The 70,763-nt window shown below is 44.4% G+C and overlaps 1 pseudogene; it reads right to left on the minus strand.

Annotated features, from left to right (window-relative positions):
• Positions 1 to 6,774: 6,774 nt before the first annotated feature.
• Positions 6,775 to 12,750, minus strand: LOC100971228 (carcinoembryonic antigen-related cell adhesion molecule 5-like; annotated as a pseudogene).
• Between the last annotated feature and the right edge of the window lie 58,013 nt (positions 12,751 to 70,763).

Below are 70,763 nucleotides of genomic sequence, written 5' to 3' on the forward strand. Positions count from 1 at the left end.
AAGTTCAGCAGGATATGCAATGCACTGAGGGTGGAGGGATGGATGAGAGGATATCACTGAGCCATGGAATAAACCTAGGGCATCTTGCAAAATGACAATTATGATTTTTGCCACTGTGATCCAGGTTGTCTTTGGTTTGCAGCTGAATGCATTCTACCTGGCTCCTTTCCAGATCACCATTGGAAGTGTTTATTGGAAGACCTTGCATCAAAACCCTGATCTTTCAGAAACGTAGAGTTTGTAGTAGTGTTCTTTTTCTTAAAGGGTGCTAAAACTTGTAAAATCGACTTTGAGAAAGAGCCTACTCAAAATTACTCCTCTGTTTAAACAGAGATTCCAGTCTAAGCTCCCTTTTATCCCATATGGGGAAACTAGGGCCCAGAGGGTACAGTGAAGTTTTTCTCCAGGGTTATAGAACTGAGTCTTCTTGGAGCATCTGGGAAACTCAGTTTTGTACTGTTGACTTTTTGTGCTTTTCCTGTGTACAAGAAGCAAGATCAGTATAAATGGGAAAATAAATAATGCAGATCCAGGTAATAGAATCCCAACATCTCAATGACATGACTAAGAATTTATACGCAAGAACCCCTACACACACACACACACACACACACGCAACACATCATCATCGTCGTCATCGTCATCCTCATCATCACCATCATCATTATCCTGCCCCCTGCAGCCTCTACACCATACTTGTTTCCATGACTCCTTAAATTCCTAGAGTGGCACAGAAAACAGACAAAAGATTAGCTCACAGATGCTATTTTATTAAACTCATGATGCCCACTGACATAGAAAGGGACATATCTTTTCTCAGTCATGGTTCAAAGGAGTAAACTTTCCCAGAAGCTTCTCCAGCTAAGATATTCTCCCCTCACCAATATAACAATTTCACTAACACTCTCCCACTTCTACCCACTCCGTCATCATAAGCATCCACATCCCACTCTACCCAGTCAGAGCTATGACTTCTTCTAGAACTTGGGACACCACCAATCAGAGAGTAAAATACTTTGGATCTTCCAAGTAACCTGCGGGATACTTTTTTTTTTTTTTTGAGACGGAGTTTCACTCTCTCACCCAGGCTGGAGTGCAGTGGCACGATCTCAAGTCACTGCAACCTCCACCTCCCAGGTTCGAGTAATTCTCCTGCCTCAGCCTCCTCAGTAGCTGGAATTACAGGCACCCACGACCACACCTGACTAATGTTTTGTATTTTTAGTAGAGATGGGGTTTCACCATGTTGGCCAGGCTGGTCTCGAACTCCTGACCTCAGGTGATCCACCCACCTTGGCCTCCCAAAGTGCTGGGATTATAGGCATGAGCCAAGCGCCCAGCCACCTGCAGGATGCTTTTAAGTTCACCTCAAGATCGTGCACTAACAATTTTGTAAGGTGCTTAGCTCTTGTCTCACTACTAGGAAGAAAAGAGTGTCCAATCTTGCATTATCAAGCCAGCCATGAAAATTCCATTTAAGGGAGATGGTGGGGACAAAGAAGCATGGATGAGGGTCAGACAGAGTTCTGTGGTAGGAAAATGAGAGGCTCCCAGGAGCTGAAGGATGTTAGAGATCAACTGATGACATGAGGATATTAGCTAATGCTGCCAAGGACTCTGTACAGACTCCTCAGCCTCCCAAGTAGCTGGGATTACAGACACATGCCATGGCACCCAGCTAATTTTTTTTGTAGCATTTCAGAGGGGAGTCTCTCTACGTTGCCCATGCTGGTCTCGAACTCATGGCCTCAAGCAATCCTCCCACCTCAGCCTCCCAAAGCACTGGGATTACAGGCGTGAGCAACCGTGCCTAGTCTGAACTGTGAATTTTTGAATGCAAAAGCTGACTGAGCTACTTGAGCCACAGCCCTTAGAGAGTTACACATAATATGCAAAGAAGGAATGCAACATAAGAAAGGGTATTCTACATCATAACACTTGTTTTTTTTGTTTGTTTTTTTTTTTGAGACAGAGTTTCACTCTTGCTGCCCAGGCCAGAGTGCAGTGGTGCCATCTTGGCTCACCGCAACCTCCACCTCCGGGGTTCAAGCAATTCCCCTGCCTCAGCCTCCCGAGTAGCTGGGATTACAGGCATGTGCCACCACACCCAGCTAATTTTGTATTTTTAGTAGAGACGGGATTTCTCCATGTTGATCAGGCTGGTCTCAAACTCCCAACCTCAGGTGATCTGCCCGCCTCAGCCTCCCAAAGTGCTGGGATTACAGGCGTGAGCCACCGCGCACAGCCAACACTTCTTAACTGGTGGAGTAAACATGTGGAGGTGGTCTGTGAAGCTACAAGGTAAGTCCTAATCATCATGCAATCCCCTGTCTAAAGCATTTTTGTTTTAAAACAGGAAAGAGATTGGGGAGTGCTTACAACCTTCTACCTTTCAATGAAGATCACCTCAAATCTGTTAAAATAGCTGGCTCAGTGTCTCTTTTTGGCCTTGGGAGGAGTTGAAATCTCTGGTCAGGGTGTTGAAGACTGGTCACAATGCAGTTGACATCTCCATGCCTCTGGAAAATATGAAACCTTGGCTCAACCCTACCCAAGAAAGGGACTTTCTGTTCTGGCCTCCATAGCCAGAAACGCCTCTGCCTCCTCCAGCTGTGGAAGGAATACTTGATTCCCAACTCAGGGTCAGCTGCCCTTACTCTCTGCTCAATTCCTCTTTTTTCTCTGAAACAAAATATTTGGGCATCTTTCTCGATACCCTCCTTTCCCTAAATCACCTCCAACATCCAATCAATCACCAACTCCTAAGGGTTCCAATCTTTGAAACTCATTAACCTTCTTTTCTGCCCCCTTTTCTCCATCCGCATGACCTTACCCTAGGCAATACCTCCATCTTCTCTCGCCTGTAAAACTGCTCTGAGTTCCCCAACCCTGACCCCCAGCCTCCCTGTCAGTATACTTAACCCCTCCAACATGCCCACCACAATTCTGGCCACCTTTCCAAATCCCAGCTCTGAATTAGAGTCTCTCTCTCTCCCCTCTAAACAGAGAGGCTCAAAGACCCCCAGCTGACCCTACAAGAAGTCTGGGATACTGCCATTCTTTCCTGGTAAATCCCCTCCCATGATCCCTTACTGTCCACAGGGTGAACATGTAATTCTTCAGTCTGGCATCTGAAGCTTCTGAAGCATCTGGAGGTAAGTATTTCATCCTTACCTTGCTGAGCTGAACTCCACAGGATTCCTGGGCTGGAGAGAAGGAAAGAAGAGTTAAGTCCCAAGAGGCGAGTGGAAAAGGTGTCTTCCTCTGCAGCTAAGCCAAAAGCAGGCTGTCTTCATCCCACCTTCTGAAGGAGTGAAAGGGGGCAAAAAGTTGAGATCTCTGCTTCCTAGGCGAGTCCGAGGTCCCAGAGAACCTGAAGGTAGAGCAAACCTCGTGTTATCATGGTGATTAATATTGGCGTCCATCCCAGGAAACTGAGCTAATGCTCTCCGCCCAGATGTGCACAGGGACGACACACCACGAGCGATCTTGGTCCCATCCCACCCCTATTCTGCTCCAGGCTTCAGGTAGCACAGTGGTTAAGGACCCAGACTCTACAGTGAGAGAGAAATGGGTTCAAAGCTCCCCCAGCTCCTCTGCTCACCGTCTATGTGACCTCGAGCATGAGACAGAGCCTCTTTAAGCCCCAGTTTCTTCTTCTGCGTAATAGGTGTAACCCTAGCTCCTCCCTCCTCGATGAAATGAGGAGACGCTGAATGCAGTGGCTCAGCAGAGGGTGAAATACAGCAAGCCCACAGGAAATGGGGCTGCAGTCATTTGTCTTTGCACAACTGGTAGTAGGATGGAGAGTGGACGCTCAAAGATACCAGGTCCTAACCCTTGCAACCTGTAAATGTTACGTCATAAGGAAACAAGGTTTTTGCAGATACGATTAAGGATCATGAGATGAGGAGGTCATCTAGATGATGCGAGTGGACAGTAAATGCCATCACGAGTTTCCTCATGAAAGAGTAGAGGGAGATTGGACACCCACAGAGGAGAAGGCAATGTGAAGAGGAGCAGAAGGTGACCCGGACACAAGTCACAGAATGCCACCAGCCAGCAGAAACATGACTGCAGCAGACCCAGGGTCCCACGCCCAGAAACCTCCAGAACACCTCAAGGGAATTGTAAACCAGCAAGAGATAGCTTTACTTTTTTTTTTTTTTTTTTTTTTTTTGAGACAGGGTCTCACTCTGTTGCCCAGGCTGGAATACTGTGGCATGATCATGGCTCACAGCAGCCTCAAACTCCTGGGCCCAAGCGATTCTCCCATCTCAGCCTCTTGAGTAGCTGGGACCACAGGCATGTGCCACCACATCCAACTAATTTTTTGTATTTTTGGTAGAGACAGTTTCACCGTGTTGCCCAGGCTGGTCTCGAACTCGTGAGCTCAAGTGATCCACTTGCCTCAGCTTCCCAAAATGCTGGGATTACAGTAGTGAGCCTCTGTGCCCAACCTAGGTAGTGATATTTATGATTAGCCACGCCATAATTATAATATGATATTATACCTAGGGTTTAGCGGACACTATATAAATGTTAGTTGTAACTAATAATGGTTATTTTAACATTATTATTAATAGACAAATTTAGTTACCATTTACCATGTACAGACATTAGCTAAGTCCTGATGATGCCGGTGAATTGTCTCCACAACTATAAGGTAATGGCTACCTTTATCCCCATTTCACAGGTGAGGAAACTAAGGCAATAGTGGTTAGGACACCCTTCCAAGGTTGCCACTGCGAGGAGCTGGTGACAGAGGGGTCTGAATTCACTTCCATCTGACTCAAGAGCCCAGGATCGAACTCAGGACAAATGGGTGGTGCCCCAGCGCCAGTGCTGACTGCCAGTTCCTGAGCAGGTTCTTCCCCTGCAGGCCCACTCACTGGCCCTCAGTGCCCCTGGTCCCTGCCAGTGAAGTTTGCAGCTCCCAGATAAGTAGCCCCCTCTGGGATCCCCACTCAGTCCTGGCTCCGTGACCTCTGAGGGGCCCAGAGCTGGTACCTGGGACCTTATGACCCCAACACAGTAGCCAGCAGTCCCTGTGAGCACCACGCTGATCAGGACACTCGAGGCAATCCCTGCGATGCCTCCAGCAGGAATAGTGGTCCTGAGTAAGGCCGGCTGCAGTTCATCCCCAGGAACCTGTGCAGGAAAGAGAGAGAGAAGGAGAAAGAGAGAGAGAGAGGGAGGGAGAGGAAGAGAGAGGTGTCAGTGCTGGGGCTCTGGGTTTCAGGTCCTCAGAGCTGTTCCCTCCATGTGCTCAATTCGAACCCTCCTCTCCCACCATTTTACAGATTGGGAAACTGAGGCCCAGGGAAAGGAAGCGTCTGTATCAGATAATAAATATAACACTCACAGATGACAGGAATAATGTCTGGTAAACTATATTATCTCATTTATTCCTCGAGACAACCCTATGAGGAAGGCATTGTTAATATCCCCATTAAAGAAACAGGCGCTGAGAAGTTAAACTACCCATCCACCATCACACATGGGGTAGAGTTAGAATTTGAAACATGTTGATACCAGAGCTTACACTCTGAACCTCTGCACTATGTGGCCTCTGAGGATCACATTCATCCATTCCTCATTCAATGAACATTTATTTAGCACATACTGTGTGTGCCAGACACCTTTTTAGGCACTCGAGGGATATTGCAGAAAACAGAACAGACAAAATTCCTGATGTCCTAGAGCTTACACTTTAGGAGGGAACTGAGACATAAAACACACAATGAGGGCCAGGTGTGGTGGTTCACGCCTGTAATCCCAACACTTTGGGAGTCCGAGGCAGGCGGATCACGAGGTCAGGAGATCGAGACCATGCTGGCTAACACAGTGAAACCCTGTCTTTACTAAAAATATAAAAAATTAGCCGGGCATGGTGGCACGTGCCTGTAGTCCCAGCTACTCAAGAGACTGAGGCAAGAGAATCATTTGAACCCAGGAGGCGGAGGTTGCAGTGGGCCAAGATTGTGCCGCCGCACTCCAGCCTGGGCGACAGAGTGAGACTCTGTCAAAACACACACACACACACACACACACACACACACACACACACACACACACAATGGAGCAAATATATAAAGTGATGACAAGCATTATAAAGGAGTAGAATAAGATGCTATTCGAGGATCTCACAGGAGGACCAGACTTAGTCTGGGGAAATCAGGGAACGCATCCTGGAGGAAGTGACATTTAAGCTGAGATCCAAAAGACAAGTCCAAGATCAGCTGGTAGAGGGGTTAGTCTCCTGAGCAAAGTGGCCAGCATTCATTCATTCATTCATTTATTCATTCAGCAAGCTGTTCTAGGCACTGATGATACAGCAGTCAACACAACAGACAAGGTCTCAACCGTCATAGATCTGGCCACCTGGATGGAGAGATTGATGATAAATAATTAGGCCCTAATAATAATTAGGGCCTGGCATGGTGGCTCACACCTGTAATCCCAGCACTTTGGGTGGCCAAGGCCAGTGGATCACCTGAGGTCAGGAGTTCAAGACCAGCCTGGCCAATATGACAAAACCCCGTCTCTATTAAAAAACATACAGCCAAGTTCAGAAGGACCACCCAACTGACCTGCAGACTTACAAGCTGTAACAAATTCTTATTGTCTTGAGCCACTGGGTCTTGGGGGGGGGGGCATTTTATGCAGCTTTGTTGAGGTACTATATGATTGACCCAAGCCCCAGAACCCACTTATATCAGGCAAGAGACTCTGAGCCATTATCACCATGGCATCTCAACACCCACCTGAGATCTGGATCTTCCCATTGACTGAGCTGCAGAGGTAAGTGATGCTGTTGGAGGCCTCACAGGTGTACCTGCCCTACTGGTCCAGAGTGACCTCAGAAATGACCAGGTGCTGGGTGGCAGGGCCTGGCCTTCTGTCCATCTCCCAGTGGTACTGGGCAGGGGGGTTTGAGTCAGCAAAGCAGGACAGGGTGAGGGCTGCCCCAGCTGTGACCTCTGGGTCTGGAGGGTTGACCATAGGAGGGTCTGGGCCATCTGCAGAGAATTGAGAAGATCAGGCCAGAGGGAAGAGGAAAGGCCTTTGTCCATATCACAATGCATTGGCCATTGTCTCAGATGACACTCTTCCATCCCCCTCCAGTGCACAACTGCATTTGACACTGTTGGCCATCTCCCTTCTAGTTGCTTTCTTGTCCCCTACCACCACCACCACCTCCCCATACCATATTCTCTACTTCTACTGTGCAGCTAGAGGTATCCTTTTCAAAGCTTGTTCAAACCTGCGTCACATCATGTCCCTTCTCTGCACAAACCCTTCTTTGGCTGCTGTCTCATGCAGGGTAAAAGCCAAAGCCCTCATCATGGCCCACAGGCCCTGCACAGTCTGTCTCATTACCTCTCTTGGGGCAAGACAGTCCTCTTCTTCCTCACTCTCCTTCTTCCCTTTACTTCAGCTACTATGACCTCCTCTCTCAAAACCACACTCCCACCCCAGGCTTGGCATTTGCAGTCTCCCTTCCACAAAATCTCCCCTTGGTGCCCTCTCTCACTTTGTCCAGGACAGACACTTCCAGCTTTGCCAACAGAACCAGCTAAACTTCAGCCGCTCCTTCACCCCTCAACCACACTCCTATGCACATTTCCACCCATCCTTTATCAGGCCCTGGACTCACATGTAACTTTGAAGAGAGTGGGGTTGCTGATGCTGCTGGTGGCTGAGTTCCAGCTCTCACACTGGTAGACCCCCGTGTCATTCCTGGTGATGTTCCACAGAGTCAGTGTTCTGCAGTCCAGGGACAGCTCCCTGTGGCCACCAATGAAGAGCTTCTGGCCATTGACATACCGGCGGATAGCCACAGTGCTCCTTGGAGGAAGGCAATGCAGACTGATGGAATCCACATGCTCCACTGGGGCTAAGTTACTGGCTGTGACATTGGGCTGAGGAACTGTCTCTGCAGGAAAATTAGAAAGAGGTAGAAATGCTGAGTCCTGCCCAGATCATGGGCTTAGAGAAGAACACCCATAGGGAACACCCTTAGGGCTGAAGGAATTCAGCACACTTGCCAATCATCCATCCATGCACCTGTCCATAAGTCCATCTACTCTCCACCAACTCAGCCTTTCCTACATTCATTCACCCAATTGTTCACTCTTCCAGTCACCCTTCTATTTATCCATCCACCAATCTGTCCCTCAATCCACCCATCTATCCATCTGTCATCCATCCATCCATCCATCCATCCATCCTATCCATAAATCTACCTTCCCATCTACCTACCCACCCAGGGATGCATACATGCACCCATCTTCTCAATCATTCACCATTTTTTTTCACCCATTCGTCCACCCAATCATCTTTTCCAATCACTTACCACCCACCTAAATTCGCTCATCCATCTATCCCTTCATTTACCCAATCACCTATTCATTCATCCACCAATCCATCCATTGATCTTCCCTTCTGTCTGTTTACTTAATAAATTAACACTTCTGGAGCACCAAGTATGCCCCAGGCTTTGTGCTAAATGCTTAACAGACACAATCTTATATCCTCATGCTTATATTTCAAGAGAAGGGTGGATTTTAACCCATTTCACAGGTGATAAAACTGAGCAAACAATAAGAAGAACCTTTATCAATTGAGTACTTAATTTGTCGTAGATGTTTTATGTGTGTGATTCATTAGACTTCACAACAACCCTGTAAATCCCCATTTGGAAAATGAAGAACCTGAGGCTCAGGGATGATCCATGACTAACCCAAGATGAGGACATTGATCCATGGGGGCAAATGGGATTCACGCTGCCCATCTGCCTGCCTCTTTCCTTTCTCGCTGACCTGCATTACACCCAGGGTGATCTCCCACACAGCTGAGTTGTACCCTCTGTAGCTCCTACGAGTCACCTTGATGTTGAGAGGCACTGTGCTATAACATCCTTTTATTCTCCTAAGTCATAATCACACCATACAAATAAGAAAAGGATCTCAGAAGGGTAACCATTGAAAGCAAAAATTTTCATCCCTAAATAACTTTTATACCAATATTTTTAAAAATTTGGAGCAAGATAGCACAACTCTTCTTTATAAAGGAAAATACGTATGCAGTAATTTATAAGAAACAGATACTGGAGGCCAGGCACAGTGGCTCGTACCTGTAATCCCAGCACTTTGGGAAGCCAAGGCAGGCGGATCACCTGAGGTCAGGAGTTCAAGATCAGCCTGGCCAACATGGCAAAACCCCGTCTCTACTAAAAACACAAAAATTAGCCAGATGTGCTGGTGCACAGCTGTTATCCCCGGCGGCTGAGGCAGAAGAATCACTTGAACCCAGGAGGCAGAGGTTGCAGTGAGCCAAGATCGTGCCACTGCACTCCAGCCTGGGTGACAGAGTGAGACTTGTCTTAAAAAAAAAAAAAAAAAGAGAGAAGAAAAAAAAAAGAAATAGGTACTGGGAATGACCCTGTAAGAGGGTATAATAAAATATTAGCAGTGGTCATTTCTGAGAATGTAGAGTTTTTACCCTTTTCCTTTTTAAAAATATTTGTATGGGTAATTTCTCTTACACTGGATATACAGTATGTATTCAATAAAGAAATAATCAGAAGTAGGATGTAATGTGGCTCTATATTAATTAACAGAAAGATATTAAAGATTAAAAGATGAAATTTAAAAACAGTTTAAACAATAATAAGTATAGTCTAATACTATTTGTTGTTTAAAAATACATATATTTGGCTGGCCACAATGGCTCACACCTGTAATCCTAGCACTTTTGGAGGCCAAGGTGGACGGATCACTTAAGCCCAAGAGTTTGAGCCCAGACTGGGCAGCACAGCAAGACCCTGTCTCTACAAAAAGGACAAAAATTAGCCCAGTGTGGTGGCATGTGCCTGTAGTGCCAGCTACTTGGGAGGCTGAGGTGGGAGGATCAATTGATCCCAGGAGGTTGAGGCTACAGTGAGCAAAGATCAAACCACTGCACTCCAGCCTGGCAGACAAAGTGAGACCCTGCCTCAAAAAAAAAAAAAAAAAAAAAAAAAAAAAAGACCACACACATATATTTGAATGTATATACAAAAACAGAGGAATTATAGAAGCCCTGTGGCTTTTTCTGGGAGGCTTACTGTGGACAACATTTTTTGCCTTCTTGCCCATCTATATGATTTACTTTTTCTACAATTATTGTGAAATTTATTTAAAATGTGAAAAAGGTGACATATAATATTTTTAAAGCAATCCTATCAATGAAAAGTCATTTTGTTGGTTAAAGAATGTAAAAATTTATTCTGCATAACACAGGTTAGAAAAATCTTGCTGAATATATAAAGAAGTGAAACAGCAAAGAAAAGAATTCTAAAAAACAAAACCAAACCCAAATTCACCAATGAAGTCCTGGGGCAGAGAAGAATTTTTCTCTTATTTTTTTTTCTTTTTCCTTTTTTTTCCTTTGATTTTGAGGATTTCACCATTAACCAATAACCCTCAACCCTGGCTTCATACCTGATACAGTGATGATGGGTGTCCATACTGCTGTGCAAGCCGGAAAGGGAGTTGGAGGCCTTGCAGGTGTAGACCCCTGAGTGTGCCCTGGAGAGACTGGGCATGAAGAGGGTCTGGCCCTCCCACGTGGTGACCCCACTGAAGCTCCATGTGTACTGGGCAAGGGGGTGGGAGTAGGCTAAGCAGACCAGAGTGAGGTTGGAACCAATCACAAAATCTGGGTCTAGTGCGGCCACGATGGGGGTATCCGGGTCATCTGAACAAGGAGAAAGACTTCCTAATTAGGAAGAGCATGAGAAGTAAGGACCACCCCGCTAGATTGCACATTTCAGCTCAGTGTTGGAAGCCTGACATGTTGAGGGAGGCACACAGCACCACAATGTAAAAGTTTGTCAAAGGAAGGAAGGGAGGGAGGGAAGGGAGGGAAGGGAGGGAGGGAAGGGAGGGAAGGGAGGGAGGGAGGGAGGAAGGGAGGAAGGGAGGAAGGGAGGAAGGGAGGAAGGGAGGAAGGGAGGAAGGGAGGAAGGGAGGAAGGGAGGAAGGGAGGGAGGAAGGAAGGAAGGAAGGAAGGAAGGAAGGAAGGAAGGAAGGAAGGAAGGAAGGAAGGAACCATGGCTGGCAGTAGCCTTCCTCTTGTGTCTATTACCCTCCTTGATCTTTGAAGACTGTCAGCTCCATGAGGACAGGGATATGCTTGTCAGTTATGTTAACTGCTTTGACTAGAAATAACACCCAATACACACAGCACACAGTGGATGCTCAGTAGATGCTTTCCCAAAAGTAGAGGGACAGAGGGGCAGAAAGAGAAAAACACGTGGGTTCAAGTTCTTATCTTTCTTCTTGACCACGGTGAGATCTTGGGTGTGCCCTTCCCCTTTCTTAATCTCAGTTTTCTTGTTTGTAAAATGTGGTGTCTCTGAAAGTCCTTCCAGTTCTGCAAATATTTATGTTGTCAAGTCTGGAATTTCTGGGATCTTGGCTTCCTACAATCTCCATCTACCTTTGTACCTGAGATTGAATGGGTCTGAAAGTCCTTAATTGGGTGCATAGTAGAAACTCAATACATGCCCCTTAAATAAATAAATGATGATAAACTTTTGAGAGAATAGTCATTGTAAACGTCTATTAAGCACTTAGTGTGCAGAGTAGTGGAAAAGAATAAAGAAAAAAAGAGAAAAAAAAGAAGCACTTGCTATGTTCCAGGCACTATTCTAAGTTCCTTAAATGAACTAACTCACTTAATCCTTATAATCACCCAATGAGATAGATAATATTATGATTCTCACTTTGCAGATGAGAAAACTGAGGATGTAGAAAAGTGAAGTGACTTGCCCAAGGACACCTAGCTAAGAAACAGCAGGGATGGCTGGGCGCAGAGGCTCATGCCTGTAATTCTAGCACTTTGGGAGGCTGAGGCAGGAGGATTGCTTGAGCTTAGGAGTTCGAGACTAGGCTGGGCAACATAGTGAGACTTTGTCTCTACCAAAACTTGTAAAAATTAGCCAGGCACAGAGGCATGTGCCTGCAATCCCAGCTACTCCGGTGGCTGAGGCAGGAGGATTGCTTGAGCCCAGAAGGGCAAGGCTGCAGTGAGCTATGATCCAGCCACTGCACTCCAGCCTGAACAACAGAGTGAGACCATGACTCAATAAATAAATAAATAAAAGAAACAGAAGCACTAGGATTTGAACCAAGGCAGTCTGTAGAGTCTCTGATTTAAACGCTAAGCTATAAGTCATGGATGAACCAGTAGATAGTTGGGCTGGAGGTTCTGTGTGGATCAGAGGTGAGTCAGAGCAAAGAAACCCAGACTTACAAGCCACGCCAACCACAAGGGCTTCACTGAGCCTGGATCCCAGGTGGTTCCTGGCCTCACAGTGGTAGGTGCTGGAGTCATTGAGTGTGACTGTGGGGATGGTGAGGACCCTGCCATCTCTGGAGATTACTGGTCCATCCCCTTCCTGAATCACCTCAAGGTTCAGAAACCACTGGAATGTCCCGTCATTGGAGAAATGCATGTCAAATTCAAGGAGTCTGTGTGCTCCACAGGGGCCAGGTTCTGGGCTTCCACCGGGGGCTGGTGCAGCTTCTCTGGGGAGAAGGAAAGAGAAAGAATAGCGTTATAGGACAGGGGAGGATCTGGAACCCTAGGAATGATCAGCAGCAGGAATAGGCTGGGGACCTTGGAAACACCATTGTTGGCTTTGCTGTTTCCAAGATGACCAATAAGCACACACACACACACACACACACACACCCACACACACACACACACAGCCAACAGCTCTACTTTCGGAAGTTCTTAAGTGTCTAGAGATCCCAGATCCTCTCCCCAGAAATACACCCAATAACACACACACCAAACAAATACCTATATATTTGTATATAATTTCAAGGGGTTATGGGGCACTCTAAAGACCAACTTTAGATTTCAAGTGAGGAATCTTATACCTAGATTACAAATTAGTAAATATTTTTCTTTTTTGAGACAGGGTCTTGCTCTGTTGCCCAGGCTTCAGTGCAGTGGCACTAACAAGGCTCACCGTAGTCTCGACCTCCCAGGCACAAGCGATCCTCCCGCCTCAGCCTCCTGAGTAGCTGAGATCCATGCATGCCACCATCCTCAGCTACTTTTGAAAAACTTTTGTAGAGTGGGGTCTTGCTGTGCTGCCCAGGCTGGTCTCAAACTCCTGGACTCAAGTGATTCTCCTGTCTTGACCTCCCAAAGTGCTGGGATGACAGGAAGTAAATATCTTTCTTGAAGTCAACTTAGAAATACAAGTTGAAAGTTACACATGTTTATATAACTTTTGACCCAATGGTTACACTTTTTAAAACAGTTTTATTGAGGTATAATAAGCAAATAAAAATGTTGTATGTTCAAAGTATACAACTTGATGTTTTGATAGTTGATCTCTACAATCAAGCTAATTAACATATCCATCACCGGCTGGGTGTGGTGGCTCAGGCCTGTAATCCCAGCTCTTTGGGAGGCTGAGGAATGTGGATCACCTGAGGTCAGGAGTTTGAGACCAGCCTGGCCAACATGGTGAAACCCCATCTCTACTAAAAAATACAAAAATTAGCCAGGTGTGGTGGCATGCACTTGTAATTCCAGCTACTTGGGAGGCTGAGGTGGGAGGATCTCTTGAACCTGGATGGTGGGGGTTGCAGTGAGCCGAGATCATACCACGACACTCCAGCATGGACAACAGAGTGAGACTCCATCTCAAAAAAATGAAAAAAAAAAAAGGAAGAAAGGAAAAAAAACTGCTGGATGCTGGCTTGCATTGCTTCCATTGCTTGCACTGCAAGCATTATCTCATGTACTACTGGTATCACCCTGTGCTGTAAAGACTATTAATATCCCATTTTACAACAGGTAAACTGAGGTTTATGTTGGGTAAGTGAGTTGTGAAAAACCAAGTTGTAAGTGGGTGAATCATTTTTAAACTCAGGGCTATGTGACTCCAAACTTCATAACCACTGTGAAATAAATACTATGTAGAAAAATCTATTTTTAAAAAATCTCAGAAAATGAAGCAGGCACAGTTTTCCCTATTCCATCCCCTGAGCACAGTTAAAAACCTTGGCTATTATCACTTCTACATTGCTGGTGGGAATGTAAACTAGTACAGCCGCTATGGAAAACAGTGTGGAGATTCCTTAAACAACTAAAAGTAGAACTACCATTTGATCCAGCAGTTCCACTACTGGGTATCTACCCAGAGGAAAAGAAGTCATCACACAAAAAAGATACTCGCACACGCATGTTTATAGCAGCACAATTCACAATTGCAAAATCGTGGCCCCTACCCAAATGCCCATCAATCAACAAGTGGATAAAGAAACTGTGATATATATTCATATATATATAGTCATATATATAGTCATATATATTCATATATATTCGTATATATTCACATATATATTCATATGTATATATTCATATATATTCATATATTCATATTTTCATATATAGTCATATATACATGCATATATACACGCGCATATACATGCATATATACATGCGCATATACATGCATATATACATGCGCATATACATGCATATATACACATTCATATATACATGCATATATACACATTCATATATACATGCATATATACACATTCATATATATTCATATATACATTCATATATATTCATATATATATTCATATATACATATATTTATATATATTCATATATACACATATAGTCGTATATATATTCATATAGTCATATAGTCATATATATATTCATAGTCATATATAGTCATATATATTCATATATTCAGTCATATATATTCATATATAGTCATATATTCATATATAGTCATATATATTCATATATAGTCATATATTCATATATTGTCATATATATTCATATATTCATATATAGTCATATTCATATATAGTCATATATTCATATATATTCATAGTCATATATTCATATATATATTCATATATATTCATATATAGTCATAGTCATATATATTCATATAGTCATACGTATATTCATACGTATATTCGTATGTGTATTCGTATGTGTATTCGTATGTGTATTCGTATGTGTATTCGTATGTGTATTCGTATGTGTATTCGTATGTGTATTCGTGTATTCATATGTGTATTCATATATATATTCGTATGTGTATTCGTATATATATTCGTATGTGTATTCATATATATATTTGTATATGTATTTATATATTCATATATATATATGAATGATGGAATACTACTCGGTCATAAAAAGGAATGAATTAACAACATTTGCAACGACCTGGATGAGACTGGGGACTATTATTCTAAGTGAAGTAACTCAGGAATGGAAAACCAAACATCATATGTTCTCACTGATATGTGGGAGCTAAGCTATGAAGACACAAAAGCGTAAGAATGATACAATGGACTTTGGGGACTTGGGGTGAAGAGTGGGAGGGGATTGAGGGATGAAAGACTACAAATAGGGTGGAGTGTATACGGCTCAGGTGATGGGTGCACCAAAATCTCACAAATCACCCCCGAAGAACTTACTCATGTAACCAAACACGACCTGTACCCCAATAACCTATGGAAAAATAAATAAAATAAAATAAAGCAATAGAGAAAAAGCCTCAAAAATATGAACAGAACATCATTGTTCTATGGGAATAATATCAAGCAGTCTATCACAGGTGTAGCTAAAGAATAAATAAATAAATAAATAAATAAATAAATAAATAAATAAAATAGACTCGGAAAGGAGGAGAGAATATGGCAGACTGGCTGTGGATCTCAAGACCGGAGAAAGGACATGGTGGTGAGTTTTCTGGACTTTCTTTGCACCTCACAGATCCCAGACTGGGAGCTGGAGAACCTGGCAATCTAGAAATGCCAATGAGTGTAGATCCAAAAAAGGCTCAAGCAAAGCCTGCTCTAGCCAAAGGACAAGAAGCAGCAGCCTGACAAGATTTGCTAAAGACAGCAAATCTTTACAAGATAATCACTTTGCTGCTGTGATATCCCACAGAAAAGCCTGGACATTTACCCTTGCCAGCTGTACAGAGACACCCATTCCCTCCACCAGGCTGAATAAGCAGCTAGGACTGTCATCCTTGCCCAGCAGTAAGGAGCACCGACCCTGCAGTGTCCATTGAGGCCACTAGGGAGCTGTAACCAGACGTCTCTGCCCCTTCTAGGCAAGATGGTATCAGAGGATGTCTCAGTGGGAAGCCTAAACTCTGCTAACTGCCCAGAGTAACAGTTGCCCCGCCCCACCTGGAATGTCAACAGAGGCCAAATGGGGAACCTGGACCTCCATCCCCACTGGTGTAACAAGATGGTGCCCTTTTTGCCCCACCAGCAAGATGTCAGAGGAGACCTGCTATAACAGAAGATTTAAATGAGATCCAGCGTCTCATAATTTCCAAAATGTCCAGGGTGTTGTTGAAAATCACTTGTCATACACCTACATGTAATCCCAATACTTTGGGAAGCCAAGGTGGGAGGATTGCTTGAGCTCAGAAGTTCGAGACCAGCGTGGGCAACATAGTGAGACCTCCGTCTCTACAAATAAAGTTTCAAAAAATTAGCTGGGTGTGGTGGCATACGCCTATAGTCCCAGCTACTCGGGGGACTGAGATGAGAGGTTCACTTGAGCCCAGGAGCTCGAGGCTGCAGTGAGCCGTGATTGCACCACTGCACTCCAGCCTGGGTGACAGAGTGCGACCCTGTCTCAAAACAATAAAATTTCAAAAACTGATACTGAGTTTCTATAAAATTGTAAGAATTCACTACACTGATGTTAGAATTGTCTTAAAAGAATCTTAGAGCAGCCAACATAAAAATGCTTCAATGAACAATTACAAACACTTGAAATAACCAGAAAGTCTCAGCAAAGAAATAGAAGATATGAAAAAGAAAAACCAGAAAGTCTCAGCAAAGAAATAGAAGATATGAAAAAGAACCAGACAGAAATTTTAGAATGGAAAAGCACAATAACAGAAATTTTTTAAAAACTTAATGTTTGAGCCCAGCTGCAGAATGGAGATGACAGAGATAAAAATCAGTGCAGATAAAAGTTACCAAATCTGAACAACAGAAAGAAAATAGACTGATAAGAAATGAAGAACAGAACTTTGGGACCCGTGGGACTTTAACAAAAGAGCCAACATTCATGTCACTGGAGACCCAGAAGGAAAGGAGGAAGTGGGTATAATGGCTGGTTTCCCAAATCTGGTAAAAGACATACATCTATGGAATCAAGAAACTGATTACCAATGCCAGCGTGGTAATCAGGATTCTAAATATAGTCCTTCCAGATTTCTGTTCCTGATTGTTCAATCAAATGCTAATCTAGGTATTGCTTTGAAGGGATTTTGTAATTAAAGCCCAAAGTCAGTAGATCTTAAAATACAGATCATCTGGGTGGGCCTGACCTGATCAGGTGAGTCTTTTAAAAGCAGATCAGATGAGAAAGTCAGAGAATCAAAACACAAGGAGGATTCAATGCATCCTTGCTGTCTTTGAAGATGCAGGGGTCAATGTGTGAGCAGGGTAGAGTGGCCTGCAAGAGCTTAGAGCACCCGCAGATGACAGCCAGCAAGGAAACAGACCTCAGTCCTACAACTCTAAGAACCTGGATTCTGGCCCGGCACAGTGGCTCATTCCTGTAATCCCAGCACTTTGGGAGGCCGAGGCAGATGGATCACAAGGTCAGTAGATCGAGACCATCCTGGCTAACATGGTGAAACCCCGTCTCTATTAAAAATACAAAAAATTAGCCAGGCATGCTGGTGGGTGCCGGAGCTTGCAGTGAGCCGAGATCGCCCCACTGCACTCCAGCCTGGGCAACAGAGCGAGACTCCGTCTCAAAAAAAAAAAAAAAAAAAGAACCAGGATTCTGCCACCATCTGAATGAGCTTGGATATGGGTTCTTTCCCAAAGCCTACAGGTAAACCCCAGCCAACTCACATCACACCTTGATTTTGACCTGGTGAGAGAACCCAGTTGAGGACACTTGGACATCTGAGGTACAGAAACTGAAATAGTAAATGTTATTCACTGTCTTAGTTCACCCAGAATCAGACTCTGCACTAGAATGTAAGTGCAATTAGTTTATTATTTATTTATTTACTTTTTTGGAGATGGAGTCTCGCTCTGTCGCCCGCCACCACGCCAGGCTAATTTTTTGTATTTTTAGTAGAGACAGGGTTTCACCATGTTAGCCAGGATGGTCTCGATCTACTGACCTTGTGATCCACCTGCCTCAGCCTCCCAAAGTGCTGGGATTACAGGCGTGAGCCACCACACCTTAGTGCAATTAGTTTATTTTGGAGAAAGCATTGGCAGAGGTGTGGGAAAGTAAGTAAGGGAAAAGAAGGAAGCCATATAGAAAAATTAGCTCTATAGAAAACTGGAGCTCACCTCTGAAAACTGGTACAAAACACACCTCTGAGGGCCGGGCGCAGCGGCTCACGCCTGTAATCTCAGCACTTTAGGAGGCCGAGGCAGGCAGATCACCTGAGGTCGGGAGTTTGAGACCAGCCTGACCAACATGGAGAAACCCCCTCTCTACTAAAAATACAAAATTAGCCCGGCGTGGTGTCACATGCCTGTAATCCCAGCTACTCAGGAGGCTGAGGTGGGAGAATCACTTGAACCTGGGAGGCGGAGGTTGCGATGAGCCAAGATCGTGCCATTGCATTCCAACTTGGGCAACAAGAGCGAAACTCCATCTCAAAACAAAACAACAACAACAAAAAATAAAACCACCTCTGAGTTGTTCCCCCTAAGTTCAGGGGAATATATCTACCAATTCCTTCTTGGTGTTAGTTAATGGTCACTCCCAGGATGTTAATTTCTCTGACATTTTCAGCCTGCCCTCAGTTGGGGCTTGCATCCTCTTGTACTCAGAGAAATCAGAGAGGCACAGACACTCATGGAAGGGGTTGCGGAAGTACTCACCGCTCTCTTTCAGTCATTTCGAGAATTTCTTTTCTTTCGTCATTCAGTCGTCCTGAAAGTCCTGTGTGTCAATAATAAATTACACCCACTGAAAGGAAGACGTATATTTCCATTTCATGGCCTTTCATTTTCTATTAGTGTCCCCTTCATTCCACTCCATCTTATTATTAGAATGATTCTACCAGTGTCTTTCTGGAAAATAGGTGTAGGAATAAATTTATTCTAAAAAATAAAACAACATCTACGCAAAGAGGTCTTAAAACCTTCATAATTAGTTCTATAAAACAATTAACTCCAAGAAGTAATGCTGAATGCTTTCCAAATGCATACTGACAGTAAGAAAACATTATCAAATACCCACATTTGCATTTTTTCTAGACATGGTTACAGACCTAAATCTCTCAGTTGATCAGCTTGAGGGACCAAATAAATCTCTGTTATCGGTATAGCAACAGCACTTACTTGTTTTGTAGCAGTCAGGGCATACCAAAGTAAGAGCAAAGAAAAAATAGAATCTCAAGAAATATATTTCTCAAGGTAAACCCTCACCAAATTATAATTGAATGATTAGTCTGGTATAATTTTAGTAGAAGAATTATAGGAAAAAAAAAAGACAGGACAAAATATGATAATTGAGTTGGCAAAGATCAACTCCTAAGCAGCTAATTTAGTGTTCAATAAAACCCAAAAATGCAGAAGCATGATTTTCCCATTTATAGTATGTTCACATACTATAAATGAGTTATTTTAACCAATTTAGAAGTAAGACCTGGCCAGGCACTGTGGCTTACACCTGTAATCCCATCACTTTGGGCGGCAAGACAGGTGGATTGCTTGAGGCCAGGAGTTCGAGACCAGCCTGGCCGACATGGCCAAACCCCGTCTCTTACTAAAAATACCAAAATTAGCTGGGCGGGGTGGTGCATGCCTGTAATTTCAGCTCCTCAGAAGGCTGAAGCATGAAAATCATTTGAGCCTGGATGCGGAGGTTGCAGTGAGCTGAGATTGCACCACTGCACTCCAGCCTAGGCAACAGAGGGAGACTCTGTTTCAAAAAAAAAAAAAGGCTGGGCACGGTGGCTCACGCCTGTAATCCCAGCACTTTGAGAGGTCAAGGCGGGTAAGGTGGGTGGATCACAAGGTCAGGAGTTCGAGACCAGCCTGGCCAATATGGTGAAACCCGTCTCTACTAAAAATAAAAAAAATCAGTCAGGCATGGTGGTGTGTGCCTGTAATCCCAGCTACTCAGTAGGCTGAGGCAAGAAAATTGCTTGAACCCGGGAGGCGGAGGTTGTAGTGAGCCGAGATTCTGCCACTGCACTCCAGCCTGAGCGACAGAGCAAGACTCTATCTCAAAAAAAAAAAGGAAGTGAGATATAAGTATTGTATTGTATCATGATAAAGCAATTATTTGGCATTACACCTTAATGAATTTTATCCAATCAATTTGCCTTTGTAGACACAGAGTGATTCATGTAATATGACATGTAGCATAATTAAGTTTAATCTCTATAATAATGGTTGTTTATCTGTAGGCTATAGTTGTAAAAGAAGAATAAATAAAGCAATCTATCAATCTTGATCAAACAATGTAGCCCACAGTTGATTCAGATGTTACAATAATGTAGTTGGTACAACTCACTGGGCAGCATATACCATGAGCACTAATGAAAAATAAAAATCATGGCAAGGCGCGATGGCTCATGCCTGTAATCCCAGCACATTGGGAGGCAGAGGTGGGCGGATCACCTGAGGTCAGGAGTTCGAGACCAAGCTGGCCAACATGGCGAAATCCCATCTCTACTAAAAAACACAAAAATTAGCCAGGCACAGTGGCGCATGCCTGTAATCCCAGCTACAGGGGAGGCTGAAGCAGAAGAGTCGCTTGAACCCAGGAGGCAAAGGCTGCAGTGAGACGAGATCGTGCCACTGCACTCCAGCCTGGGCAGTAGATTGAGACTCTGTCTCAAAAAAAAAATGAAAAATGAAAAATGAAAATCAACTGCATGAAAGTCAATTCAGTTTATGCCTAGCCTTCATTAAAGACCAACAAGAAAAAAATAACAAAAAAACAAAAAATAAATGTTTCAGTGAAAATCTCATTTGGGCTCTCATCTACAGGACAGAGTATAGATGGAAAATACATGTTTGATGTAATAACTGATCTTGTGATATACCTTTATGATGATAAATAGTTGATATATTAAGAAATAATAGTAAAATAAATGTTATTTTAAGCCTCCAAATTTGTGATAATTTTGTTAGGCAGCAATAAAAAAAAAAAAAAAAAACTAATACACCCAAACAGAATAAACCCAAATGAATCTATGCCAGGGCATATCATAATCAAACTGTTGAAAGCTAAAGATGAATTTAAAATCTTGAAAGCAGTGAAAGACAAATGATACCTTACCCATAGGAAGAAAACAATTTCAATGAAAGTAGATTTCTCATCAGAAACTATGAAAGCCAGAAGAAAGAAGCATAACATTTTATAAGTTCTAAAGAACTGTCAACCCAGAATTCTATAACCAGCGAATGAAAAAGATGTACATTTATATATATACATATAAAATATGTATATATGTATATAAATGTATATACATTTATAGGTATAAATATAAAATATGTATATATGTATATAAATGTATATACAATTATATGTATATATTATGTATATAACCATTCAAGAATGAGAGAGATGTACATTTTAAAATAATTAAAAGAGGCCAGGTGGGGTGACTCACTCCTATAATCCCAGCACTTTGAGAGGCTGAGGTGGACAGATCACTTGCGGTCAGGAGTTCGAGACCAGCCTGGCCAACATGGCAAAACCCCATCTCTACTAAAAACACAAAAATTAGGCAGGCTTGGAGGCTGAGGCAGGAGAATTGCCTGAACCCAGGAGGCGGAAGTGCAGTGAGCCAAGATTGCGCCACTGCACTCCAGCCTGGGTAACAGAGCAAGACTCCATCTCAAAAAATAAATAAAATAAAATAAAATAACTAAAAGAGTTATTGAATTGTAATTGCATTTGGATTGGAAATTGGATCTAATTGTAAATTGGATCCAAGAGTAACTGGATTGTTTGTAATACAAATGATAAATGCTTAAGGGAATGAGCACCCTGTTCTCTATGATGTGATTATTCCACATTGCACGCCTGTATCGAAACATGTCATGTACCCCATAAATATATACACCTACTATGTACCCATAAAAATTAAAATAAATTTTTAAAAATAAAATAAAAAAGAATTCAGGAAAAACCAACACATTCTCAGATGAAGGAAAACTAAGAGAATTTGTTGCCAGCAGACCTACCCTAAAAGAATAGAGAAAGGGAGTTATTAAAACAGAAAAGAATGGTAAAAGAAGGGAATCTGGAACATCAGGAGAAAAGAAAGAGAAGGAAGAAAAGAAAAGGAGAAAGAGGGAGGGAGGAGAGGACAGAAAAAGGGGAGAGGAGAGAGGAAGGGGTTTTCTTTTTCTTCTCGAGTTTTCTTTCCCTTTTTTTCCAGAGGATCTTCACACCTCTAACTGAATTTTCTAAATTACATTTAATAGTTAAAGGAAAAATTGTAACACTGTCTGATGTGATTCTCAATGTATGTAAAGAAAACATTAAGACAATAATATTATAAATGATTATAAATGGGAGAAGATAATGGTATTAAAGGGAGGTAAGGTTTCTTTCTTTTTTTTTTTTTTTTTTTTAACTGTGTCTTGTTCTGTTGCCCAGGCTGGAGTGCAGTGGCACGATCTTGGCTCACTACAACCTCTGCTTCCCGGGTTCAAGAGATTCTCGTGCCTCAGCCTCCTAAGTAGCTGGGACTACAGGCACGCGCCACCATGCCCGGCTAATTTTTGTATTTTTAGTAGAGATGGGGCTTCACCATGTTGGCCAGGCTGGTCTGGAACCTCCTGACCTCAAGTGGTCCGCCTGCCTCGATCTCCCAATGTGCTGGGATTACACGTGTGAGCCACTGTGCTGGGCCTGGCCCTGAGGTAAGGCTTCTATATTTTGTTTGAACTGGTAAAATGTCAAAACCAATAGGCTGTGATAAACTCTATACGTAATACCTACAGCCATTGCTAAGAAGTCTATACAAAGAGACACACTCAAAAACATTACAGATAAATAAAGAGATTCTAAAAAAATATTGAGGTGACCCATAAGTAGGCAGGAAAAAGGAAACAGAAAAACAAAAAACCAAAAAACAAACAGAAGACAAAAAAAATGAATTGGCAGACCTAAGTCCTAACATAACAATAATTACATTAAATTTAATAGCCTAAATATACCACTTAAAGGATTTATATTTACAGACTGTATTTTTAAATGAGCCAGTTAAATGATAGCCACAACAAAATTACTTCAAATATAATCATACACACAGGTTGAAAAGGATAAAAAAAGATATACTATGTCAATATTAATAAAAGGAAAGCAAGAGTGGTTATAGTAGCATCAGATAAAGAATAGAGCAAAGATAATTAGCAGGGATGGAAAGGAACGTAATGATAGAAGAGTCGCTCCACCAAAAAGATGTGGCAATCCCAAATGTGTACACACCAAACAACGGAACTACAGAATATGTGAAGGAAAAATGGACAGAACTGAAATGAGAAACGCATAAACTGACAATTACAGTTTGGGACATCAGCACTACTCTCAACTATTGATAGAACAACTAGACAAAAAAAAAAAAAAATCAGCAAGGATAGAAGAACTCAACACCACCAGCAATCAAGGTCTAATTGACATTGACAGGATATTTCACCCAACAACAGCGAAATACACATTCTTTCCAAACATTCACAGAACATATACTAAAATAAGCCATGTCCTGGGCTAGAGAACCTCAACAAACTTAAAAGAATTGAAACCATACAGGGTGTTCTCTGACCACAGTGGAATCCAATTAGAAATAACAGGAAGATAAGAACAAAATCTCCAGATACTTGGAAGCTGAACACTACACTTTTAACTAAGCCACGGGTCAAAGAAAGTCCTGGGGGAAAACAAAAATACATCGAACTGAATGAAAAAGAAAACACAACACATCAAATTTTGTAGGATGGAACTAAAGCGGTGCTTAGAGAGAAGTTTATAGCACAAAAATGCTTACAGTAGACAAGAGGGAAAGTATCAAACTGATCATCTAAGCTCCCAACTCAAGATATTAGAAAAAAAAACAAAAACAAAACCCAAATCAAACAGAAGAAATAAAATAGCAAATGACAAAAATCAATAAAATTGAATAGAGAAAACCAACAGAGCAAAAAGTTGGTTCTGGCCAGTCACGGTGGCTCACACCTGTAGTCCCAGCTAGTCGGGAGGCCGAGGCAGGAGGATCACTTAAGCCTGGGAAACTGAGGCTGCAGTGAGCAGTGATTGCACCACTGCACTCCAGCCTGGGTAACAGAGTAAGATCCCCTCCCCCTAAAAAAGATGGTTTTTACAAACAATCAAAATTGATGAACCTCTAGCATTATTGAGAAAGAAAATAATGAAATTACTTATCACCAATTTATCAGAAAATTAATCAGTCACCAACGTCAGGAAAGAAACAGTGGATATCATTACAAGCCTTGCTGACAACAAAATGATAATAAAGGATTGAAACAAACAGCTCTACTCCCATAAATTTGATAATTTACATAAAAAGAATTAATTCCTCAAAAAAGCAAAAACTACTGTGTCCGGAATTGGTAGGTTCTTGGTCTCACTGACTTCAAGAATGAAGCCGTGGACCCTCGAGGTGAGTGTTACAGCTCTTAAGGTGGCGTGTCTCGAGTCTGTCCCTTCTGATGTTCAGATGTGTTTGGAGTTTCTTCCTTCTGGTGGGTTCATGGTCTCGCTGGCTCAGGAGTGAAGCCGCAGACCTTCGCAGTGAGTGTTACAGCTCTTAAGGCAGCGCGTCTGGAGTTGTTCGTTCCTCTCAGTGGGCTCACGGTCTGGCTTGGCTCAGGAGTGAAGCTGCAGATCTTCGCAGTGAGTGTTACAGCTCATAAAAGCAGCGTAGACCCAAAGAGTGAGCAGTAGCAAGATTTATTGCAAAGAACAAAGCTTCCACAGTGTGGAAGAGGACCCGAGCGGGTTGCCTGTGCTGGTTCAGGCAGCCTGCTTTTATTCTCTTATCTGGCCCCACCCACATCCTGCTGATTGGTAGAGCCGAGTGGCCTGTTTTGTCAGGGCGCTGATTGGTGCGTTTACAATCCCTGAGCTAGATACAAAGGTTCTCCACGTCCCCATCAGATTAGTTAGATACAGAGTTTCCACACACAGGTTCTCCAAGGCCCCACCAGAGCAGCTAGATACAGAGTGTCGATTGGTGCACTCACAAACCTTGAGCTAAACACACGGTGCTGATTGGTGTATTTACAATCCCTGAGCTAGATATAAAGACTCTCCACGTCCCCACCAGACTCAGGAGCCCAGCTGTCTTCACCTAGTGGATCCCGCACCGGGGCTGCAGGTGGAGCTGCCTGCCAGTCCTGCGCCGTATGCTCGCATTCCTCAGCCCTTGGGTGGTCGATGGGACTGGGCTCCGTGGAGCAGGGGGTGGCGCTCTTCGGGGAGGCTCAGGCATGGCAGGCTGTAGGTCCCGAGCCCTGCCCCGTGGGAAGGCAGCCAAGGCCCGGCGAGAAATCGAGCGCAGCGCCGGTGGGCCAGCACTGCTGGGGGACTCAGTACACCCTCCGCAGCCACTGGCCCGGGTGCTAAGTCCCCCATTGCCCGGGGCCAGCAGGGCTGGCTGGCTGCTCCGAGTGCGGGGCCCACCAAGCCCACGCCCACCCGGAACTCCAGCTGGCCCTCAAGTGCAGCACATAGCCCCGGTTCCCGCTCGTGTCTCTCCCTCCACACCTCCCTGCAAGCTGAGGGAGTGGGCTCCGGCCTTGGCCAGCCCAGAAAGGGGCTCCCACCGTGCGGTGGGGGACTGAAGGGCTCCTCAAATGCCACCAAAGTGGGAGCCCAGGCAGGGCAGGTGCCGAGAGCAAGCGAGGGCTCTGAGGACTGCCAGCACGCTGTCACCTCTCACTACCACCACTAACCCAATATGAAATAGAGAATTTGAATAACCCTACAACTATTAAGGAAACTGGTTTTTAAATTTTAAAACTCCTGAAAAGGAAATCTCCAGGCCTCAATAGTTTCACATGAGAACTGCCACTTGATCTAGCAATCCCACTACTGGGTATCTACCAAGAGGAAAAGAAGTCATTATACAAAGAAGACACTTGCACACACATGTTTATAGCAGCACAATTCCCAATTGCAAAAATGTGGAACCAACCCAAATACTCATCAATCAACGAGTAGATAAGGAAACTGTGGTATATATATACATACATACATATATACACACATATATATACATATATACACATATATACATATATACATACATATATACATATATATACATACACACATATATATATCATGAATACTATGGAGTCACAAAAAATGAATTAATGGCATTCACAGCAACCTGGGTGGGATTGAAGACTATTATTCTAAGTGAAATAACTCAGGAATGGAAAACCAAACATCGTATGTCCTCATTGATATGTGGGAACTAAGCTATGAGGATGCAAAGGCTTAAGAATGATACAATGGACTTTGGGGACTCAGGTGGGGGAAAGGTAGGAAGCGGATGAGGGATAAAATACTACAAAGTGGGTTCAGTATATACTGCTCCGGTAATGAGTGCACCAAAATCTCACAAATCACCACTAAAGAACTTATACTACCTATTCCCCAAAAACCTATGGAAATAAAAAAAGATAAGAAAAGAAAAAAAAGTAAATGTGAAAATATAAGCTACAGACTAGGAGAAAATATTTGCAAATCATAAATCTAATAAAGGACACCTATCCAGAATATGCAAATAACTCTCAAAACTCAACAGTAAAAACAAAACCAAACAACAACAACAATCTATATTTTTCAGTGAAATCTCTCTTCACGGTACCGCACAGTCATGATTACTGTAGCTATATAATAAATTTGGAAATCAGGGAGAGTGCTACCTCCTACTTTATTCTTTTTTTTTTTCAGAATTGTTTTAGTTATTCAGTTCTTTTCCTTTGCACACAATCTTCTCTTCATCGAAGAGCGATTTCACTGAAAAAGATACACAAATGGCAAATAGGCACAGGAAAAGATATTTAATCAACATCATTAGCCATTAGGGAAAAGCAAAGTAAGACCACGATAAAACATTAACTACATACCTATTACAACGACTAAACTTGAAAACAATCACAGCGACGATATGAAACACTGCCAAGGATGCAGGGACACTGCATCTCCCACACCTTGATGATGGAGATGTAAAATGGTGCAGCCACTTGGGAAAATAGTTTGGCAATTTCTTTAAAACACTAAACAGATACTTAGCATATGACTCAGCCATTGCACCCCTGAGCATTATCCCAAAGAAATAGAAACTCAAGCCAGGCACGGTGGCTCACGCCTGAAATCCCAGCACTTTGGGAGGCCGAGGCAGCAGATCACCTGAGGTCAGGAGTTCAAGACCAGCCTGGCCAACATGACAAAACCCTGTCTCTACTAAAAATACAAAAAATTAGCCAGGCATAGTGGCAGGTGCCTGTAATGTCAGCTACTCAGGAGACTGAGGCAGGAGAATCAGTTGAATCCGGGAGGCGGAGGTTGCAGTGAGTAGAGATCGCACCACTGCACTCCAGCTTGGGTGACTGAGTGAGACTCTGTCTCAAAAAAAAAAAAAAAAAAACAGGTCCACACAAAATCCTATAGGTGAATGTTTATAGTAGCTTTATTTGTAATGCCCAAAAAACAAAAACAGCCAAGTTGTCTTTCAATAACTGAATGATTAAACAAACTGGAGTACATGGAAAAGTGTTCAGTAATAAAAAGGAACGAACTATTGATATATAACTACATTTGACCCTTGAACAACATGGGCTTTAAGTGTGCGAGTCCACTTACAAGCAGATTTTCTTCTGTCTCTACCACCCCTGAAACAACAAAACTAACCTCTCCTCTTCCTCCTTTTCCTCTGCATGAAAACAACGGGAATGAAGACCTTCATAATGATCCACGTCCACCTAATGAATAGTAAACATATTTTCTCTTTCTTATGATTTTAATACATTTTTCTAGCTTACTTTATTGTAAGAATACAGTATATAATACACAGAACATGCAAAATATGGCTTTCATTCAACAATAAGCTATTCGTAATTAAATTTTGGGGGACTCAAAAATTAATTTCAACTGGGCGGAGTTCAGCACCCCTAATCCCCGCATTGTGCAAGTGCCAACTGTATTTGAATGGATTTCAAGGGCATTATGCACGAGTAAAATATTGAAGTCGCTCGCAAAAGGTCACATACTGTACAATCCCATTTATATAACATCCTTGAAATGACAAAATTATAGAGATGGAAAACAAATTAGTGGCTGACAGGGGTTAAGGATGGGGGAAAAGAGGGAAGTGGGTGTGACTATGAAAAGGTGGCACCAGGGAGAACTTTGTGGCGATAAAATCGTTTTGTAACTTGATTGCAGTGGCGTTTACGTGATCATGTGATCAATTGGAACTACACACACACACATTGCACCAGTATCATTCCTGATTGTGATGCTGAACTATAGTTATATAAGATGTATTCATTGGGGGAAACTGGATGAAAGGCACATGGGATCTCTCCGTGATACAATTTCTTTGCAACTTCCTGTGAATCTATAATTATTTCAAATTTTAAAAAGAAAAGCAAAATTAAAGATTTTACAAATTAAATCTGAAAGGAAATTAAGTGTTAATAATTGCCTCTTTGGGAGGTGGAAGTACATGAAATTTTTCTGTTTTGCATGCAAGTATTTTCTATAATGAACATATATGATACTTTGTTTTTATCACAGTAATTAAAAAAAAAAATCTTCCTCAAACCATGGTCATGAGAGGTCTACTCAGCTGCTTACATGTTCCCCTCCAGTGATGGCACAGGGGATGGCCTCTCCTAAAACAGCCCTAGGAGGATGGCCTCACAGATGAGGGAAGTGGGGAGAGCAGAGCATCTCCTGGCTAGGGACCTCTGAGTCATGCAGCAAGCATCAACCATTTGCAACAAAAAAAACCATGAGAAACATACACTTATTCACAATGCTGGTAGGAATGCCAAATTGTATCATTGCAATGCAGTGAGGATGGGGAATACCTAACAATTTATGTATGGATCTGCTTTTCAAACCAGTTACCCTATTTCTAGGGAGTTCACCTGAAGAAGCACCTCTGGCAATATGAAAACACATGCCCACGAAGTTATTCATTACAACACTGTTTATCACTGCAGAATATTGGAAACCACCTACATGCCCAAGCATAGGAGAGTAGCTGAATGAATTATGGTACCTCTACACAATGGAATGCTGCTGTAACAAAAGAATGAGGAAGATCTCCATGGCCTGATAAGAAGTGCTTTGCAGGACATTCTGTCAAGCGAAAAAAGCAAATTGCAGAAGAGCATATAGAGTATACTATCGGTTGTGTAAGAAGGAATGATGAAACATACACATAGCTATTTATCTTTACACACACACATGAAGGATAAACCAGGAAGAAATGAAGTTGGTTACCCATAAGAGGTGAGAGGAAAATAAGGTGGAAGGAATATAGGAGGGAGTGACCCTTCTCTGAAATGTCTTTATAACGAGGTTTGACTTTTGAAAGCATGTTAATATTCTAAATGTTCAAAAAATAAAATTAAACAGGAAAACAAACTAAAGCAAATTAACCTAATTGTATTTCAAGTGAATATTATACTGAAGGGGAAGGAAGGAAGGAAGGAAGGAAATGTGAGAGGGAGGGAAACAGGGAAGGAGGGGGTAATAAATAAAAGGACTAACTCTAGTAATTTGCGTATATTTTACTATATACCCATAGTCTTTAACAGGGTTGGAGGATGGGAACTGCAAACAAATCCTGAATTCATTTTAGTAGAACTGTTTTTTGTAGCGGTATGGGTGATGCAATTGTAAGACCATGTTAAATATATTATATTGTTATAATGTATATAGATATATCAAATTATTATATTAAGCAAATGAGTAAATGTGTTAATGTTGGGAGCCAGGATTCTCACTGTGGAAGAAGGGACATGCAATTATGAAATGGGAAAAGCAAAAAAGAACCTGGAATTAGGAGTGGTGGTGTAAATGCATGATTTCTAAAATATGCATAATTATGTGCATATATGGGCATATGTATATGTCTGTGTGTACACATGCACACATTTTTCTAGTTCTATCCACTGAAAGAGCCTAAAAGCAAAGACACGCAAGTAGCACCTAGCTCCTAGATCTTTGGTCTCTCATACCATTCCATGCTAAAAGGAAGCAGTGCTCTCCAGAGAAATGACTTATTCCAGGAGAGGAGCAGAATATGTACAACATGAGCCCTGAATATCTTATTATGCCAGACACAGAGTGCTTTTAAAAAATCAGCATGTCCCAAGGGAGATGAAAAGGGCTCCCACTAGTCAACTTCAGAATAATTTAAGCACCCAAATATTAAGTATAGTAACAAGTTATAAACCATTAGAAAATAGAAATTAATGAGTCCTTACTGATAATAGATAATAGGTAGATGATAGATAGATAATAGGTAGATGATGATAGATAGTTTTAATTTTTAAATGGGGAAGTATATTCTTTAAAAATGGCAACACCATTAAAGATAAAGAAAGGCTGTAGAGGCCAGGCATGGTGGCTGGGATTACAGCCAGCACTTTGGGAGGCTGAGGCGGGAGGATCACTTGAGGCCAGTAGATTGAAACCAACCTGGGAAATATAGCGAGACCACATGTCAATGAAAAATAAAATTTTGGCTGGGCATGGTGGCTCATGCCTGTAATCCCAACACTTTGGGAGGCTGAGGCAAGTGGATCACCTGAGGTCGGGAGTTCAAGACCGGCCTGGCCAATGTGGCAAAACCCCGTCTCTACTAAAACTACAAAAATTAGCTGGACATGGTGGTGGGCACCCGCAATCCCAGCTACTCAGGAGGCTTAGGCAGGAGAATCTCTTGAACCCAGGAGGCGGAGGTTGCAGTGAGCCAAGATAGCACCACTACACTCCAGCCTGGGTGACAGAGCGAGACTCCATCTCAAAAAAAAAAATTATTTGAAAAGAAAACTTTTACAAATTAGATGAGTGTGATGGTGCATGCCTGTGGTCCCAGCTACTCAGGAGGCTGAGGCAGGAGGATCTCTTGAGCTCATAAGTTGGAGGCTGCAATGTGCTGTGATCGCACCACTGCACTCCAGCCCAGCTGACAGAGCAAGACCCTATCTCTAAATTTAAAAAAAAATTAAAAAGATGAATTTTAAATAAGAAAGACTGTGGGAAAGTTTCAGATTAAAAGAGAGTAAAGAGGACACAAAATCCAGTATCTGACTAGAGACTGGATCCTGTACTGGATGGGGGAATAGGCTATAAAGGATTTTATTGTGCCAATTGACAAAGTTGGAATATGGATGATAGAGTACATAAAAGTATTTTATCCCTGGACATTTATGAAGGTGATAACTGTGGGTATGTAAGAGAATATCTCTGTTCTTAGGAAATATATACTGATGTATTTAGGGGTAAAGAGCCATGAAGTTTGTAATTTACTATCAAATGGAGGGAAGGAAGGAGAGAGGGAGGGGGAGACAGAAGGGGGAGAGAGAGCACAAATGATAAAGTAAATGAGAACAAATATTAACACTAGGTGAATCTGAATAAAGGGCATATGGGTGTTCTTTGTACTCTTTATTTTTGCAACTTTTTAAAATTTGAAATTATTTCCAAATAAACTGTTTCAAAATGTTATTATAGAAAAAAACAAGTAGCCCTCAGAAAATATTTTTCCCCTAAACTCCCATCAACCACTTGGGAGTGCTCACTTCCCACACCCTTGGCAACATTGATTAGAATCACACTTGAAAAGTTTTAACAGGCTTATGAGTAAGGGACTGCCTTTATTACTAGTGAGATTGAACATCTTTTCATATCATGATTGACCTTTTATATTTCTTCCTCTGCAAACTGATTATCCAAATCTTTCTCCTGTTTTTTTCTATTGAAGTATTTTTTCTTATTGATTTGTAGAAACTCTTTATATATTGTATATATTATACAAGGATTTTATGTGATAATTACTTAAAAGGATTAGCACAGGGAAGGATACAGAATAATTACTCAGAAGAAGGATGCTTTGAGCATTGTTACTTTAATAATGAGGTGGGGGTGGTAATATTTAAATACTTAAATGTAAATAACACTGTAACGTAGTACTCAAGAACGTGGGTTTTAGGGTTAAGCAGAGACTGGGTTCAAATCCCAGCTCCATGGGTGCCACTGGCCATGTTGTTACGCTCCCTGAGCCTCAGCTCCCCTACTCATAAATCTTATCTAAAAGTTGTAATGAAGAGCCCATGACATTCTATCTGCAAAGGATATACAATACTTAGTACACAGAAAGCACTTTCTAAATGCTATTATTAATTTTGCTACCAGAGAGCCCCCTGCTGCTTCCCAAGGGTAATCCTTACCAGAGACAAGTAGCATAGCATGATGGCAACTGTTTTCACCAGAAGAGATGAGATGCAGGGTGTAGATGCCATTGTCAGATGCATGCACATCAATAATGGTCAGGGAGCCATCAGCACTGCCTGTTTCCCTGCCAGTGTGGGCTGGTCCTGGGGTGTAGCCATGGCTGAAGAAGTTAAAACTGAGGATCCGGGTAACCTGATTGGTAGTTGCTCCTCGGAGCCAATTGTAGGAGATGAGATTCTGAGGGATCCCCTGGACAGACAGGGTGACGTTGCCCCCTCGACGGCCCAGGGAGGGATGGATGTGATCGTCAGCTGAGCAGACACCTGCTTCTTGCAGAGGCTCAGGAAGAAGGCAAAGGGAGGAAGCAAAGAGCACTATCACAGAGGCCACTTAGCAGCATTCGACAGTAGACTCAGCCACTGCTAGAGTCTCACTCATCGGAGTTAAACCGTGGGAGTGGGAAGAGCATGTGCAAAGGCCCTGAGGCAGGAGGAAGATCATTGTTTTTGAGGGAAAAGCAGGGAAGCCAGTGTGGTTGGAGTTGAGTAAGTGAAAATGAAAGAGGTAAGAGATAAAGTCAGAGAGGTAAGAGAGACAGATCACACTTACAACTGGCACTGACATTTTTGGCAAGACAATTATTCATCTTGTGGATCCGTCCTGTGCATTGCAAGGAGTTTATCACCACTTGCTCTCCCTACTACAACAGCAGCAGCTCCTTCCAGGCATTGAGACAACCAGAGAACATTCCCACGCATTGTCAAATATCCGCTAGGGGGCAGTATTAGCTCTGGTTTGGAACATCATGCAGGCTCTTGCAGATGATTATACGAGTTTTTTTGTTTTTGTTTTCGTTTTTGTTTTTGTTTTTGTTTTTTTTGCCACAGAGTCTCACTCTGTCACTCAGGCTGGAGTGTGCCAGCATGATCATGGTTTACTGCAACCTCCACCTCCCGGGTTCAAGTGACTGTTGTGCCTCAGCCTCCCGAGTAGCTGGGACCACAGGCATGCGCCACTATGCCCAGCTAATGTTTATATTTTTTTGTAGAGTCAGGGTTTCGCCATGTTGACCAGACTGGTCTTGAACTCCTGGGCTCAAGTGATCCTTGTGCCTTGGCTTCCCAAAGTGCTGGGATTATAGGCATGAGCCACCACACCAGCCTGTAAGGACTTTTCGTTGTATTCTGAGGGAGTCAGAGAACCACTGGAGAGTTTTGAGTTAAAGATTAACACGATGTACCTCGTATTCTGATCATTCTGGCTGCAGATTGCATTGATTTTGGAGCTCAAGGGTAGAGTTGGAACATTGCTCAGCTCCACAAAGTGAGCTGCCATTCACATTGTAGTTAATGCAAATGCTACTTCCAGCAACTGTGCAGTGCACAACCCATACAGCTATATGTGGTGACCCCAGGCAAGGCAGAAGCAGGAGACACCATTTAGGAGGTGACTGCAACAATCCAGGTGAGAGATATCAGTGGGGAAGAAAATCAGAAATTATGATCCGTAACTGTTACCTGCAAGACAGAGCCATGTCCAAAGCCCACCACCTCTGCAGGGACCTTCCAAGGGGCCAGCCATGTTTCTTTGATGCCTCACCAGTCTAGCTGTCCTTCTGCCTCCTCCCAGCTGGAGGCCAGGCCTAGGGGAAGTTCAATAGTGTCTGAAAAGCCCCGCCCTCTATAGGGTCTTTGGTTTTACTTCCTCTCAGAAGACAGCCCATCAGTACTGCTCCCTGGATCCCACTCCCATTCACCCCAGATTCCACACTGAGAGTTTGGGGCAGGGTCCACTGGCACCAGTTTGGGTCTTACCAATTCTACAGATTCCTCCAGGCTCTGCCATCACAGAAGGTCCAGCCCTAGTGCTGCTTTGGCCAGAAAGAATGCTTGGCACTGCATTTGCTGACAAGGAGTGTGGCCTGTGTTTATCCCAGAGGTGGGTGAGGCAGCCTCCACTGGTTCCAGAGGTCCCCTCTGCCACCTGAGGTGCCAGCCATGCAGTGCTGGTCCTAGGTGGGGTTACAGAGGTATTGACACCAGCCTGGTCTCTGGGTTAATTTTTGTTAAGGGCCTGCAGCCCAGTGTGGAGGAGTTGATATTGCACAGCCTTGAAGGACATGGACATGAGCTTATCAGAACAAGTGATAGCAAGATAAAAGATCAAAGTGGCCTATTTGCCTCAGATTCTGCATGGCAGCAATTTCCACCAGCAGGGTCCAAAGACCCAAAATGAACAAGGAAAGCAACCTCCTGAAGGGACACTTGGTAATCACCTTGATCCTTGGTTTTCAAAGTCTGCAGTCCACTTGGAAAGCAAGGTACAGGGGCAGAGAGAGTTGACAAATGTGTACTGCTTGATGAATATGGAAGAAACAAAGAAAACAGAAGTTTGAAAACCACCGACCTAGAATTTTTAAATGACGACACCCAGTGCTAGCGATCTCTGGAGAACAGTTTTGCAAGATGCATCCAAAAACATACACATGGACACTCTCTTTGACCCCACCGTTCCTCTTACATTTATCTTAAGATAATCATTATAGATATGTGAACATATTTACTTCTGGGATAATCATGACAGCATTGTTTATAGCAGGAAATAAAGTGGAAACAACATATATTCTGTCTGCAGAGAAACAGAAGCAATCTATTCTCTCTGTGTGTATATATACGTGTGTTTGTGTGTATGTGTATATATATGTGTATATATGTGTATATATGTATATATATGTGTATATATATGTGTATCTATATATGTGTGTGTGTGTGTGTTTGTATATATATAAAAATACAACAACAAAACTGTTCACAAATGATCAGGTGCTGTCCTGTTACATGGTGAATGCATTTTATCTTTCCCACAGTCCTAGAAGTTAGATACAACTATCATCATCTCCATTTATCATATGGAGAAGTTGAGACACAGAATCACTGGCCCAAAGTCACATGGATGGTAAGAGGCAGAACCAGGATTTGAACATTTGCAGGCTGGATCCACTGTTCATGCTCCTTCCCATTCCACTGTTTTACCTCTCAAATTTGGAAACATTATTCTACCTGCCAGTTGTTCAGCAGTTACTATCGCCAGGCATGTACTGAATTATCTCAGTTAATTCTCACTCCATGAAGCAGGATCTCTTGCTGTCCCCATTTTATAGATAGAAAAACTGACACTCAGAGAAGAAGAGTCATTTGTTCAAGTCATACAGTTAGTAAATGACAGAGCCAGTTACGCTGCAAGTTACCCTGGTTTCAAGGATAAGTGGTATGTAGGAAAAATACATCATGCTCTGAGAATTAGAGATGTTCTTCTGAAGATCTGATATTTCATCTGTGATCTAAAGGATGGGTCAGAATTAAGTAGACAAAGACAGTGAGGAAGAGTGTAATGACTGGAGCTCCAGCAGCCATTCTGAATGATGAACTGACTTAAGGAAGGAAGCTATGTCTGATACAATGGAACAGAAACATAGAAGGAGCTTGAGTGGAACAGCAATCAAAAGAAATTAAAGACTGTGTAAGCAAAAACTCAGTTGTATGTAAGAAAACCCAATTCCCCTTGAGGAAGAGAAACAGCTGGAGTCCTTTAAAATTAACTGCCTGTTTTTCTGTCTGTGGCTAGTGAGCCTTATTGCTCCCTTTCCCAGGCATTGTAAAGACTCTTTCTCTAGCTGTGTAGCTGCAAGGTCATTAGACAGATAATCTCAAGTCGTAAAACATGTTATTCCTTGAAAAGTAAGAAATTGTAATGCATGTCTTAACCGAATAACTGTTTTTACTTCTTGCTTCCGTAATATGCTTCCTCCTGCACAGAACTCCCCCCACCCCACGAAATGCTTAAAAGGTAGCTTGACTCTTTGTTCGGGGTCAGTCCTTTGGATGTTAATCTGACTGGGTCGGTGCACCTAAATAATTAAATAATTCCTCCTCAACCCCTTGGTCCCTCTGATTCCTTAATTATCCCACAGCATGGGTACCTGGTGACCATGAAGTCACCAGACCACACTGAGATGTCTGTATCAGTTACCTATCACCATGTAACAAACCTCTCTAAAACCTAGGAACTTCGAGAGACAGACAAAAATGCACAAGACTTGTTGTGGCCTGGGCTCAGGACTGCCACTTTATTATTTCTACCTCATTGTTTTGGTCAAAGCAAGTCATGAGGTCAACCAAGATTCAAGGGTACAGGAAAACAGGCTCCACCTGTTTGTGGGAGAAGCTGTAAAGTCACATTACAAGGTGCTTGGATACAGAGAGTAGAGAATCGGAGCCGTGTCTGTGATCAACCAACCACAACTTATTTTACATGAGAGAGAACTACACTCCTTTATTAACTAAACCACTGTTATTTGAGTTTCTATTTTATGCAGCTGAACCAAATCCCCACCTGACATAAAGAGTGTTGCAAATGGAGAGAAGAGTGTAAGCAAAGGCCCGGTGGTGGGAGGCTCATGACACTTCAAATCACTGAAATAAGTGAGGGGGTGGACTTCGGGGTGAGAAGATAAAGTCAGGCAACCGCTGCCCACCAGCACGGTGTTTCCTGCTCTTCCCAAGAGAGACTCACACATTTGACAACAGTTGTTACCCACGCATCAGGTGGGTTCAGTCACTTGGCAGGTATCAACCCAATGACCGCAACAAAAGAGGATTTAGCATGGGGATTTTATTACTTGCAACAAGTAAAGAGCACACTAGGGATAGTTCCCAAAGCAGTAACCTCTCCGAACTGGGGTGCCGCGGACCTATTAGACTGAACAAAGGGGGGCAAACATGGGAATAAAAGACAAGAGACAAAGGAGTATATTTGGAAGAAGGGGTCAGGGGGCACCTTGCCTCTAGTGGACAAGCGCCCTGAGCTTTACACAGACCTCCGTATTTATTAGGCAAAAGAGATAGCGAGAAAGTGGGGGTGATTGTCGAGTAATTGTCAGTCGGGCGTTTGGTTCACAGCAGGCTTTCGAGACTGCATCCTTTGAGCAATAGGCGCTAATATCCTCAGTAGGTAACTTCAAGGAGCCTGGCACCAGGGAGTGATGTCCCTCAGCAAACCTTTTGGTGGCAGGGCAGTGTGAGTTTGCCCACATCCTGCATTCATGATAAACAGTTTGCTATTTGATCATATAGCCTCCAGCGGAATGCTGAGTTGGTCACGATCCCTTTGGCCTTTTCGGCTCCCAACACTGGGGGCAGGGTCAGGATTTTTATAAGCATAGGGTAAGGAGGCATGATGTGATTGGATCTTGCAATGAGGTGATGCCAGGAGGCATGATCTGACTGGATCCTGCCATGATGGTGTGATGCCAGGGCTTCATCTGTTTGGCTCCTGGATCCTGCCATGTTATGTCTGCTTCTTAATTCTGTCCCTGCTCCTTGGTCCAAACGCTTAGGTTCCCCTGTGGTTGCGTACTTGGTTCACCTGGGCATGCTCAGTTTATGTGACCTGAGGGTCCATGGCAACCTAAAAACAACTTACAACTTTGTTACATAAAAGTTGAACCAGATTGTACTGCTACATAATCACACTGTAACTTCTGGAGCAGGATCTGGTTCAGCCTGCATTTATTAAACACATGATGGGTGGTGGATCTAATGCTGCAGGAGTTAGGGATGAAGACGGGGTCCCAAGTGTTAAGAATTTCCTGGCCGGGCGCGGTGGCTCCCGCCTGTAATTCCAGCACTTTGGGAGGTGGAGGCAGGCAGATCATGAGGTCAGGAGATCGAGACCATCCTGGCTAACACGGTGAAACCCTGTCTCTACTAAAAATACAAAAAGTTCACCGGGTGTGGTGGCGTGGCACGGCACGCGCCTGTAGTCCCAGCTGCTCAGGAGGCTGAGGCAGGAGAATTGCTTGAACTCAGGAGGTGGAAGTTGCAGTGAGCTGAGATTGTGCCACTGCACTCCAGCCTGGGCAACAGAGCAAGACTCCGTCTCAAAAAAAAAAAGAATTTCCGGCTGGGTGTGGTGGCTCATGCCTGTAATCCCAGCACTTTGGGAGGCCAAGGTGGGCGGATCACGAGGTCAGGAGTTCGAAACCAATCTGACCAACATGGTGAAACCCCGTCTCTACTAAAAATACAAAAATTAGCCAGGCATGGTGGTGCATGCCTATAATCCCAGCTACTCAGGAGGCTGAGGCACGAGAATCGCTTGAATCCAGGAGGCATAGGTTGCGGTAAGCCGAGATCGCGGTAAGCCGAGATCGCGCCACTGCACTCCAGCCTGGGTGACAGAGCAAGACTCCATCTCAAAAAAAAAAAAAAAAAAAGATGATCTTGATGGTTTAGGGTGTTGAATGGTGGCCCCCTAAAAAAAATATGTCCATCTAGGACCTGAGAATATGGCCTTACTTGGAAAGGGATCCTTGTGATGTAATTAAGTTAAAGATCTTGAGATGAAGTCATGCTGGATTGTCCAGCTATGCCCTAAATCCAATGACAAAGTGTTGTTATAAGAGAGAGAAGAGGAAGGCCGGGCAAGGTGGCTCATGCCTGTAATCCCAGCACTTTGGAAGGCAGAGATGGGCAGATCACCTGAGGTCAGGAGTTTGAGACCAGCCTGGCCAACATGGCGAAACCCTATCTCTACTAAAAATACAAAAATTAGCCAGGCATGGTGGCAGGTGCCTGTAATCCCAGCTACTCGAGAGGCTGAGGCAGGAGAATCGCTTGAACCCAGGAGACGGAGGTTGCAGTGAACCGAGATTGTGCCAGTGCACTCCAGCCTTGCAACAGAGTGAGACTCCGTCTCAAAAAAAAAAAAAAAAAGAGAGAGAGAGAGAAGAGGAGAAGACATGGTTACACAGAGGAGAAGGCCATGTGAACACTGGGGCAGGGACTGGACTGATGCAACCAACAGCTGAATAACGCCTGGGGCCACCAGAAGCTGGAAGTGTCAAGGGAGGTTCCTCCTAGAGCCTGCAGAGGGAGCTCGGCCTATGCACACCTTGATTTCAACTTCTGCCCTCTGGAGCAGTGAGAGAATAAAATGCTGTTGTTTTAGGTCAACAAGTTTGTAGTATGAGGTTGGTACAAAAGTAATTGCAGATTTTGCCATTACTTTTGCACCAACCTAAATAATTTGTCAAAACCACCACTGGAAACTAGTATGGTTGGTAAGAGAAACATGTCTGTGGGACCAGATAGTGTAATAGGCTGTTCAGGAGGGGAGGTGATGAGCTTCCTGTCACTTCAGGGTTAAGGATGGGGACCTTCTCAGGAAGTCTTGTTTTCTAATTGAGATTTCTTCCCCATCAGAAGCATCTCAAACCTAAAAGACATTAGGAGTTGCCTCTGTTACATGTCGAATACACAAACCAGTCTCCTCCCTTCTTACCTCCCCTCCTTCCCAACTGGTATCTTCCCTGCACAGCCCTCCAGGCCCCTCTTCCTCAAACGCCATTGTCCCCAGGACTTCAACGTCTACCCTCCCCTTGGAAACCTTTAGTAATATAAAATCACCAAAGCATCTTAAAACAATAATGCCCAGTGTGGGCAAGGATGTTCAAAAATGGGCACTCTCATGTACATTTCATGGCAGGCTACATTGCCACGATAATTTCAAAGGGCAATTTTATGCCATGTATCAAGAATTAAAATCTGACTTAGCTATTTTATTTTCAGGAATTCAGCCTGAGAAAATAACCTGTGATGTGCAAAATAAATTTATACACATGACCCTTCCTGATCTATCCATTGGCCCTGTCCCCAGTCCTGTCTTTTGCTGATCACTTGCTTGAACAGCACATGCCATTCAGATTAAACCCACATCATGGAGAATGTGCACTGTTTTTCTTTCCTCTGGGCTTTTTACATTTGTAAATTCCTGCCCTCCCCTTGCCAATTAACTCCTGCTGTTCCTTCCAGGATAAATTCAGATGTCACCTCCTCCAAGAAGCTTCTTGGCCTCCTGGGAGCAGATTGGGTACCTCCTCAAGGTCCCTAAGTGCCCTCCCTTATTGCTCAAAAGGCAATGCTATGGGGTGATTAACAGGGAAGATTCCAGAGCCAGTCTCTGATTCTAACACCTGCTTTATGTGGCTATGTGACTCTGTGACTCTGGGCAATTTACCCACATCTCTGGCTATTCTCTCTCTCTCTCTCTCTCTCTCTCTCTCTCTCTGTCTTTTGAGACAGAGTCTCACTCTGTTGCCCAGGCTGGAGTGCAGTGGTGTGATCTCGGCTCACTGCAGCCTCTGCCCCCCAGGTTCAAGTGATTCTCGTGCCTCAGCCTACCAAGTAGCTGGAACTATGGGTGCACACCACCACACTCGGCTAATTTTTTGTATTTTTAGTAGAGACAAGGTTCACCATGTTGGCCAGACAGGTCTCGAACTCCTGACCTGAGGTGATCTGCCCACCTCGGCCTCCCAAAGTGCTGGGATTACAGGCTCGAGCCACCATACCTGGCCTGTTTTCTCTTAAACACTTATTAATCGTTTGCTGTGTGCCGGGAACTGTTCTGTGTGCTTTACAAATGGCAATTCATTGAACTTCCCAACCGCCCTGTGAGGCAGGGGTTAGAGCTACCCATTTTGCAGATGAGGAGACTGAGGCCTTGAGAGTTTAAATGGCTTGTTGAAGTTCACACAGTGCAAATTGCAGAGCCAAATCTGAATCCATGGCATCGGCGACTATGCGGTGCTGCCTCTGGGCCTCCATCCTCATCTGGAAAATGGGGCCCATAGTAACAGTGTCATATCGTTTGGATGTTTGTCCCCTCCAAATCTCATGTTGAAATGTGATCCCCAGTGATGGATGTGGGCCTAGTGGGAGGTTTTTGGGTCATGGGGCAGATCCCTCATGAGGCTTTGGCACCATCTTTGCGGTAATGAAGGCATTCATGCTCTGTTCATTCATGCAAAAGCTGGTTGTTTAAAAGAATCTGGCAGGCCGGGTGCAGTGACTTATGCCTGTAATCCCAGCACTTTGGGAGGCTGGAGCAGGAGAATCACTTGAGCCCAGGAGTTCGAGACCAGCCTGAGCAACATGGTGAAACCCTGTCTCTACAAAAATTAGGCAGGCATGGTGGCATACACATGTAGTCCCAGCTACTTGGGAGGCTGAGGCAGGAGGATCACCTGAGCCTGGGAGGCAGAGGTTGCAGTGAACCAAGCCTGAACCACTGCACTCCAGCCTGGGTGACAGAGTGAGACCCTATCTCAAAAAAATAATAATAAATAATAAAAAAATAAAGGCTGGGCACAGTGGCTCATGCCTATAATCCCAGCACTTTGGGAGGCCAAGGTGGGCAGATCACCTGAGGTGATCAAGACCAGCCTAGCCAACATGGTGAAACCCCATCTCTACTAAAAATACAAAAAATTAGTTTGGCCTGGTGGTGGGCACCTGTAATCCTGGCTACTTGGGAGGCTGAGGCAGAAGAATCACTTGAACCCGGGAGGCAGAGGTTGCAGCGAGCCGAGATTGTGCCATCACACTCCACCCTAGGCAACAAGAGTGAAATTCCATCTCAAAAAAAAAAGAGCCTGGTATCTCTCTTGCCTCTCTTTCACTAGGTGATACTCAGCTTCCCCTTCACCTTCTGCCATGATGATAGGCTTCCTGAAGCCTCATTATGAGCTGAGCAGATGCTGCCATGCTTGTACAGTCTGCAGAACTATGAGCCTAATAAACCTCTTTTCTTTGTAAATTACCCAGCCTTAGGTTTTCCTTTATAGCAATGCAAAGCAGATTAATTCACAGTGCCCCCTTGTAGAGGAGCTGAGAGGACTAGACTGTTTATGTCAAGCTCCTGGAGCAGGGCCTGGCCCATCCTCAGTGCTCGGTAAGTATCAGAGAGTATCATCAGTTACGGGACTATCCTATTTTCCAACTTTCTTTATCGTTTCATCATTTCTGTTCATCATCGCCTAAAGCCTCCTGCCTACTATTTTCCAGGCTCTCAAAATGGGGTTTCTTTGATTTTCATAGCAGCCCGAAGGGGAAGTACAATCATTGCCCCATTTTGCAAATAAGGAAATTAATCAGAGAGGTCAAGTGACTTACCTCAGATCACACAGATGACAGAGGTGGAGCAAGAAATTAATTTGACTTGTCCTACTCAAAGATTCCCTGCCCTGCAAATTCCCCTTTAAGACATGATTGTTTAATAGAGTGAGTCTGGGACAATGCACATTTGTCAGGTACGCAGGCTCTGGGAAGCTGGAAATGGGACCAGCCAAGACTAGAGCTCTGATATAACCTCTGAGAAATGCCCTCCCCAACCCCAGTTCTCAGCCACACCCTCACCTACGAGCAACGCTCCCATCCAGGGCTCACCCCAGCCATGGGGAGCAACCAGGAACCGGGCCATGGGTCCTTTAGGAGTGCTTCCCCCTAGAAGGACATTGGTTTGCGGAGAACAGACTGCGAGAACCCCAGAGTGAGCCGATTTGTGTGTCCTGCCCGGAGCCCTAGCCCAGAGAGGAGACGGCCCAGCCTTCTGTCCCCATGATGAGGGCCGTGCCCATGGGGCATTGGTGGCCAGCCAGGGAGGGACTGGCACAGCCCTCTTCGGTTTACAACTGTTCAATGTCTCATTAACTTCTCTTTGGTCATGTCTCTGGCCCAGCATTCGTGCCCTTTGCTCTTCCCAATCATCCCCATGGTAGGCAAACGTGGGAGGGCAGGGGACTGCATGCTCCCCTCCTGGCTTCCTGCTGTATAAATGGGGAAACAGAGGCCCCAGGAGAGCAAGTGATCCCCCCAGGACCATACAAGGAGTCTGAAATCTGGCCCTGACTGGATTCCAGTCTTTGGCTCAAGCCTCAGCCAGAAGTCTCATCCTGCATATCTGGCCCAGTCTGAAGACTCAGGTGGGAGACAGGAAATGAAAATCTTCAGGAGCTTCAGGGAGGCTCCTTGGAAAGAAAAGGAAACTTGTATTTACTGAGAAACCAGCTTTGCCGATGCAACAGCAAATCCTGAGCTCAGCGTTCAAATTTCTCCAGAATCCAACCACTTCTCACCAGCTCCACCCGCACCAGCACCATCTCCCACATGGACCATTGCAGTAGCCTCCTCACTGGGCTCCCTGCTCCTGCCCTCCTGCTAACACCTAAGTTGTCTCATGTCCCTTGCCTGCTCAGAGGCTTCCTGTGGCTTCTGTCTCACTCAGGAAAATGCCTAAGTCCCAACACTGGCCTGCAAGGTCCATGGTCTGGCCCCATCCCTGCCCCACCCTTATCTCCCACTTCCTCCCTTACTCCCCGCTCTCCAGCCACACTGGCCTCTCCACTGTTCATCAACACTCGGGGCACAGTCCTGCCCCAGGGCCTTTGCATTTGCTTTACTTTCTGCCCCAAACACTCTTCCCAAGATAGCCACATGGCTTTCTCCTTCACCACAGTCAGGACCCTGTTCAGATGTCACCTCTTCAGAGAGGCCTTCCCTGACTGTCCTGTGTACAGCCTAGCACTTCCTGTCCCACCTGTCTGGTTTATTTCTTTCCAACACACTCATCGCCGTGTGACACTCTCCACTGATTTGTGTTTGTTGATTGCTCTCCCTAATATCAGCCCCTTAAAGGCAGGGATTTCTACCTGGTTTTTTTAATTCTATTTTATTTTTTTAGAGATGAGGTCTTGCTATATTGCCCAAGCTGGTCCTAAACTCCTGGGCTCAAGCGATCCTCCCACGTTAGCCTCCCAAGTAGGTGATTCTACAGGTGCAAGTGACTGTACCTGGCCCCTCTGCCTGTTTTTTTCACTCTTGTAAATGCCCAAAGCCTAGCGCAGTGCCTGGCACATGGTAGGTGTTCAATAAATATTTTGTGAATGAATGTGTGAGACCCTGCACTGAGCAGTTTAATCCAAATTAAATGCAAGTTTCCATCCCCATGGCCATCAGGCTAGAACAGAGAGGCTCAAAAAGCCCCCCAGCCACACACCCTATAAGGGGAGGAGTTGGTATTTGGACCCACATCTAATGCCAAAGCCTGCATTCTTAACCACTGCATTACACTGCTCCTGGATTTAGGGATTTTACTGATGAGACCCACAGAAAGTGTAATAGCCATCCCCACTGATGCCCCTCCCTTAGTTAACGAAGAAATCTCAAAGATAAGAATCAAAGGGCCAGGCGGGGTGGCTCATGTCTGTAATCCCAGCACTATGGGAGGCTGAGGTGAGTGGATCACCTGAGGTCAGGAGTTTGAGACCCAGCCTGGCCAATATGGTGAAATCCTGTCTCTACTAAAAATACAAAAATTAGTATTGGCATGCCTGTAATCCCAGTTACTTGGGAGGCTGAGGCAGGAGAATTGCTCGAAGTGGAGGTTGCAATGAGCCAAGATCGCACCACTGCACTCCAGCCTGAGTGACAAGAGCAAAGCTCCATCTCAAAAAGAAGAAGGAGAAGGAGGAGAAGGAGAAGGGGAAAGGGAAAGGGAAGGGGAAGAGGAGGAGGAGGAGGAGGAAGAAGGAGAAGGAGGGGAAGGGGAAGAAGGGGAAGGGGAAGAAGAAGAGGAAGAGGAAGAAGAAGAAGAAGAGGAAGAGGAGGAGGAGGACGGAAAAGAAGAAAAAAGAAGAAGAAGGAGGAGGAGGAGGAAGAAAGAAGAAAGAAGAAAAGGAGATGATATAGGAAGGATATAAGGACCCAGAGCAAGCCCAGGCACAAGCAGATGCCTTGAATATTCCTCCCAACTCTGAGCTGAGAAGTCGTCCCAGCTTGGCCGAGGGCAGCTCTGCCCCCTGTTGGTCACTCATGGCAATGGCCCCATTGGTGTCCCAAGACAACAGCGTTGACAAGGATAACCCAACTGGCAAGTGCTCAAAATCCCTAATATATACAGAGTTCCTGAAAAGCAACAGGAAAAAAAGAGACAATGCATGTTTTCTTTTAGATATAGGGTCTTGCTTTGTCACCCAGGCTGGAGTGCAATGGCATGATCATGTCTCACCACAGCCTAGATCTCCTGGGCTCAAGTGATCCTCCAGCTACAGCCTCCCAGGTAGCTGGGACTACAGGCCTGTGCCACCATGCTGGGCTAATTTTTAAAACTTTTTGTAGAAATGAGGTCTCACTATGTTGTCCAGGTTGGTCTCAAACTCCTAGGCTCAAGCAATTCTCCTGCCTCAGCATCCCAAAGTGCTGGGATTCAACACAATTTTTTAATTGGCAAAGTACATGAATAGGCAACTCACAGAGGACATCATCTTCAAATGACTATCAAACTTAAGAAGAGATAGGCAGCTTCACTAGCGATGGAAATGTATTTTAAAACCACCTTGGGATACGAATGTTTATATGTACATGGGGCAAAAAAAAGTGAAATATTAATTATATCCAGCAATGGGAAAGAGAACTGTTGTAAACACTGTTCAAGTATTTGGTGGCCATTCACTGGCACTGGCTTGTACCCCTGCTGAGCTTGGGGGACAAGGAGCCACAGTGCGGAGCTTTGGGCGTCCCAGTCCACACTTCTGCCTCTGCACTCTCTTTTATTCCCGTGTGTGTGTATCCCTCTGTTGTAACACCCTAGCTCTCAGCAAGTGACAGGAAAGAGTCTAAAAGGCAAAGTTAGGGACAGGACAGGACCCTGCACCTGTGTTAATCACACCCCTTCACCCTCCAACAGGGCAGAAGCAACTCTCAATGCTATATTGCCTCTCCTAGCTTTGGCTGCCATTTTGTTTTGTTCTGTTTTGTTTTGTTTTGTTTTGTTTTTGTTTTTGTTTTTGTTTTTTGAGGCAGATTCTTGCTCTGTTGCCCAGGCTGGAGTGCAATGGCTCAATCTTGGCTTACTGCAACCTCTGCCTCCTGGGGTCAAGCAGTTCTCCTACCTCAGCCTCCTGAGTAGCTGGGACTACAGGCGCCTGCCACCATGTCCAGCTAATTTTTGTATTTTTAGTAGAGGTGGGGTTTCACCATGCTGGCCAGGCTGATCCCAAACTCCTGACCTCATGATCTGCCCACCTCGGCCTCCCAAAGTGCTGGGATTACAGGCATGAGCCACAGCGCCCAGCCTGACTGCTGTTTTTTAGGCTCCCTGTGGTGGTGGGGAGTGTAGGGGGTGGTCAGGTAATGCTAATGGAAGAGAAGGGCAGACCCCAAATCTCTCCCCACCCATGGCACCAGTCTTTCTACAATGGGAATGCTCCCACGACTTCACCCTCATCCAGAACCCAACCACCTTCTGTTGCCTCATTAGTCCTGCTTCCAGCTTCTGAGGCATCTCCAGGGCTAGTGCAGCGGAAAGAGCCAGCAGAAAGGCCTGGACTGCCGTGATGCATTTTACCTTGTTTGTAGACATGGACTGAAAAGCTGCAAGACCAGCAATTATAAATGAGAATACCAGCTAACCTGTGAGTGGTTACTCTGTACCAGGCACTTTGCTAGGCATGCCACATACATGATCTCCTTTAATAACATAACCCATGATAACCCATGATAAGCCAGGTGTGGTGGCTCATGGCTGTAATCCTAGCACTTTGGGAGGCCGAGGTGGGTGGATCACCTGAGGTCGGGAGTTCAAGACCAGCCTGGCCAACATGGCGAAACCCCATCTCTACTAAAAATACAAAAAATTAGCCAGGTGTGGTGGCAGGCACCTGTAATCCCAGCTACTCTGGAGGCTGAGACAGGAGAATCGCTTGAACCCAGGAGGCGGAGGTTGCAGTGAGCCAAGATCGCACCAATGCAATCCAGCCTGGGTGACAGAGCAAGACTCTGTCTCAAAAAAAAAAAAAATAAAGTGAAGTAACATAACCCATGAAAAACCTATATCGTAATCTCCGTTTTACAAAAGAAGAAACAGATGCTCAGCGAGATATAGTAATTTGCCAAATGTCACTCTGCTAGAAAATAGCTGAGCCAGAATTCAAACCCAGAGCTTGTACTTTGAAGCATTTCCAATTTGCTCTTTGAACCAATTTGGAGGCTTTCATTTCTGGAAGCCAGGCTGTTGACAGCTTTCACTTCTTATACTTTTTCCCACCTAGAAAGGTCTGGCCGGGTGCAGACCAAATATGATTCTGGTGTCAATTTGAACAGACTGACCTCAAGTCCACATGGACCCTTCAGGATGGTCCAACTGGGAGAAGCCCTGAGGGTCACACAGAAGGGCCTCTCCACCTTCAACAAGTCTCCTGAGGATGAGGGCAGTGCACTTACCACTCAGCAAAGCCACACATGCATCCTCATTAGAGGGGCACCCTCTCTGCTGGAGAACAGGCAAGTCTCAAAATTGGGGCTTAGTCCAGGAGGGTTCTTGCCTTTGCCCAGGAAAGAATTCAAGGGTGAGCTGGTGGCGTTAGACAGCAATCTTTTATTGCACAGTACCGCTCCTTGCAGAGCAGGGCTAACTCATAGGTAATGTGCTCAGAGCAGGCAAGGTAGGGACTGTTGCCAACTGTATTTATACCCACTTATACCAACTTTCACTTACATGCAAATTAAGGGGTAGGTCAATGCAAATTGAGAGGTGGGTCATTTAGAATTTTCTAGGAAAATGGTGGTAAATTCTGGGTGATTTCCACACATTTGTAAACTGTCATGGCTCTGGTGAGAATGTCTTGTGCTAATGCACAATGAGGGCAGCTAAGGATTGCTTTTGTTGCCATCTGCTGGTTCCTGCCAGTTTTTTCATTCTGTCCCTTCAGGACTGAGAAATAAGTCCTGCCAACTTATCTCCTACCTCCTCTTTTCCTCAGCCCAGTTGGGGATGGTGGGTAACTAAGAACCAGACTGGTTGGAAAAACATGCTGTGATTCAAACCTGTAATCTCATTCTGGATTTTTAAAGCAGACAAGCCAGTTGGACATGCCCAGTCTTTTTGCCATAAAACCCCAATGTGCAAGGCAGACCAGACCGACTCCATTCTAGCTGAGGAGCCCCTGACTGGGCTGCCTCTGGTCCATATTATGCATCTCCTTATATCAAGTCTGAGCGTTGTCTTCCAACCCAAGGAGTTCTTGAATGATGGAGCCCAGCCTCTTGATGGGTATTGGCACTCAAGCTGGGCTCCTGGAAACCCCACATGGCCACACCCCTCTCCCATGATGGGGGAGAATCTCCTCCCTGGACCCTCCCTGTGGGGGCATCAGAATCTCTGGGGCAGCAACAGGGCTGGAAGAGAAGCCTGGACTTCTCCAGAAACTGTGTCTGCATGGCCAGCACATGTTTTCACTTCCCATGGGTATTTATATGAGTGAAGGGCAGATGTAGAGTATTAAGAGAATAAGGATCCTAAAAGCCTCCTTGGAGTCACCAATGTCCTCCACAGTCCCTACGACCTTTAACTCCTCAGCTCCCCTCACCCAGGGAAATTCCAGTCAAATAGACTGAACCACACAAGTGGTCAAATAATTTCAGGGAAGTTTAAACCCCTTTCAGATGCGCTAGTTGATCATATCTTGCCAGTTATCCTCAAGCTCCCCAAGCCTTCCAGCCACCTCCAATAACTTCATAGAAACCACTGGTTGCTAATGATCACGGAGTCCTGGACTCCTTTGAAAATGCATTGAAAGTTGTGTGATCCTGGACTGAAGCTTCAGGCCCTTCCTCAGAATATGCAGATGTATGCACGATGCTTCACACAATGTCAGGGATCCTTTCCAAGGAAATTTACACCCAGACATATCATCATCCAACTGTGGAAAATCAAACACAAAGAAAAATCTTGAAAGCATCCAGAGAAAACTAAACACATCACTTATACCAAAACAACAATTCAGATGATGGCAGATTTCTCATTAGGAACCATAGTGGCCAGAAGAAAGTGGCACTTTTTTTTTAAGTGAAAGCAAATTTATTAAGAAAGAAAAGGAATAGGCCAGGTGCAGTGGCTCATGCCTGTAATCCCAGCACTTTGGGAGGCCAAGGCAGTGGCTCACGCTTGTAATCCCAGCACTTTGGGAGGCCAAGGCTTGAGGCCAGGAGTTTGAGAGCAGCCTGGGTAACATGGGGAAACCTTGTCTCTACAAAAAATACAAAAATTAGCTGAGCATGGTGGTGCATGCCTGTAATCCCAGACACTTGGGAGGCTAAGGCATGAGAATCAGGAGGCAGAGGTTACAGCGAGTCAAGATTTGCCACTGTACTCCAGCCTGGGCCACAGAGCAAGACTGTCTCAAAAAAGAAAGAAGAAAGAAAGAGAGGAAGAAAGGAAAAAAGAAAAGAAAGAAAGAGAGAAATGAAGAAAGAGAGAGAAAGAAGAAAGAAAGAAAGAAAGGAGGGAAGGAAGGAGGGAAGGAAGGAGAGAGAAAGAAAGAAAGAAAAGAAAGAAAGAGAAGAAGAAAGAGGAAGAGAGAGAGAGAAAGAAAGAAAGAGAAAGAAAGAAAGGAAGGAAGGAGGGAAGGAAGGAGAGAGAGAGAAAGAAAGAAAAGAAAGAAAGAGAAAGAAGAAAGAGAAAGAAAGAGAGAAAAGGAATAAAAGAATGGCTACTCTATAGGCAGAGCAATGGCATGGGCTGCTCAACTGAGTACACTTACAGTTACTTCTTGATTATATGCCAAACAAAGGGTGGATTATTCATGAATTTTCCTGGAAAGGGGTGGGCAATTCCTGGAACTGAGGGTTCCTCCCCTTTTTAGACCATATAAGGTAAGTGCTAGATGTTGCCATGGCATTTCTAAACTGTCATGGTGCTTGTGGGCATATCTTTTAGCATGCTAATGTATTATAATTAGCACATAAGGAGCAATGAGCATAACCAGAGGTCACTTTTGTCGCCATCTTGGTTTTGGTGGGGTTTGGCTGGCTTCTTTACCACATCCTGTTTCATCAGCAAAGTCTTTATGACCTGTATCTTGGTGGCATATTTTTTAAGTGCTGAAAGGAAACAACTGTCAACCCAGAATTCTGAATCAAGTGAAAGCATTCTTTAGGTTTAGGAGTGAAGGTGAACATTGAGGTTAGCTCGGTTTCACTTTGAATATCTCTTAAATCCCCTATGCATGCAGTGAATGTGGTTTTATACATAAAATGTTGTACAGCAGTAGCTGTATGCATACTTACAGTGTGTACAGAGATGCTCAGTACCCAACAGGACAAATCTGCAAAATACAGCTTCACCATTGAGCCATAGATGGAGCTGCTGCCTCAAATTAGAGCTGTATTTCCACCTGTTTCTATAGTTAAAATTTCATAAATTAAATGTGTGTATGATGCAAGTCTACTGCAATTCCTTTACTAGAGAGAAGCTGCAAGAACCAATGATCCCTGTTTCTTTATATTCATGCCCTCATCTAATTCCTTCCCCCTGAGTGTGGGCTGTACCTAGTGACTCATTTCTAATGAATGAAGTACAGCAGAAAGTGATGGCTGTCACTTCTCAAATTGGGCTACAAAATGGCTGTTGCTTCTATTTTCAACTTCTCTCTCACTCTGTCTTGAATCACTTTCTGAGGGGAAAGCTACCTGCCAGTAGCAAACACCATCTGAGTGAGCTTGGGAGCAGAACAATCACCCCATACCCTCATCCCAAGTTGAGCTTTTGAATGACACTGCAGCCCCCGTCCAGTAGCTTGATCGCATCAGAGGGAAAAGACCTGGCTAAGCTGAGCCCAGATTCTTGACTCAAAGAGACTACGAGATAACAAATGTTTTATTGTCTTAAGCCACTACCTTTTGGAGTAATTAGTCATACATCAATAAATAACTAATGCAGGTGGCCTTCTGGGACACAGAGGAGGATGGAGAAGGTTGAATATCAGAGAGCAGATCTTGGGGACAAAAACACAGAGTCCTCATCACAGGTTATCATGCGAGCCCAGAAAACAAGCATCTAACATCTCATCAATAATATGTTCCCACACACCACCAATACTTTTACCAAAAAAAGTACTAATAGCTAATATTTCAGTTTGTATTTTCTAAAATTGACTCCATATGGCTCTCCTTTGGTGGAAAAGGAAAAAGAAAATTTGTCTCTGTCATTAACTTAATGTGATGTGTCAAATTTTATTTTATTTTATTTTATTTATTTTTTGGAGCAGGGTCTCACTCTGTCACCCAGGCTGGAGTGCAGTGGTGCAATCTCAGCTCACTGCAACTTCTGCCTCCTGGGTTCAAGCAATTCTCATGCCTCACCCTCCTGAGTAGCTGAGATTATAGGCACACACCACCATGCCCAGGTCATTTTTTTGTATTTTCAGTAGAGACAGGGTTTTACCATGTTGGCCAGGCTCGTCTCAAACTCCTGACCTCAAATGATCCACCCGCCTCAGCCTCCCAAAGTGCTAGGATTACAGGCATGAGCCACCACGCCTGGCCAATGTGTCAAATTTTAGATGAGGACACAGAGAACAGGGCAGAGGACCTGAACTTTAATAATCATTCTCATATCAAATATAGAAACCACATTGTTACGGTTTAAATACTTGTCTCCTTCAAAATTCATGTTGAAACTTAATAGGCAATGTGGCAGTATAGAAAGGTGGGACCTTTAGGGGGCGATTGGGTCATGCAGGTTCTGCTCTGATGAATGGATTAATCCATTCATGGGTTAATGGATTAATTAATTAATAGGTTATTATGAGAGTGGCATTAGTAGCCTATAAGAAGAGGAAGAGAGACCTGAGCTAGCATGGCCCCTTGTCATGTGATGCCCTGCACTCTATAGACTGCAGAGAGTCCACACCAGCAAGAAGGCTCTCACGAGATGTGGCCCCTTAACCTTGGACTTCTCAGCTTCCATGACTGTAAGAAATAAGTTCCTTTTCTTTATAAATTACACAGTTTCAGATATTATGTTATAAGCAACAGTTAGAAAATCTTTAAATCCACCTGGGACCTGGAAGCCCCCTCTGCGGCTTCAAGATGTCCTGCCTTTCTGAGCTAAACCAATGTATACCTTACATGTATCAATTTATGTCTTTGCCTATAATTTCTGTCTCCCTAAAATGTATAAAACTAAGCTATAACCCAACCACTTGGGCACGTGTTCTCAAGACTTCCTGAGGCTGTGTCATGGATCATGATCCTTAACCATGGCAAAATAAAATTCTAAATTGATTGAGACCTGTCTTAGATACTTTTTGGTTGCAGCTGCAACCAAATGTCAGCCAGAGTTGCTGTCTCATCTGAGGCTCAACTGGGGAAGGATCTGCTTGGAAACCAGGGCATTGGTAAGGGAGTAGACCACCCTTCATATTGTCTTATGTCCAATTTCTCCCTCCAAAGAAAGAAGAAGTAAAAACTAAAAGGCAGAAATGAAATCCACAGACAGACAGCCCGGCGCCACACCCTGGGCCTGGTAGTTAAAGATCGACCCCTGACCTAACCAGTTATGTTATCTATAGATTCCAGACATTGTATGGAAAAGCATTGTGAAAATCCCTGTCCTGTTCTGTTCTGTTCTGATTACCGCTGCATGCAGCCCCCAGTCACATACCCCCTGCTTACTCAATCTATCACAACTCTCTCACACGGACCTCCTTGGAGTTGTAAGCCCTTAAAAGGGACAGGAATTGCTCATTAGGGGAGCTCGGTTTTTGGAGACATGAGTCTTGCCGAAGCTACTGGCTGAATAAAGCCCTTCCTTCTTTAAGTTGGTGTCTGAGGGGTTTTGTCTGTAGCTTGTTCTGCTACATTGGCAGCATTCAATTGCTAACTGGTTGTAGGACTGAGGATCTCCATTTCTTGCTGGATTTTGCCCACATGGGCCTCCCAACACGACCACTTGTTTCCTCAAAGCCAGCAAGGGAGAGAGTCTCCTGGAAAGATGACTCTATGTTACAGAATTGCCAGAGGTGTTCAGACCAGAGCAACTAATACAGGAGACAGAAATTATTTAGGCAGATAGTGAGGGCAAAAGAGGTCTCAGCAGAACTTCCCTTCTAACAAAAAGTAGCCCAAGAAATCATTTTTCCTAACAAAGAGCAGCCTGAAAAATCGGGCTGCAAACATAAATAAGGAAGCTAGAAGCTTGCATGGGGGAGAGCCAGCAGCTGCACCAATAGAAAAGGGCTACCTGGGAGGGGAACATCACATACTCGGACCTGTCAGGAGGTGGGGGGATGGCGGGGAGAGCATTAGGACAAATAACTAATGTATGCAGGCTTAAAACCTAGATGATGGGTTGATAGGTACAGCAAATCACCATGGCACATGTATACCTATGTAACAAACCTGCATGTTCTGCACTGTCATGCACGTCCATGTGAAGTGACCACCAAACAGGCTTTGTGTGAGCAATAAAGCTTTTTAATCAGCTGGGTGCAGGCAGACTGAATCCAAAAAAGGAGTCAGTAAAGGGAGATGGGGTGGGGCATGTTTATAGGATTTGGGTACATAGTGGAAAATTATAGTTAAAGGGGATTGTTCTCTTGCGGGCAGGGGTGGGGGTCACAAGGTGCTCAGTGGGGAGCTCCAGAGACTAATTGTCCAGGAGAAGGAATATCACAAGGTAATGTCATCAGTTAAGGCAGGAACCGGCCATTTTCACTTATTTTGTGGTTCTTCAGTTGCCTTAGGCCATCTGGATGTATACATGCAGGCTTGGGCTCAGAGGCCTGACGTGCACATGTATCCCAGAACTTAAAGTAAAATAAAAATAAAAATAGATTCTAAAAAAGAAAGAAAAGGGCTACCTGGGGGGCAGGCATGTCCACCATGAAAGCTCCATCTTCCCTTTTTTGTTAGCAAGTATACAGTAAGAAAGAAATGGATAACATTGTGCAGCTCAGGCTGAAAACCCACCTGCATAATAAGACTGGGGTGGGGGCTGCCAGAAATTCATGTCCTGTGCAAATGGAACACCTGGTCCTAACCAGTTTCTTACACCCTATGTAGAGTAGGTACTGCCTCCCCACCAGCTCATCTATAAAAACCCCTGCATTTCACCATGGAACAGCAACCTATTTTTCTGGGACCCCCTCTCTGTAACAGACAGCTATTCTCTCTCTTTTGCCTATTAAACTTCTGCTGTCAACCTCACTCTTTTCTTTCCCCCCAGGGGAAAGTGTAAACGCAGTCACCCACTACCACAAATTATGCAGTAACCTCACTCTTTGTGTGTCCGTGTCCCAGTTCTCCATGGCCGTGAGACAACAAACCTCAGGTGTCACCTCAGAAATGAGGCCATTTCACAACTTCATCTTGTACAGGAGCTGGGTAAAATAGGGCTGAGACTTCCTGGGCTGCATTCCCAAGAGGTTAGGCATTCGTAGTCACAGGATGAGATAGGAGGCCAGCACAAGATAGGAGGCAAGCACAGGTCACAAACACCTTGCTGTTAAAATGAAATGTGGTAAAGAAGCCAGCCAAAACCAAGATGGTGACACGACTGACCTCTGGTAGTCCTCACTACTCTAATTATAACACATTATTAGCATGCTAAAAGACACTCCCACCAGCATCATTACAGTTTACAAATGCCATGACAATGTCCACAAGTTATCCTATGTGGTCTAAAAAGGGGAAGAACCCTCAGTTCCAGGAAATCCCTGCCCCTTTCCTGAAATACTCATGAATGACCCACACCTTGCTTAGCATATAATCAAAGAGTAACTAAATGTACTCAGCTGAGTAGCCCATGCCACTGCTGTGCCTATGGAGTAGCTACTCTTTATTCCTTTACGTTCTTAAAAAACTTGCTTTCACTTTACTCTATGAAAAAAATAGGCTGGGTGCAGTGGCTCATGCCTGTAATCCCAGGACTTTGGGAGGCTGAAGCAGGCGAATCCCTTGAGGTCAGAAGTTTGAGACCAGACTGGCCAACATAGTGAAACCCCATCTCCACTAAAAATACAATAAATTAGCCAGGTGTGGTGGTGCGCGCCTGTTGTCCCAGCTACTCGGGAGGCTGAGGCAGGAGAATTGCTTGAACCCGGGAGGCGGAGGTTGCAATGAGCCGAGATCGTGCCACTGCACTCCAGGCTGGGCGATAGAGTGAGACTCTGTCACACACAAAAAAATAAAAATAAAAATAAAAATAAATGTATGGACTGCTTTGACGAGTGGAAGTAATGCCCTCAACTACCCTAGTGAGGTCATAAGACAAAAATAAAATAAATAAAAATATAAAATAATAAAATAGAAATAAATGTAAAATAAAATAAATACAAATATAAAATAAATGTAAAATAAAATAAATACAAATATAAAATAAATGTAAAATAAAATAAATACAAATATAAAATAAATGTAAAATAAAATAAAAATGAATAAAGTAAATTAAAATAAAAATAAATTATTTTATTTTATATGTTGAAATAAAAAGGTTTTATATGTTGAAATCCTAATGCCCAAGGTGATGGTATTTGGGTCAGTGATGAGATCATGAGGGAGGAGCTCTCATAATGGGATTGGTACCCTCTTATAAAAGAGACCCCAGGGAGACCCTCATCCCTTCTGCCATGTAAGATCCATCCAGTGCACCGAGAACTGGGGTGCTTCAAAATGAGCAAGGATCGTGTTGGTTCTCAGAGCCAGATTTGGCTCCAGCCCCTTTAGCATTGGCCCCTTGCCTGCTGAGTTCCCTCAACCAGGCTTGCCTTTCCTTCTGTTCTGCACTCCCCACCCACTCCTGCTGGCTGGAACTCAGCTGAGCCTTCATAGCTGAACAACGAGTGAATGAATGAATGAACAATTGAAGACCCAGCTTCCTGCTTCAAGCAGGAAGTCACCCCCAGAACACTGGGCTTTCCCATCTTCTGGCCTAGACAGCATCAGTCTTATCTCCTTTACTGACCATAAATTTCCCAAGCACAAACACGAGGCCTGATACATGTGGACGTCCCCCTCTGCGTCCCCCTCTTATTGAATTTATTTTCTGTGCCAGGGACTTTACACGCCATGTGTCACTGAGTGCTCACAATGACACAGTGAGGTAGAAGTTATTGTCATCCTTCCACAGTGGAAGAAAGAGGATCGTGTGCACAAAGTCACCTGCCCAAGACAGTTGGAAGGACAATGCAGGTGTAAGCCTAGGACATTGATGTGGAGCCCCAGAAGAACATGTATTCTGGCCGGGCACGGTGGTTCATGCCTACAATCCCAGCACTTTGGGAGGCCGAGGGGGGTGGATCACCTGAGGTCAGGAGTTCGAGACCAGCCTGGCCAACATGATGAAACCCCGTCTCTACTGAAAATACAAAAAAAATTAGCTGGGCATGGTGGTGGGCACCTATAATCCTAGCTACTCAGGAGGCTGAGGCAGGAGAATTGCTTGAACCCGGGAGACAGATGTTGCAGTGAGCCGAGATCTCGCCACTGCACTCCAGCCTGGGCAACAAGAGCGAAATTCCACCTCAAAAAAAAAATTCTATAGGCTTATATATAAGCCTATAGAATAGGGCAGCTTCACTGTGTGCTTTTTTTGCAGTGTGAAAAACATGCTTTCATGAAAGGATTGACTAAGGGATGTGGAGCAGAGGAAGGAGCAATGAGGTACGCCTGGGGGTAGGGGCACTTTTAGAAGAGGTCCTAGTTAGGGGCCAGGGACGGGAGAGTGATCACCAGGAAAGAAAGGAAAGGGAGCTGCCTTTGGGGGCAGCCAGGAGGACTTGAGTGGGGCTTAGGAGGAAGGCAGCACTGGGATATTTGTTTGGCCGACCCATTCAACAGCTATTCCCAGACCCGATGGCTCAGGCTTGTAATCCCAGAAATCAGGGAGGCTGAGGCAGGAGGATCGCTTCAGGCCAAGACTTCCGGACCAGCCTGAACAACAAAACAAGATGGTGACTTGTTCTGTCACCCAAGCTGGAGTGTATTGGCATGATCTCTGCTCACTGCAACCTCCACTTCCCAGGTTCAAGAGATTCTCCTGCCTCAGCCTCTGAGTAGCTGGGATTACAGGCACATGCCACCAAGCCTGGCTAATTTTTGTATTTTTAGTAGAGACAGTGTTTCACCATTTTGGCCAGGCTGGTCTCGAACTCCTGGCTTCAAAGTGATCTGCCTGCCTCAGCCTCCCAAAGTCCTGGGATAACAAGCGTGAGCCACTGTACCCGGCCTCAAAAATTCTTTTAAAATAGGCTAAGTGTGGTGGCGCACACCTGTGGTCTTGGGAGGCTGAGGTAGAAGTATCTCTTGAGCCCAGGAGTTTGAGGTTACAATGAAGTGATTGCTCCACTGCACTCCAACCTGGGTGACAGAGCAAGACTATGTCTCAAAAAAAAAAAAAATTAACGAGCACTCCTGCCAGTTGGAACTCAGCTGAGCCTTCATAGTTGAATGTTGAATGAAAGAATTAATGAATTAATGAAGCCAGGCACTGTGCTGGGTGCTGGAGATGTGGCAGGGTGCAGGACCAAGTCCCTGCCCTTGAGGAACTGACGTCCAGCTGGGAGACAGCCAATGAACAAGGCAAATGGGTAAATTACAGGGTCTGTCTGAGGATGGTCAATGCTATGGAGAAGGCAGGAACGGGGAAGGGAGATGAGAAATGTTACAATGCTAGGAGGTTGGAGGAGGAGATGCTTGAGCAGACCTGGAGGAGGTGAGGGAAGAAGCCAGGGCAGATCTGGGAGAGGACCGTCTAGACGGGAGGGCGTCCCAGGGCAGAGGTCCACTTGGAGCTGGAGGGTAGCCTGGCTGTGTGAGGAACAGGGATAGACGGTGTGGCTGGAGGAAAGTGAGTGAGGGGAGAGGGTAAAAAGAGAGGGCGGAGAACTGCAGGGCGGGAGGGGGTGGGTGTGGATTAGACAGTCACTGTGGACTTTGGCTTTGACTCAGCCTGAGACTGGAGCCTTTGAGCAGAGAAGGGGCGAGATATGATTTAGGCTGTTTGTTTGTTTGCCTGTTTTTGAGATAGTGTCTCACTCTGTCACCCAGGCTGGAGTGTAGTGGCAGGATCACAGTATCGGCTCAAGCAGCTTCAACCTCCCAGACCCAGGTGGTCCTCCCACCTCAGCCTGCCAGGTGTGCGCCTGTAGAAAATATTTGCAAATCATATTTTTTCTTTCTTTCTTTCTTTCTTTCTTTCTTTCTTTCTTTCTTTCTCTTTCTTTCTTCCTTTCTCTCTCTCTTTTTCCTTCTTTCTTTCTTTCTCTCTTTTTCTTCCGATCCATCTCTCTCTCTTTCTTTACTTCTTTCCTTCTTTCTTTTTCTTTTGAGAAAGGGTCTTGCTCTGTCACCCAAGCTGGAGGGCAGTGGTGCAATCACAGCTCACTACAGCCTTAAACTCCTGGGCTCAAACAATCCTCCCACCTCAGCCTCCCGAGTAGCTGGGACCACAGGTGCGTGCTGCCCCATGCCTGGCTAATTTTTTAGATTTTTGTGAAGATGAGTTCTCACTACGTTGCTTAGGCTGGTCTCAAACTCCTGGGCTCAAGAAATTCTCCCAACTCAGCCCCAGAAAGTGCTGGGATTACAGATGTGAGTCACCATGCCCAGCTGCACATCATATTTCTGATAAGAGCTTGATATCCAGAATATATAGAAAACTTCCAGAATGCAACAATTTAAAAAAAAAACCCAATTTTTTTAATGGGCAAAAAGAACTTGAATAGACATTTCTCCAAAGAACATAATAAATGGCCAATAAGTACGTGATAAGATACTCAACTATCCCTAATCATTAGCGGAAGACACATCTAAACTACAATGAGATATTGCCTCGCAGCTACTAGAATGGCTACCATCACAAAAACGAAAATAACAAGGATTGGCGAGGATGTGGAGCAGCAAACAAGGAAACCTGGTGTGCTGTTGGTGGGAACACAACCTAGTATGGCTCTTGTGGAAGACAGCATGGCGGTTCCTCAAAAAATTAAAAATACAGGTTGGGTGTGGTGGCTCATGCCTGTAATCCCAGCACTTTGGGAGGCACTTTGAGAGAGAGAGGGACAATGAGAGAGAGAGGTCCCTGAGGGGATTTGAGCCTCTGGTTCTGGGTGTCTCTGTGCTCTCCTATCTTGGAACTCATTTATAACAAATTTCCCTTTGTGTGTAAACTGCCTCAAGTTGGACTCCTGCCATATAGACCCAAAAGAACCTTAAGTGCTACACCTGCCCTGACAGGATGCATCCTGCATTCCTCCTCCCAGAGAGAGCATTTTGTCAAGACTAGCTTCAGCTGCAAGTAACAGAAAACCCCAAAATCAAATGGCCTCAACAAGATGGAAGTTTCTCTTTGATATAAATGGAGTCTGGAGGTAGAGAGTTCAGGGCAAATGTGGCAGCTTCATAATCTGGGGACACAGACTCCTTCAATTATTATTGGCCTGTCATCTTCAGTACATAACTTGGGGTCCAAGATGGCTGCCAGAGCTCCAGCCATCATATCCACATTCTGTTCAGTAGTGAAAGGGTTAGGAACAAAAGGTATCTTTAAAGCCAGCTCCTGGTAACCTCATATAACACTTCTACTTCTATCTATTGGCCAAAAGTCAGCCACATGGCCACACTTAGCTCCAGGGAACCTAGAGAATATATTTTTTGCTGGACTCCCATGCATCCATTTAAAAATCAGGGTATGTATTACCAAGGACATAGAGGATATGGACATCAGAAGCATCTCTTCCAAAAACTTCTTCCTTCTGTAGAGATGGTGGGCATCCTAAACCTTCAGCCCCTGAGGGTCTCTAAACTGAAAAGTTTCCTGACAGACATTTGGAGAACTGATTCCACCAAAGACTATCCACAGTGGGCCAGTGGATGTCACTAACCTGGAGCAGATGGCAACCTGGGGAACAGGCCCAAGGCCAAGCAGCCATTAATCACCTTTTGGAGCCCAGCCAGAAGAAACTCTTGATAAGAATCCTAGCCCCAGCCAGGACAAGGTCCCTGCCCTGCCCAGCTGGGAGCCAATGTGAATCAACAATCCACTCCTCCTGTGTGGCAGCCAGAGGGAGTGTTTACCTGGTGATCTTCAGGAACTGTAAATGGGGTGAGTTCCGATCTTCACCTCCCCAACCCAGAGATGAAAGAGCCAGTCTTGCACCCCCATCTAGACGAGCCCTTATCCTACCATTGTCCTCACCCAAAATACACACCTCCACGACCAGGGGACACCATTCACACAGAGCACAATAAATGGCTCCCATCAAGGTGGGCAAGGCACTGGTCCTGATTCTGGTCCACAGCCACCTGGGATGAGAAGGGGATGTGAGAGCTAGATTGAGTGGGGTATCCCCCCCTGTATCCACTTCCAGAGAAGGGCAGGGCAAGGTGGAGCAGGATGAGATAGAACAATAACAATAGCTTCTATATATCATTCACACAAGATAGATTACTCTTGTCACAGCCCAAATGACAGGGTCATTGTAGACAAGCAACAGGAAGAATTTGGTGGCAAATGGAGGACAGTCTAGGAGAAGAGCAGAGGGCAACCTGGCCCAGGTAGCACATAACTATTCTCTCAGGCATACCTGTTAGGGTCCTGATCAGCTCTCTAGATGAGTGAGAATTGGGAGTTGGGAGCAGAAACCGTTGGGTATTCTTTGGACAGTTGGAGAAAAGGGAAAGAAGAATGGGCATGGGACCTTGTTCTGGCCAATGCCTAGTGAGAAGAAGTCTGCTGGGGGCTGATGGGAGAGATTTTATTGGATCTTGAAGAGAACTAGGAGCAGCAATTCCCCTTTTGTGTCTCTGGATGCGGCTGGCCACCATCTTGGACTGGGAGGGAAGTCACCATGAGAGGACAACCTGCTGAGGCTGGGGTAGGAAGATGAAGAACCTGGATCTTTGGTGTTATTACTGAGCCATTGTATTAACCAACCGAGGAACTGCCCTTTCATTGGAATCCCTGCTACACAGGATAATACACGTCAGTGTTTTAAACCACTTCGAATTGAGTTATCCATTTTGTATGGCCAAAAGCATCCAAAGTCATGTTTGAGGGGCTGGTTTTCTCGTCTAAACACAGCCCCGGCTCAGTTAAGCATAGGATGGGATGAGGAACAGGAACACAGGAGGCAAGGAGGAATGTCCCTGAAAATGTTTGTAAATGTGGGGTCGACACCAAGAGGCAGAGGGGAAACTCAATTAAAACTTAAAGACTGCAAGTTGTCACCATTGTAGACGTCTCAGCTTTGCAAGAAGTCAAGAATTTTCCAAATGCCACTCTTCAAGAGGCAATTGGGCAGATGTGGATATTATTCCAAGATATGGGAAAACCTAATGTCACCATTAACCTTTGAATGAGATGCAGCTGAAAGTGACAGATTCTTGAGTCCAAATGACTGGCCCAGATTCTCAGGCATCCTAGCACAGCACAACCGAAGTTGGCACTTTTCTTTCCTACTTTGTTTATTTATCTTGGGGATGCAAAACGCTGCATGCATCATCTTCTATTTATTAGTAATCCTGTTACTCCTATTTCTTTCCCATGTTGTTACATTTTTACCGTATTAGAGCTGGTGCTTTGTTCTCCTCTCAATACCAAAAAATGTGATTGCAAGATTTTGCCTTGAAACTCTGGGCTGTTGTAACTCCTGGAAATAAAAATCTCAGCAGCATAAAAAGGAGAAAATCATTCTCTCTTCTGCAACTATAGAAAAGCAGACACTCTTTCCCTCATAAAACCTTCCTTGTAAATGTGGTTCTCACAAAGGAGTCCTATAAGACACCCAGACTTCAGAGACTGCTCTTGTTGCATCCTGCAACAGCCACCTCTAACTTCCCAAAGCTGGGCTGATTGTCTTCATTTCTAATTTGTATTCCTGGTAATGACACTCCTTTTTCCTAAAAAGTACAAAGAATTATGAGTTTTCATTGGCCATTCTCCCTTCCCCTACCCTCATAGAGCTAAAAAGACCACCCAGGACTCTGCTAGAAATTTTTATTAAAACATATAGATAATGTAACAGTCTTGTCTCATTTAAATGAATATTTTCCTTCATGCTGATATATGGCTGGTGGCTGAAAACAGCAAGATGAGAAAATTGCTTTCATTTGGAATACTATTGCACTTGTGTTTCCTAAGATATTTCAGGGGTCGGTCTGGTGTTAGGACATTCACGTGCTTCTGATTTGATTGAAGATTGAATTAACTTAAATTCTTTTTTTTGTTGTTTTTTACTTTTTTAATTTTTTTAAAGACAGGGTCTCACTCTGTCTCCTGGGAATGGCTGGGACTGGAGTGCAGTGACAGGAACCGTAACTCACGGCAGCCCGGAACTCATGGGCTAAAGCAATCCTCCCACCTCAGCCTCATGAGTAGCTGGAACTACAGGCACTAGCTAACTGCCTAGCTAACTTTTTAAAAAAATAGATGGAGTCTCACTATGTTGCCCAGGCTGGTCAGGAACTCCTGGCCTCAAGCAATCCTCCCACCTTGGCCTCCCAAAGCACTAGGATTATAGGTGTGAGCCCCTGCACCTGGCCTAATTCAATTTCTCAGAAGGCGAAGGGGACAGATCCATCCCTGGGAAAGACATCTGACTGTTCTATGATGGAAAAGAGAAAGGACTCTGACTCCATTAGTACCCCATGATGATCTGAAGCTGCGAAAGTGACCCATCAGAGGAGCTGCTGTCTCCACCATCACAGGGAGGTGGGGAATCAAAAAGCTGCTGCTGTTGCTGCTAACTGGAATTGTCGGCTCCAGACCTCTGCAGGGCTTGCTGAATTCACACAGGCAAGAGCCTCTCAAAACACACTGGTGATGATACAGAAGATAGAAAGAAATTATTTAGGCAGATAGTAAGGGCAACAGAGTCCTTGGTGGAATTCCTCTTTAACAAAAAGCAGCCCCAAAATCATTTCTTTTCTAAACAAAGAGCAGCCTGAAAAATTGAGCTGCAGACATAGATAAGCAAGCTGGAAGCTTGCATGGGTGAATGCTGACAGCTGTGCCAATAGAAAAGGGCTACCTGGAAGCCAGGTATGTTCAACCTGGAGGCTCCATCTTCCCTTTTCTTTGTTACCACATGTGCGGTTAAAAAAAAAAAAAAGCAGGCAACATGGCACTGGCCAGGTAGACAACCCATCTGCGTAATGAAGCTGGGTGGGGCAGCCAGCTTCTTTGCGCGCTATGCAAACGGCACACTTAGTCCTAACCAGTTCATCATGTGCTATGCAAATGGCACACCTGGTCCGACCAATCTTTCGTGTCCTATGTAAATCAGACACAGCCTCCTCAATCTCATCTATAAAACCTTCTGCATTTCACTGCCAAAGTGGCAACCTATTTTCTCCAGGACCCCTCTCTGTGCAGAGAGCTCTTCTCTTTCTTTCACCTATTAAACTTCCCCTCTTAATCTTACTCTGGTGGTCCATGTCCTAGTTTTCTGTGGCTGTGAGACAACGAATCTCGGGTATTTACCCCAGGCAATGACACTGTTTCAGTGATATCTCAAAAAAAATCTAAACGGGTGTGGTGGCTTACGTTTGTAATCCCAACACTTTTGGAGGCCAAGGCAGGCAGATCACTTGAGGTCAGGAGTTCGAGACCAGCCTGGCCAAAATGGCAAAACCCCATCTCTACTAAAAATATAAAAAATTAGCCAGACATGGTGGCGGGTGCCTGTAATCCCAGCTACTCAAGAGGCCGAGGCAGGAGAAATGCTTGAACCTGGGAGGCAGAGGTTGCAGTGAGCCGAGATCGCAATCACGCCACTGCACTCCAGCCTGGGCAACAGAGCAAGACTCTGTCTCAAAAAAAAAAAAAAAAAAGAACCTTAGTCTCCACAACAACTTATCTTATCCCGGACACTCCTTTCTATTGATTCCAGGTCTTGAGATGATAACTTAACTCTTTCAACCAATTGCCAATCAGAAAATCTTTGAATCCATTTATGACCTGTAACCCCTCTGCCCCACTTCAAGTTGTCCCACCTTTCCGGGCTGAATCAGCGTATACCTTACGTGTACTGACTGATGTCTGCCTGTAACTTCTGTCACCCTAAAATGTACAAAATAAAGCTGTAATCCAACCATCTGGGGCACACAGTCTCAGGATTTCCTGAAGCTGTGTCATAGGTCATGGTCCTCACATTTGGCTAAGAATAAATATTTTCAAATATTTTAGAGTTCAGCTTTTTTCATCAACAAATGACATCCTTAGTCCTGGCCAGAAGTCAGAACCAACTGAGAGAGAGACAGATCAGCATGTCATCAGTATTTCCTAAGCAATACGCAATATCAGGGAATGTGGCCAAGCTGTGTAGCCCAATGGGTTTGTCATCACCTCCTTTGCTTCCTGTCACCTCCAATCTAAATATCAACATAGGATGTAAGTTTGGATGCTGGTGATAGATTAAAAATAACAATGGCTTAAATTCCATAGAAATGCATTTCTCTCTCCTGTAACAGTCCTAGCTGGTATGCAGTTCTGCTTTGTGAGGGTATCATGAGTCTGTGCTCTTCCATCTTGTTCTCTGCTATCCCTATGATGCTGAGCTTGTAAACCAAAAATACAACTCAAAGCCGCCACCTACCACACACCTAAACCATCTGAACGGACTCCCTCCTTGGCCAGGCCACTCCAAATTTAACCTGAAAGACTGGTTCAGCCCATGACGGGTGGGATGGGGGTTGGGGTTGGGTGGGATGGGGTTTGGGGTTGGATGTGCTGAAGCAGGGTTGTTCGTCTTGGGTAATACCCGAGATTCGTTGCCTCAAGCCAATGAAATCAAGGATGTGGACACACAAGGAGTGAGGTTAGGAGCAGAGGTTTAATAGGTGAAATAAAGAGAAAATTTTGCTGTCTCCTGCAGAGAGAGGGGGTCCCAAGAGGGTTTTCCGGTCCATGGTGAAGTGCAGGAGGTTTTATAGATGACTTTGAAAAGGCAGTGTCTGATTTACATAGGGCACAAAATATTGGTCGAACCAGGTGTGCCATTTGTATAGCATGCAAAGAGCTGGTTAGGGTTAGGTGTGCCTTTTGCATAGCTCCTAAAAAAGCTGGCCACCCCACCCCAATCTTTTATTATGCAGATGGGCTGTCTACCTGGCCTGTGCCATGTTGCCTGCTTTTTTTTTACTGTACATGTGGTGACAAAGAAAAGGGAGGATAAAGCCTCCATGTTGAACATACCTGGCCTCCAGGTAGCCCTATTCTATTGGCACAGCTGCCGGCATTCACCCAAGCGAGCCTCTAGTTTGCTTATCTATGTTTACAGCTCAGTTTTTCAGGATGCTCTTTGTATAAAAGACGTGACTTTGGGGCAGCTTTTTGTTAAAAGGGAAATTCCACCACAGACTCTGTTGCCCTTACTATCTGCCTAAATAATTTCTTTCTAGCTCCTGTATGAGTGCTTCATTATGGCCTCATCCCTTTTGGAGTTCAGGAAAAACAGACCAGCATTTAACATCGACACAGACCTGAAGTCTGATAAGAAATATTTACAATCCATTCTCTCTGAAGGCTGCTACCTGGAGGCTTCATTTGCATCATAAAACTCTGGTCTCCACAACCTCTTATCATAACTCAGACAGTCCTTTCTATTGATAATAACTCTTTCAACCAATTGCCAATAGAAAAATTTTTCAATCGACCTATATGGAAGCCCCTCCCCCACCACTTTCAGTTATCCCACCTTTCTGGACTGAACCGATGTATATCTTAAATGTTTTGATTGATGTCTTGTGTCTCCCTAAAATGTATAAAACAAAGCTACACCCCAAACATCTTGGCCATATGTTTTCAGGGTCACCTGAGGGCTGTGTCATGGGCTATGGTCACTCATATTTAGCTCAGAATAAATCTCTTAAAACATTTTACAGGGCCAGGCACAGTGGCTCATGCCTGTAATCCCAGCACTTTGGGAGGCCAAGGTGGGCAGATCACCTGAGGTCAGGAGTTCGAGACCAGACTGGCCAACATGGTGAAACCCTGTCTCTACTAAAAATACAAAAAACTTAGCTGGGCGTTGTGGTACACCCCTGCAATCCCAGCTACTCGGGAAGCTGAGGCACAAGAATTGCTTGAACCTAGGAGGCGGAGGTTGCAGTGATCCAAGATTGTGCCACTACAGTCCAGCCTGGGTGACAGAGCAAGACTCTGTCTCAAAAAATGTACATATTTTAGAGGGTTTTCATCGACACGCTTGTTCCCAGGGCCCCTAGCGTGTCGCACACTTGTTCCCAGTTCCCCCAGCATGTCCCCACTTCCACCTGAAGGTAGGGAAAACAAGAAAGGGAGACCTTTATTGAAGGGCATGACCCAGAAATGGCACACAACTCTTCTGTTCACATACCATTCACCAGAACATGCTCACGTGACTACAGCTGCTGCAAGGAAGGCTGGGAAATTTAGTCTTTATTCCAGGCAACCATTGGCCAAACTTAAACTCCTCTAACTATGAAAGGACTCATAGATTGGGGAGACACCACTAGCTTCTCTGCCATATATATTTACAACCCCAATAGTTGCTTCCTCTGCTAAGGCAGGTACATTATCACATAGTAGGAGGAAGCAGACCAAACTGTAGTCGTTCTGGAGACAGGTAAATCCAAAAATGGGAGGAGAGGATCTGAGCCAAGTAAGCTCATTTTCTTCTCCCAGACTCATCCATCTCATAGCAGGGGACAAAAGCCAAAAGTTTTATTCCAACTTCAGATTTCTAACTGGGGCAGTATTAATATTTTAGCTGAGACAAGTTTCTGTTGTATGGGACAGTCCCACCTATTATTGCAGGAGGTTTTGCCCAATAAATGTCACTACTGTTTCATCCTCAGGCATTGTGACAACCAAACTGTAGGAAGACGGGCTGGGCACAGTGGCTCATGCCTATAATCCCGGTGCTTTGGGAGGCTGAGATGGGAGGATTACTTGAGGCCCTGAGTTCAAAACCAGCCTGAGCAACAAAACGAGATCCCATCTCCACATACACAAAAAAAATCAAATTGTAGGAAGAGATTTCCAAAACCTCTAGGAGGGGCAGGGGATGCCTTCGACTGGGAAATATAGGGGCATTTGTAACCACACCAGACCAATCTGATTCAACTTTTATGTAACAAAGCTGTAAGTTGTTTTTCAGTTGCCACGGACTCCCAGGTTGAAGGTCCGTAACCTAAGCATGCCCAGGTGAACCAAACGTGCAACCTTGACTGGAACCCAAGTACTCAGACTGGGAAGTGAGGATTGAATTAAGAAGTGGACACTGCATGGCGGGATCCAGGATCCAATCACATTGAGCCCTGGCATCACCCCAGGGCACGGTCCAATCAAATCATGCCTCCCCACATCACCTCATTACAAGATCCAATCAGATCATGCCTCCCTGCAAATAATTACAAATGTAGTACGAGAAACACTGAGGTTTGGGAAATGTTCACAATAAGGCAAGATCCAATCAGATCATGCCTCATTACCCTTGGGACTATAAAACCTGTCCCAACCCCTAGCTCAGGGAGACGTATTTGAGCCTGACTCCTATCTCCTTGCTTGACAGCCTTGCAATACACTTTTCTGTCTACAAAATCCCAAGGTTGGCTGGGCGCGGTGGCTCACGCCTGTAATCCCAGCACTTTGGGAGGCTGAGGCGAGCAGTTCACGAGGTCAGGAGATCGACACCATCCTGGCTAACACGGTGAAACACCGTCTCTACTACAAATACAAAAAATTAGCTGGGCGTGGTGGCGGGCACCTGTAGTCCCAGCTACTTGGGAGGCTGAGGCAGGAGAATGGCGTGAACCCGGGAGGCGGAGGTTTCAGTGAGCCGAGATCGCGCCATTGCACTCCAGCCTGGGCGACAGAGTGAAACTCCATCAAAAAAAAAAAAAAAAAATCCCAAGGCTTTGGTGTGTGGCTTTCCATTGTGTGCAGGCAAACAGACCCAGTTCAGGTCGGTGACATGTCCTTCTCATAGAGATGTGAGAAATGTAGGATTCCCTCACACAGGGCAGGAGAAATGATGACTGATGGTACAGGGACTCAAGGAGCCGGGAGAACAGGTCTTGACCTTGAATGTCAGTAAATTCATTGTCTGAGAATGGGAGGAAGGAAGTGAGACTGGCTCACAAGTTTATGGGTGGGGGCAGGAAATAAAATGTGTTCAGACCCAGTGAGTGAAATTTAACCAGAGGAAGCTGAGCTGGGTCTCGGGTATAATTATGAGTGATCTAGGCTTTGTATATGGCAGTGAAGGCTGGAATGGCTGCTGAGAAAATTGGAACCAGGAACTGACCAACGAGAAATAAACAGATTTCCAGAGATTGGTCAGGGTCTGTTTGAAGCTGGGCACATGGATTTGTGGAATATGATGAGGTTTTTTTTTTTTTTAATAACCCAATCAATCTTTTATTTTTTAATTTATAGTAACCCCCTTTTATTTTTTGCCTTTGTTAAATGCCCAGACATGCCACAGTACCAAGCATTATCAATACCAACTCACATTCCTTTCCTTATTTAAAAAAAAAAACTAACTTTCTAACTCATTACAAACACCCCTTCCCCTTTCCTCTCCACTTTCTTTTACGTGCCCACCTTATCTAAAAAAAAACCAAACGTTTAGCCAACCAAAATTAGTTTAAATTGTACGACCCAACCCCAGCCAATGGGGAAAGGGTAAAAGAGCAAGACTTGCATCAAAAATAGACTCTCGTGCCCCTTTGCTCAGGTATGCTCTCATGGCAACTGGCCAAAGAGACACCCACCCCTCTGCACAAAAATAAAATTGCTTTGCTAAAAATCCTTTGTTCAAGTGTTCAATTTCCTTAAAATTTTAAACGTTATTCCTAACAGATTCAAAGTGGTTCCAGGATGGAAGGGCAAGTTCAACCTGTTTGTTCCTTCAACCTGGAATGCTCTTCCCCACAGCCCCACACTCTCACCCAACACCGACCTCTCTTCACCTATCACAGAGCCAAACTCGGGATCCCAGGTCCAAATCCCTAAGTCCAAATCCTGGTTTTGCCACTTACTTGAGCGTGAACTTGGACAATTTCTTTAACCTCCATGAATCTCTGTTTCCTCATGTAAAAAAATGGAAGCAATTTCTACCAGCTAGGGATGTGAGGAGACCCAAATGACTTTAAAAGGTTGTTGCACTTAAGAACACAGCCTCCAGAGCCTGATACCTGGTTCTGCCCAGTTATTCAGCAGCTTCGTGGCCTGGATAAGTCACTTAACCTCTCTGAGCCTCAGTTTCCTTTTCTGCAATAGGAGAACGGCAGCACCTGCCTCACAGCGTTGTTGAAAGGATAAAAGAGCTAAATGATGTAAAGTGTGAAGTTACATAAACGAATATATGTAATGCTAATCTATGCAAAGAGTAGGACTGGGCTCAGAGCCAAGTTCTCCATAAATACTAGCAATTGTCATGACTATTTCCTCCATATGGGTTCCTGCTCTTTCAGTGACACACAAAAAAATTCCACATGGTATGTGGACAGATATGTTTTATTTTCATTTTGTTACTGTCATCTACATTTAAATATAATTAGCATATTCATATATAATTTCATGGGTGTTATTGTTTAAAAAAATGAGTGAACTTATTTTAGATGAGTCATTTTAAAGAAAAATGTTGAGTAAAGAAAAGTGTAGCCGGAGGCCAGGCACAGTGGCTCACGCCTGTAATCCCAGCACTTCGGGAGGCCGAGGCAGGTGGATCACTTGAGATCAGGAGTTCAAGACCGGCCTGGCCAACATGCTGAAACACCGTCTCTACTAAAAATACAAAAATTAGCTGGACATGGTGGTGGGCGACTGTCATCCCAGCTACTTGGGAGGCTGAGGCAGGAGAATCGCTGGAACCCAGGAGGCAGAGGTTGCAATGAGTTGAGATCACACCACTGTACTCCAGCCTGGGTGATAGAGCGAGACTCTGTCTCAAAAGAAAAAAAAAAGGGTAGCCAAGTGCAGAGGCTCAGGCCTGTAATCCCGGCACTTTGGGAAGCCAAAGCAGGAGGATCACTTGTGCCCAGGAGTTTGAGACCAGCCTGGGCAACATAGGAAGATCCCAACTCTACAAAAAAATTTTTTAAATTAGTCAGTCATGGTGGTGTGTGCTGTAGTCCTAGCTACTGGGGGGGATGAGGCAGGAAGATCACTTGAGCCAAGAGGTCAAGGCCGCAGTGAGCTGTGGTCACACCACCGCACTCCAGCCTGGGCTACAGAAGGAAACCCTGTCTCAAAAAAAAAAGAAAAAGAAAAGTGTAGGTGATGTGTGCATATGGAAAGAATTACGAATGTGGTATGAGAAACACTGAGGTTTGAGAAATGTTCACAATTAACAAAGCGGGACATCAGTTAAAGCTGTGAAAAGGATCTTATTCAGTAACCACTGGCAGTAGGGGAAAGAGCTGAGCTCCGTTCAGATTCCTGCAGAGGTGGCTGGGTGTCTAGAAGGCAGAATGAGGGATGGGGAGAGAAGGGCACTGCAAGTAAAAATCATAAAAAGTTGGCTGGCTCATGCCTGTAATCCCAGCACTTTCAGAGGCCAAGGCAGGTGA

The sequence above is a fragment of the Pan paniscus genome, chromosome 20 (genome assembly GCF_029289425.2).
Source record: "Pan paniscus chromosome 20, NHGRI_mPanPan1-v2.0_pri, whole genome shotgun sequence".
Taxonomy (NCBI): domain Eukaryota; kingdom Metazoa; phylum Chordata; class Mammalia; order Primates; family Hominidae; genus Pan; species Pan paniscus.